Source organism: Triticum aestivum, chromosome 5A, assembly GCF_018294505.1.
Source record: "Triticum aestivum cultivar Chinese Spring chromosome 5A, IWGSC CS RefSeq v2.1, whole genome shotgun sequence".
Taxonomy (NCBI): domain Eukaryota; kingdom Viridiplantae; phylum Streptophyta; class Magnoliopsida; order Poales; family Poaceae; genus Triticum; species Triticum aestivum.
The window spans coordinates 43,137,194-43,208,488 of NC_057806.1; the positions used below are offsets into that span (position 1 = coordinate 43,137,194).

Sequence of the window (71,295 nt, forward strand, 5' to 3'; positions counted from 1 at the left end):
GATGTGTGCAGTCCAATGAGTGTTGAGGCACGCAGTGGATATCGTTATGTTCTTACTTCACAGATGATTTGAGTAGATGCTGAGTATATTTACTTGATGAAACACAAGTCTGAATTATTGAAAGGTTTAAGTAATATCAGAGTGAAGTTGAAGATCGTCGTGACAAGAGGATAAAATGTCTATGATATGATCATAGAGATGAATATCTGAGTTACGAGTTTGGCACACAATTAAGACATTGTGGAAATTGTTTCACAACTAATACTGCCTGGAACACCATAGTGTGATGGTGTGTCCGAACATCATAATTGCACCCTATTGGATATGGTGCATACCATGATGTCTCTTATAGAATTACCACTATCGTTTATGGGTTAGGCATTAGAGACAACCGCATTCACTTTAAATAGGGTACCACACAATTCCGTTGAGACGACACCGTATGAACTATGGTTTAGAAAAACCTAAACTGTCGTTTCTTAAAAGTTTGGGGCTGTGACGCTTATGTGAAAAAGTTTCAGGCTGATAAGCTCGATACCAAAGCGGATAAATGCATCTTCATAGAATACCCAAAACAGTTGGGTATACCTCCTATTTCAGATCCGGAAGCAAAAGTGATTGTTTCTAGAAACGGGTCCTTTCTCGAGGAAAAGTTTCTCTCGAAAGAATTGAGTGGGAGGATGATGGAGACTTGATGAGGTTATTGAACCGTCACTTCAACTAGTTTGTAGCAGGGCACAGGAAGTTGTTCATGTGGCACCTACACCAATTGAAGTGGAAGCTTATGATAGTGATCATGAAACTTCGGATCAAGTCACTACCAAACCTCATAGGTCGACAATGATGCGTACTACTTCAGAGAGGTACGTAATCCTGTCTTGGAAGTCATGTTGCTAGACAACAATGAACCTACGAGCTATGGAGAAGCGATGGTGGGCCCGGATTCTGACGAATGGCTCGAGGCCATAAAATCCGAGAGAGGATCCACGTATAAAACAAAGTATAGACTTTGAAAGAACTACTTGATGGTCGTAAGGCTGTTGGGTGCAGATGGATTTTAAAAGGTAGATGGACAATGATGGTAAGTGTCACCATTAAGAAAGCTCGACTTATCGTTATGATGTTTCCTGACAAGTTCAATGAGTTGACTACGATGAGACTTTCTCACTCGTAGCGATGCTAAAAGTCTGTTGGAATTATGTTAGCAGTTACTGCATTATTTATGAAATCTTACAGATAGGATGTCAAAACATTGTTTCCTCGACGATTTTCTTGAGGAAAGGTTGTATGTGATACAACCAGAAGGTTTTGTCGATCCTGAAAGATGCTAACAAGTATGCAAAGCTCCAGCAATCCTTCTAAGGACTGGAGTAAAGCATCTCGGAGTTGGAATGTACGCTTTGATGAGATGATCAAAGATTTTGGGTTTATACAAAGTTTATGAGAAACTTGTATTTCCAAAGAAGTGAGTGGGAGCACTATAGAATTTTTGATGAGTATATGTTGTTAACATATTGTTGATCAGAAATGATGTAGAATTTCTGGAAAGCATATAGGGTTATCTGAAAAGTGTTTTTCAATGGAAAACCTGGATTAAGCTACTTGAACATTGAGCATCAAGATCTATAAGGATAGATCAAAAAATGCTTAATAGTACTTTCAAATGAATACACACCGTGACAAGATTTTGAAGGAGTTCAAAATAGATCAGCAAAGAAGGAGTTCTTGGCTATGTTACAAGGTGTGAGTATTGAGTAAGACTCAAGACCTGACCACGACAGAAGAGAGAGAAAGGACGGAGGTCGCCCCCTATGCTTTAGACATAGGATGTACGGTATGCTATGTTGTGTACCGCACCTGAAGTGTGCCTTGCCATGAGTCAGTCAAGGGGTACAAGAGTGATCCATGAATGGATCACATGACAGTGGTCGAACTTATCCTTAGTAACTAGTGGACTAAGGAATTTTCTCGATTATGGAGGTGGTAAAAGAGTTCGTCATAAAGGGTTGCGTCGATGCAAACTTTGACACTAATCCGGATGACTCTGAGTAGTAAACCGGATTCCTATAGTAGAGCAGTTATTTGGAATAGCTCAAAGTAGCGCGTGGTAGCTGTATCTACAAGATGACATAGAGATTTGTAAAGCACACATGGATCTGAAAGGTTCATACCCATTGACTAATAAACCTCTCTCACAAGCGAGATATGAACAAACCCCATGGATGTTGGATTCATTAGAATCACATAGTGATGTGAACTAGATTATTGACTCTAGTGCAAGTGGGAGACTATTGGAAATATGCCCTAGAGGCAATAATAAAATGGTTATTATTGTATTTCCTTGTTCATGATAATTGTCTATTGTTCATGCTATAATTGTATTAACTGGAAACCGTAATACATGTGTGAATACATAGAACAAAACATGTCCCTAGTAAGCCTCTAGTTGACTAGCGCGTTGATCAATAGATGGTTATGGTTTCCTGACCATGGACATTGGATGTCATTGATAACGGGATCACATCATTAGGAGAATGATGTGATGGACAAGACCCAATCCTAAGCGTAGCACAAGATCGTGTAGTTCGTTTGCTAAAGCTTTTCTAATGTCAAGTATCATTTCCTTAGACCATGAGATTGTGCAACTCCCGGATACCGTAGGAATGCTTTGGGTGTACCAAACGTCACAACGTAACTGGGTGGCTATAAAGGTGCACTAAAGGTATCTCCGAAGGTGTCTATTGGGTTGGCACGAATTAAGACTGGGATTTGTCACTCCGTATGACGGAGAGGTATCTCTGTGCCCACTCGGTAATGCATCATCATAATGAGCTCAATGTGACTAATGAGTTAGCCACGGGATCATGCATTACGGAACGAGTAAAGAGACTTGCCAGTAACGAGATTGAACGAGGTATTGGGATACCGACGATCGAATCTCGGGCAAGTAACATACCAGTAGACAAAGGGAATTGTATAAGGGATTGATTGAATCCCCGACATCGTGGTTCATCCGATGAGATCATCGTGGAACATGTGGGAGCCAACATGGGTATCCAGATCCCGCTGTTGGTTATTGGCCGGAGAACGTCTCGGTCATGTCTACATGGTTCCCGAACCCGTAGGGTCTACACACTTAAGGTTCGGTGACGCTAGAGTTGTTATGGGAAATAGTATGTGGTTACCGAAGGTAGTTCGGAGTCCCGGATGAGATCCCGGATGTCACGAGGAGTTCTAGAATGGTCCGGCAGTGAAGATTGATATATTGGACGAAGGGTATTGGAGTCAGGAAGTGTTTTGGGGGTACCAGGCTATGGCCAGCATGACCGAAAGGTGTTTCGGGAGCCCCGGCAAGTGTTGGATGGCCTCATGGGCCAAAGGGGAAGGGGCAAACCAGCCCACTAAGGGGTGGTGCGCCCCCCACACCCTTTCCCATGTTACTTGTGAAGGTGGGGCGCCTCCACCTGGCTTGGGAGGCAAGCCTCCACCTGCTTGGCTTGGGGGGCAAGTCTCCCTAGGATTTTCCCTAGGGAGATCCAATCTTCTTGGCCGCTGCCCCCTAGGGGAAACCCTAGGGCGCCTCCCCCTCTCCCCTTGCCCCTATATATAGTGGAGGGGTGGGAGGGCAGCCACACCCCTTCCCTGGCGCATCCCTCCCTCCTCCTACACCTCTTCCTCCTCCATAGTGCTTGGCGAAGCCCTGCTGGAGAACCACGAGCTCCATCGCCACCATGTCGTTGTGCTGCTGGAGTTCTCCCTCAACTTCTCCTCTCCCCTTGCTGGATCAAGAAGGAGGAGACGTCCCTGGGCTGTACGTGTGTTGAACGCGGAGGCGCCGTCCTTTCGGCGCTAGATCAGATCTTCCATGATTTGAATCGCCGCGAGTACGACTCCATCAATCGCGTTCTTGTAACGCTTTCACTTAGCGATGTTCAAGGGTATGAAGATGCACTCCCTCTCTCTCGTTGCTAGCATCTCCTAGACTGATCTTGGTGACACGTAGGAAAATTTTGAATTATTGCTACGTTCCCCAACACGTATAGGCCAGTGGCCAGACTCAGATCAAATACCAAGGTCTCGTTAAGCATGTTAATTGATGTAATTGCAAACGCCGACCAGGGCCAGGCCCACCTCTCTCCTAGGTGGTCTCAACCTGCCCTGTCGGTTCGCCGCAAAGATCCACACAGAGGGCCATTGGGAAAGTATGTCCTTTCAGCCCCCAATATGTGAATCAACCGCAGGTACTCAACGAGCCGAACCGACTTTAGTCACCACATGTATCATACATTATGTATATAAGTATATACCTGTGATCAACTCCCGAGTGATCATGGCTTGGTAGTATAGCATGGCAGACGGACAAGAAAGTAGGGCCATTGATGGAATACTAGCATCCTATACTAAGCATTTAGGATTGCAGGTAAAGGTAACAACAATAGTAGCAAAGATAGGCTATGCATCAAAATAGGATTAACGGGAAGCAGTAACATGCTACACTACTCTAATGCAAGCAGTAGAGAGAAGGAATAGGCGATGTCGGGTTGATCAAGGGGAGGGCTTGCCTGGAAGCTTTGTTGCACAGGAAGAAGGGTCGTCGGTGACGTAGTCGTACTCAGTGGCATCAGCGCCGGTCTCGGGGTCTACCGGAGAAGAAGATGGGGGAAGAAACAGTAAATACAGAGCAAACAAAGCATCACAAAGCATAACATGGCAATACACGGTGCTAGGGGTGGCCTAACACAATACTAGGTGATACCAGCGAAGGGGGGAAACATCCGGGAAAGTATTCCCGGTGTTTCGCGTTTTCGGACAGATGAACCGGAGGTGAAATGTTGCACATTTGCTATGCTAGGGATGTGTAGCGGACAAATGGACTGCTTATTCGGATTCATCTCGTCGTTCTGAGCAACTTTCATGTACAAAGTATTTTCATCCAGGTTACAAATTATTTTATATTAATTTTTAAAGTTTTAACCATTTTCTGAAATTGCTATAATTAACTAATTTGAAAAATAATCAGAAACAGGCTGGGTGCACCCGGTGCAGTGCACCAGCAGCTGACATGTGGGGTCAAATGGCCAGTTGACCCAGTCAACAAGGACTGGTCAATAGAGTGAATAGTGTGTGGGGGTCCCAAATGTTAGTGTCCTAATAATTTCTATTTTTATTTAATTCAAAATAAGGTGGGACCCACATGTCATATACACCTAAACTAATTAAGCACTAAACCGAGCCGGCTCCAGTGGATGGGCACGTACGCACGCAAGCACCAGGGGGAGCTACAACGCCTGGCAAGCGTCTGGCGCCGGCGCCGATGAGGCGCAGCTAGTGCGCGACATGAGGCGAAAGCGGCGGCGCGGGGGGCTACGAGGAGCGGTGGCGCAGGGCAGCGGCGGCGCTAGGCAGAGCAGCGGCGAAAGTGGCACAACATGGGAGGCGCGGTCGTGTGCGGGGGGCGTCGCGGTGGAGGGGGGCATGGACGCATTTATAGGTCGATCGAGAACATGCTAGGGTTTACGATGGACGCGTTTATAGGTCGTGGGGGCGACAGGGAGGCCATCCATGCCCAAGGCGGCTCGGATGCGCACCACGCTCTCCTCTGCCTCTTGTAGCGTGAGGAGGGAGATGAGGGGAGGTGGGCTGGGCCACTGTAGGTTGGGTGGGCTGGGCCACTGTAGCACTAGGTTAGGTGCACCGTGTAGCCTTCTAACACATTCTTTTTTGTTCTCATATTTTCTTTACTGTTTTGTATTAACATTAGAAACTCATTGACTTTAGTTAAATATGGTATTTGGCACATAAATACTAGGCATTATTTTTATAATGCCCACAAAGTTTGGAGGCGACTGGAGTTAATTAAGTAATTATTTATATTGAAAAAGGCCATTTTTTACTGTTAGACCATTTGTTAATTTACTAGGAATTTATTTGTGAGTCAAATTAAGTTGGTTTCAACATGAAAATTATCGGGGGAATTTATTGAATCATCCGAACATTTTAGTTTCAATATTTGAAAACTTTTGTGGTTTGCCTTTAACTCAAATTTGAATTTGAATCGTTTTGAACTAACGTGAGATTAACAACAGTAACCGCGGTGACATGGCATCATTAAGAGGGAATTACTATAGCTTAAATATCAGGGCGTCAGACATAGGTCCCACGATGGGCGCCTACTGTCGTGGAATTGTCACAGCAGATGTCCTCGGTGTGAGGACTTAGTCGTGAGGCCAACACATCTATGTGGTAGCTTCAGAGGGGTTGAGTGGGACGAGAGACGCGAGGTTTTACCCAAGTTCAGCCCCTCACGGTGGAGGTAAAAGCCTACATCCTAGTTCATTGATATTGATGATGATGATCACGATTACAAGGGTGCTCTATCTCGAGAGCTATAGACTTGTCTGTCTAACCCTAACTTGTCCAACTCGTGAAAACTTGTCCCTCTTGGGGTGCCCTGTCCCTCCTTATATAAGTTGGAGGGGCGGGTTACATGTGGAGTCCTAGTAGGACTAGGACAACGCTATTACAAGTGGAATCCTAGTCTTCCTTCTTTGTAAGAGGATATTCCTTATGCCTTAAACCGGCCCACCAGAACATGAGTCGGCCTTCCATGAGCCGCCTTCTGGGCCACCGGGTCTTGTCGCTCCTCTGACCCGCCTGCCGGGTCACCATGAAGGAAATATGCCCTAGAGGCAATAATAAAGTTGTTATTTATATTTCCTTATATCATGATAAATGTTTATTTCATGCTAGAATTGTATTAACCGAAAACTTAGTGCATGTGTGAATACATAGACAAATTGGGTGTCACTAGTATGCCTCTACTTGACTAGCTCGTTAATCAAAGATGGTTAAATTTCCTAGCCATGGACAAAGAGTTGTCATTTGATTAACGTGATCACATCACTAGAGAATGATGTGATTGACTTGACCCATCTGTTAGCTTAGCACGATGATCGTTTAGTTTGTTGCTATTGCTTTATCCATAACTTATACATGTTGCTATGACTATGAGATCATGCAACTCCCGAATACCGGAGGAACACTTAGTGTGCCATCAAACGTCACAACGTAACTGGGTGACTATAAATATGCTCTACAGGTGTCTCCGATGGTGTTTGTTGAGTTGCATAGATCAAGATTAGGATTTGTCACTCTGAGTATCGGAGAGGTATCTCTGGGCCCTCTCGGTAATGCACATCACTATAAGCCTTGCAAGCAATGTGACTAATGAGTTAGTTACGGGATGATGCATTACAAAACGAGTAAAGAGACTTGCCGGTAACGAGATTGAACTAGGTATTGAGATACTGACGATCGAATCTCGGGCAAGTAACATACCGATGACAAAGGGAACAACGTATATCGTTATGCGGTTTGACCGATAAAGATCTTCATAGAATATGTGGGAGCCAATATGAGCATCCAGGTTCCGCTATTGGTTATTGACCGGAGACGTGTCTCGGTCATGTCTACATAGTTCTCGAACCCGTAGGGTCAGCACGCTTAACGTCCGGTGACAATCGGTATTATGAGTTTATGTGTTTTGATGTACCGAAGGTAGTTCGGAGTCCCGGATATGATCACGGACATGACGAGGAGTCTCGAAATGGTCGACACATAAATATTGATATATTGGACGGCTATATTCAGACACTGGAAGTGTTCCGGGTGATTTCAGAGAAAACCGGAGTGCCGGAGGATTACCGGACCCCCCACCCAGGGGGAACTAATGGGCCACATGGGCCTTAGTGGAGAGAGAGAAGGCCGGCCACGGCATGCCGCGCGCCCCCTCCCCCTCTAGTCCGAATTGGACTAGGGAAAGGGGGCGGCGCCCCCCTTTCCTTCTCCCTTCTCCTCCTTCCTTTCCCCCTCCTAGTAGGACTAGGAAAGGGGAGTCCTACTCCTACTAGGAGGAGGACTCCTCCTCTCCAGGCGCGCCACAAGGGCCGGCCGGCCTCCCCCTTGCTCCTTTATATACGGGGGCAGGGGGCACCCTTGGACACACAAGTTGATCATTGATCCCTTAGCCGTGTGCGGTGCCCCCTTCCACCATAATCCACCTCGGTCATATCGTCGTAGTGCTTAGGCGAAGCCCTGCGCTGGTAGCTTCATCATCACCGTCATCACGCTGTCGTGCTGACGAAGTTCTCCCTCGACACTCAGCTGGATTGAGAGTTCGTGGGACGTCACCAAGCCGAACTTGTGCAGATCGCGGAGGTGCCGTACTTTCGGTACTAGGATCGGTCGGATTGTGAAGATGTACGACTACATCAACCGTGTTGTCATAACGCTTCCGCTTACGGTCTACGAGGGTACGTGGACAAAACACTTCCCCTCTCATTGTTATGCATCACCATGATAGATCTTGCGTGTGCGTAGGATTTTTTTTTTGAAATTACTGCGTTCCCCAATAGTGGCATCCGAGCCAGGTCTATGCGTAGATGTTATATGAACGAGTAGAACACAAAGTAGTTGTGGGCATGGGTATATACATATTGCTTGCCGTCACTAGTTGATTCTTGATCCAACAGCATTGTTGGATGAAGTGGCCCATACCGACATTACGCGTACGCTTACGCGAGACTGGTTCTACCGATGTGCTTCGCACACAGGTTGCTAGTGGGTTTCAGTTTCTCCAACTTTAGTTGAATCGGATTCAATGAACATGGTTCTTTCTGAAGATCAAAAAGCAATCACTATACCGCGTTGTGGTTTCTGATGCATAGGTAAGAACGGTTCTTGCTAAGCCCGTAGCAGCCACGTAAAACTTGCAACAACAAAGTAGAGGACGTCTAACTTGTTTTTGCAGGGCATGTTGTGATGTGATATGGTCAAGACATGATGAGATATAAATTGTTGTATGAGATGATCATGTTTTGTTAAAGTTATCGGCAACTGGCAGAAGCCTTATGGTTGTCTCTTTATTGCATAAGATGCAAGCGTCATATAATTGCTTTACTTTATCGCTATGCGATAGCAATAGTTGCAAAAGCAATAGTTGGCTAGACGACCATGTGATGACACGTTGATAGAGATCAAGATGACGGAGATCATGGTGTCATGCTGGTGATGATGGAGATCATGACGGTACTTTGGAGATGGAGATCAAAGGCACAAGATGATGATGGCCATATCATGTCACATATTTTGATTGCATGTGATGTTTATCTTTTATGCATCCTAGTTTGCTTAGTACAACGGTAGATATGATCAACATAGTGATGTTCACCATTGAAAACTACTCCATCTCACGTGATGATCAGACATGGTTTAGTTGATATGGATCACGTGATCACTTAGATGATTAGAGGGATGTCTATATATGTGGGAGTTCTTAAGTAATATGATTAATTGAACTTAAATTTATCATGAACTTAGTCCTGATAGTATTTGCATATCTATGTTGTAGATCTATTGCTCGCGTATAGCTTCTCTGTTTTATTTATGATATGTTCCTAGAGAAAACTATGTTGAAAGATGATAGTAGCAATGATGCGGATTGGATCCGTGATCTGAGGATTATCCTCATTGTTGCACAGAAGAATTATGTCCTTGATGCACCTCTAGGTGCCATAACTGTTGCAGGAGCAAATGCAGATGTTATGAACGTTTGACAAAGCTTGGTATGATGACTACTTAATAGTTTAGTGCACCATGCTTTACGGCTTAGAACCGAGACTTCAAAAATGTTTTTCAACGCCACAGAGCATATAAGATGTTCTAAGAGTTGAAATTGGTATTTCATACTCATGCCCGTGTCGAGAGGTAGGAGACCTCTGATAGTACTTTGCCTACAAGATGGAGGAGAATAGCTCAACCAGTGAGCATGTGCTAAGATTGTCTAGGTACTACAATTGCTTGAATCAAATGGGAGTTAATCTTCCAGATAAGATGGTAATTGACAAAGTTCTCTAGTCACTATCACCAAGTTACTAGAACTCAGTAATGAACTATAATATGCAAGGTATAACAAAAGTAATTCCCAAGCTCTTCGCGATGCTGAAATCGGCGAAGGTAGAAATCAAGAAAAGCATCAAATGTTGATGGTTGACAAGACCACTAGTTTCAAGTAAAAGGGCAAGGGAAAGAAAGGGAACTGCAATAATAATGGAAAGCAAGTTGCCACTCCCATAAAGAAGCCCAAAGCTAGACCCAAGCCTGGAACTGAGTGCTTCTACTGCAAAGGAAATGGTCGCTGGAAGTGGAACTGGCCTAGATACTTGGCGGATAAGAAGGATGGCATATTGAACAAAGGTATATTGGATATACATGTTATTGATGTGTACTTTACTAGTGTTTATAGCAACCCCTCGGTATTTGATACTGGTTCAGTTGCTAAGAGTAGTAACTCGAAACGGGAGTTGCAAAATAAACAGAGACTAGTTAAGGGCGAGGTGATGATGTGTGTTGGAAGTGATTCCAAGGTTGATAAGATCACCATAACACACTCCCTTTACCTTCGAGATTAGTGTTGAACCTAAAATAAATGTTATTTGGTGTTTGCGTTGAGCATGAATATGATTAGATCATGTTTATTGCAATACGGTTATTCATTTAAGTCAAAGAATAATTGTTGTTCTATTTACATGAATAAAACCTTCTATGGTCATACACTCAATATAAATGGTTTATTAATTCTCGATCGTAGTGATACACATATTCATAATATTGAAGCCAAAAGATGCAAAGTTAATAATGATAGTGCAACTTATTTGTGGCACTGCCGTTTAGGTCATATTGGTGTAAAGCGCATGAAGAAACTCCATGCTGATGGGCTTTTGGAATCACTTGATTATGAATCACTTGATGCTTGCGAACCATGCCTCATGGGCAAGATGACTAAGACTCCATTCTCCAGAACAATGTAGCGAGCAACTGACTTATTGGAAATAATACATACTGATGTATGCGGTCCAATGAGTGTTGAGGCTCGTGGCGGGTATTGTTATTTTCTGACCTTCACAGATGATTTGAGCAGATATGGGTATATCTACTTGATGAAACATAAGTCTGAAACATTTGAAAAGTTCAAAGAATTCCAGAGTGAAGCGAAAAATCATCGTAACAAGAAAATAAAGTTTCTACGATCTGATCGTAGAGACGAATATTTGAGTTACGAGTTTGGTCTTCAACTAAAACAATGTGGAATAGTTTCACAAATTCATGCCACCTGGAACACCACAACATAATGGTGTGTCCGAACGTCATAACCGTACTTTATTGGATATAGTGCAATCTATGATGTCTCTTACCGATTTACCACTATTGTTTTGGGGTTATGCATTAGAGACAGCTACATTCACGTTAAATAGGGCACCATCTAATCCGTTGAGACGACACCATATGAACTATGGTTTGGCTAGAAACATAAGTTGTCGTTTCTTAAAGTTTGGGGTTGTGATGCTTATGTGAAAAAGTTTCAGCCTGATAAGCTCAAACCCAAATCGGAAAAGTGCGTCTTCATAGGATACCCAAAAGAAACAGTTGGGTACACCTTCTATCACAGATCCAAAAGGCAAGATCTTTGTTGCTAAGAGTGGATCATTTCTAGAGAATAAGTTTCTCTCGAAAGAAGTGAGTGAGAGGAATGTAGAACTTGATGAGGTAATTGTACCTTCTCCCGAATTGAAAAGTAGTTCATCACAAAAATCAGTTCTAGTGATTTCTACGCCAATTAGTGAGGAAGCTAATGATGATGATCATGAAACTTCATATCAAGTTACTACCGAACCTCGTAGGACAACCAGAGTATTGTCTGCACCAGAGTGGTACGGTAATCCTTTCTGCAAGTCATGTTACTAGACCATGACAAACCTACAAACTATGAGGAAGCGATGATGAGCCCAGATTCCGCGAAATGGCTTAAGGCCATGAAATCTAAGATGGGATCCATGCATAAAGAACAAAGTATGGACTTTGATTGACTTGTCGGTTGATCGGCGAGCCATTGAGAATAAATGGATCTTCAAGAGGAAGACGGACACTGATAGTAGTGTTACAATATACAAAGCTCGAATTGTCGCAAAAAGGTTTTTGACAAGTTCAAGGTGTTGACTACGATGAGATTTTCTCACTCGTAGCGATGCTTAAGTCCGTCTGAATCATGTTAGCAATTGCCACATTTTATGAAATCTGGCAAATGGATGTCAAAACTGCATTCCTTAATGGATTTCTTAAAGAAGAGTTGTATATGATACAACAAGAAAGTTTTGTCAATCCTAAAGGTGCTAACAAAGTGTGCAAGCTCCAGCGATCCATCTATGGACTGGTGCAAGCATCTCGGAGTTGGAATATACACTTTGATGAGTTGATCAAAGCATATAGTTTTATACAGACTTTTGGAGAAGCCTGTATTTACAAGAAAGTGAGTAGGAGCTCTGTAGCATTTCTGATATTATATGTGGATGACATATTGTAGATTGGAAATGATACTAAATTTCTGGATAGCATAAAAGGATACTTGAATAAGAATTTTCCAAAGAAAGACCTCGGTGAAGCTGCTTACACATTGATCATCAAGATCTATAGAGATAGATTAGGACACTTGATAAGATTTTTCAATGAGTACATACCTTGACAAGATTTTGAAGTAGTTCAAAATGGAACAGTCAAAGGAGTTCTTGCCTGTGTTGCAAGGTGTGAAGTTGAGTAAAGACTCAAAACCCAACCATAGCAGAAAATAAAAAGAGAATGAAAAGTCATTCCCTATGCCTCAGTGATATGTTCTATAAAGTATGATATGCTGTGTACCAGTCCTATTGTATACCTTAGCATGATTCTGGCAAGTACAATAGTGATCCAGGAGTAGATCACTAGACAATGGTCAAAATTATCCTTAGAGGACTAAGGAAATATTCCTCGATTATGGAGGTGATAAAAGAGTTCGTCGTAAAGAGTTACGTCGATGCAGATTTTTACATCAATCTAGAAGACTCTGAGTCTCGATCTGGATATATATTGAAAGTGGGAGCAATTAGCTAGAGTAGCTCCGTGCAGAGTATTGTAGACATATAAATTTGTGAAGTACATATGGATCTGAATGTTGTAGACTCGTAGACTAAACTTCTCTCACAAGCAAAACATGATCACTCTTTGGGTATTAATCACATAGCGATGTGAACTAGATTATTGACTCTAGTAAACCCTTTGGGTATTAGTCACATGAAGATCTCAACTAATCACATAAAGATGTGAACTATTGGTGTGAAATCACATGACGATGTGAACTAGATTATTGACTCTAGTGCAAGTGGGAGACTGAAGGAAATATGCTCTAGAGGCAATAATAAAGTTGCTATTTATATTTCCTTATATCATGATAAATGTTTATTATTCATGCTAGAATTGTATTAACTAGAAACTTAGTACATGTGTGAATACATAGACAAACTGAGTGTCACTCGTTTGCCTCTACTTGACTAGCTCGTTAATCAAAGATGGTTAAGTTTCTTAGCCATGGACAAAGAGTTGTCATTTGATTAACGGGATCACATCATTAGAGAATGATGTGATTGACTTGACCCATCCGTTAGCTTAGCACGATGATCGTTTAGTTTGTTGCTATTGCTTTATCCATAACTTATACATGTTCCTATGACCATGAGATCATGCAACTCCCGAATACCGGAGGAACACTTAGTGTGCTATAAAACGTTACAACATAACTGGGTGACTATAAAGATGCTCTACAGGTGTCTCCGATGGTGTTTGTTGAGTTGGCATAGATCGAGATTAGGATTTGTCACTCTGAGTATCGGAGAGGTATCTCTGGGCCCTCTCGGTAATGCACATCACTATAAGCCTTGAAAGCAATGTGACTAATAAGTTAGTTACGGGGTGATGCATTATAGAATGAGTAAAGAGACTTGCCGGTAACGAGATTGAACTAGGTATTGAGATACCGACGATCGGATCGCGGGCAAGTAACATACCGATGACAAAGGGAACAACGTATATCGTTATGCGGTTTGACCGATAAAGATCTTCGTAGAATATGTGGGAGCCAATATGAACATCCAGGTTCCACTATTGGTTATTGACCAGAGACGTGTCTCGATCATGTCTACATAGTTCTCAAACCCGTAGGGCCAGCACACTTAACGTTCGGTGACAATTGTTATTATGAGTTTATGTGTTTTGATGTACCGAAGGTAGTTCGGAGTCCCAGATATGATCACAGACACGACAATGAGTCTCGAAATGGCCGAGACATAAATATTGATATATTCGACGGCTATATTCGGACACCGGAAGTGTTCCGGATGATTTCGGAGAAAACCGGAGTGCCGGAGGGTTACCGGAACCCCCCTAGGGGAACTAATGGGCCACATGGGCCTTAGTGGAGAGAGAAGGCCGGCCACGGCAGGCCGCGCCCCCTCCCCATCTAGTCCAAATTTGGACTAGGGAAAGGGAGGGGGCGGCGCCCCTCTTTCCTTCTCCCCCTTCCTTTCCCCTCCTAGTAGGACTAGGAAAGGGGAGTCCTACTCCTACTAGGAGGAGGACTCCTCCTCTCCAGGTGCGCCACAAGGGCCGGCCGGCCTCCCCCTTGCTCCTTTATATACGGGGGCAGGGGGCACCCTAGGACACACAAGTTGATCATTGATCCCTTAGCCGTGTGCGGTGCCCCCTTCCACCGTAATCCACCTGGTTTATATCGTCGTAGTGCTTAGGCGAAGCCCTGCGCCATTAGCTTCATCATCACCGTCATCACGCCGTCGTGCTGACGAAGCTCTCCCTCGACACTTAGCTGGATCGAGAGTTCATGGGACGTCACCGAGACGAACGTGTGCAGATCGCGGAGGTGCCGTACTTTCGGTACTAGGATCGGTCGTACCGTGAAGATGTATGACTACATCAACCGCGTTGTCATAACGCTTCCGCTTATGGTCTACGAGGGTACGTGGACAACACTCTTCCCCTCTCGTTGCTATGCATCACCATGATAGATATTACGTGTGCGTAGGATTTTTTTTGAAATTACTGTGTTCCCCAACACACCAATGAACCGCCAACTCTGGGTGGGTTACTAGTTAGTCGCCAGGCCAGGGCAGGTCACCAATGAGTCGCCAAGTCCGGCCGGGTTACACCGCGTGGTATATCCCCGACTGCCCATGACTAACCTGAACCCAGAAACTAGTAACGAGCTGAAAGGGGGCCCGGTCGCTGGTAACTTAATACTAGTGGTCAACATCTTTCTCTACCCGCCACTGATAGTGTTGGCCCATGACTAACCTGGATCCAGAAAACCAGTAATGATCTGAAAGGTGGCTCCACCACTGGTAACTTAATACCAGTGTCCGACATTTTTTTCCACCCACCATTTCTATCTGGCCAAAATAGTAGTGTGGGGGTCCTTAGTCTGTCCGCTATCAATGTGGCCCCCCTATAAGCAGTTTTCAACTAATGTCTTCATTTTCGTTTTCTAAGCAAGTGTTCATTTCCTTCTCAACCTCTTTTGTTGGAGGTCTATTTGTGGTCTTTGGGGTTAGTTGGCCTTCTCCGTTCCATTTTGGCCTCCATAATATGTTCACCGCCCAATTGGGGGGGGGGGGGGTTCTCTCACCTTGGTCATGTGGGGCTCAACACTTTTGTTGGTGTCGGCAAAGTGTTCTTCCTTATGTAATGGAGGCCTTTTGGTTGAGGTGGTTTCTTCGCCCTTCTCCATTTTCACATCTTCATCTCCAACATGAGGCATACATGCTCAAGCCGACAATTGTTGTAGGTGGTGGTACCTCATGGGGGAGTGGTTGTCGTTGTTAACTCATTGTGCCAGTTGACACGCCCTCACACATGCCTCTTCCATGCGTGGTCATGTGACACATGTTATCGAGGGCGTTCATATCTTTTTTGCCCTGGACGGAGTGCCGGAGTCTTTTTTGTTTTAACATTAAATGCAGATACTTTTAAAGGCTTATCTGCTCAGCCCCACCCGTCAAAACACTTATCCATAAAAAATCTCCTCATGAAGAACGTGATATTTTTTTAATAAATATGTAGGGACAACTAAAAAAACTACTTCTGGCCAAAAAAACTAAAAAATATATACCTCGATGAAGAGACAAATAGTGGGAGGAGTACCACATGCAACATCACTCAACACGTATACACCCAACAAAACAAGCAAACAAAAAAACTCACCACTGCCGATCTAACTACTAGTGGTGGTCATGTTTTTGGTACCCACCACGAGTAGTGTTGGCCCACGGCTAACCTGAACCCAGAAAACCAGTAACGAGCTGAAAAGGGCCCCCGTCATTGGTAACTTGATACCGGTGGTCAACATCTTTTCCCACCCGTCACTGATAGTGTTGGCCCACAACTAACCTGGATCCAGAAAATGAGTAACGAACTTAAAGGTGGCCCCATCACTGGTAACTTGATACCGGTGGTCAACATCTTTTCCCACCCGTCACTGATAGTGTTGGCCCACAACTAACCTGGATCCATAAAATGAGTAACGAACTTAAAGGTGGCCCCATCACTGGTAACTTAGTATCGGTGGCCGACATTTTTTTCCACCCGCCACTAATATCTGGCCAAAATAGTAGTGTTGGGGTCCTTTGTTTTTCCGCTATCATTATGACCCCACCTATAAGCAGTTTCCTAGTAATGTCTTCATTTTTGTTTTCTAAGAAAGTGTTCATTTCCCTTCTCAACCTCTTTTGTTGGAGGTCCATTTGTGGTCTTTGGGGGCTAGTTGGCCTTCTCCGTTCCATTTTGACCTCCATAATATGTTCACCAACCAATTGAGGGGCTTTCTCATCCCGGTCATGTGAGGCTCGACACTTTTTTTGGTGTCAGCAAAGTGTTCTTCCTGATTTAATGACGGCTTTTTGGTTGAGGTGGTTTCTTCGCCCTTCTTCATTTTCACAACGTCACACATCTCCATCTCCAACATGAGGCACACATGCTAATCACATCATTAGCCCATATAAGATTTTTCTAGGGAAATTAGCCCATATAAGTACTAATATAATAACTATCCTAGACCAAAGCCCAATAGCCCATGTCATTGTCATGTGGTTGTGGCCTTTTATTGTTGAGCACTGCTATATGCACGACACTATGTGCACGATTTACAAATGACAACCAAATCAGTCCATTGGTGCATGTGAACAGATGGCAGCACAACCACAGATGGGCGGTCGTGCACTGGTTGTTTGCCCCACATGCGATCGATTCTTTGATCATGTCCTCGCACTAGGGTCTAGGGCGTTGTTTGCAGCTGCCGTCCAGCCGCTGGCTGCCCGGCTCCCTCTGCCGCTCCCACTCAAGTAAGGCGCTCACCACGCCGCCGCCCCTACCCTATCGGCTGCGTTGATCTTTCGTCTTTGTCCACTGTTTGTCCAGTGTCTAAGAACTAAGGCAGGATGAGGAGGCTTCATTAGATCAGAGTTTTACCGGGAGAAACAAAGATCAGATAGAGGAAGGTACTAGCTCGTACTTGTAACTATCAGTTATTATGAATTAAAATCCTACTATCCTAGTATGGTGCGTTAGTGTCGACTATAAAATAGTGAATTAATCTATTAATCACGGTGATTGCATTAGGATATTGGATCTGCACAATTTAGCAACTGAACAAACGATCAAGAAAATTGGCTCTGTCGTACATCCTTGCTACTTAACGCTCTTCCTGTAAATCTTGGCGATCAATTCCGGATTAGATCAGAGGCGACGTCGGCGCCATCGTGAGCTCGTTAATTCTCCGGCCAACTAGCCAAGGTTAGCACAACTAACAACTGCTTGCTCATCTCGATCAGTTCCCACCTTATACCTATCAAATTTGTACATCAAATTTCAATTCTTTTAATTATGTGACTTGTAATGTCATTTTTAAGATTTATATTTATCAAGAGAAAAGGGTCGCCAAACACCAGAAATATTATTTCAGCTTAATTGTCGAGGGCATGTTTTCAAAGTAAAATGAGAGACGACTTGCTCGAGCATTGCATGAAAACTTGCTTCGAAAGAAATTCAGAACTGAGTTCTCTTCTAATGAAATTGTTAATATACTTTATGTTATTGAAATTTACCGAGATTATATAACTAATTCAAATGTAGCTACCACATGTCTATACTCTATAGCAATGAAGCGGTGTTTTTTTTTTCCAACTTTGCTTCGTCCCCCTATGTCTAAATCCTGGCTCCACCCCTGCTCACGGGGGAGTGGTTCTCGTTGTTAACTCATAGTGTCAGGTGACATGCCCTCACACATGCCTCTTCCGTGCGTGGTCATGTGACACATGTTATCAAGGGCATCCATATCTTTTTGTTGCCCTGGATGGAGTGCCGGGTCTTATTTATTGTTTTAACATTAAATGCAAATACTTTTAAAGGCTTATCTGCCCAGCCCCACCCGTCAAAACACTTATCCATAAAAATCTCCCTCATGAAGAACATGGGATTTTTTAATAAACAAGTACGAGGCCTGAAATTCCTCCAAACCAAAAAAGACCTCAACATGTATACACTCAACAAAACAAAACAAAAAACTCACAAATGCGTCTAACTACTTCGGACGCACTGCAATCAGTGAAGGAGGTTACACACAAATCCCACCTTAACACTCCAGGGCGTATGGTGCCATTATTAAGACCCAAAAGGAAGTGTGATTGTGCATGCCAGGAAGGAAGAAAGGAACATGCAGCTATTAATTGGTAGCTAGTACTATGAGCGAGCAGATGGCTCCACTTAATTAGTGCTCAACACATGAATGCACTCTGTACTTCCTTAACAAGGAATTCTCCCACTGCTATTAGTTTGTGCAAGAAGTGCTCTTAATACAAATAGTAAATCAGTCAATTAATCAACCAGACCTACTACACATAAAAAAACCAATCGTTCAGTCACAAATTATCCATGCCCTCTCACCGTAAGGCTGGTTATAGTGGGGAGTAACTTAGACTAGTGGCATGCATATGACACTAGTCTAAGTTACTACCTTTATAATGCAAAGTAACATACTGATACTAGTATCATAGATGACTTCATTTATTAACTCGTAGACTCATCTTGTTTTGAAAAGCGTTATGTTACATTAACATATTATGTTATTATCTCTCATTAATTACTTGCCACATAAGCAGAATTTTCTCGAAGTGCGCTATGTTACTAGCTAAGTTACTCCCACTATGACTAGCCTAATAAACTTGTACTCCATTTGTAAACTAATACCGTATAAGATCTTTTAGGCTAGTCATAGTGGGAGTAACTTAGGTGGTAACATAGCGCACCTCGAGAATTTTTTGCTTATGTGGTAAGTAGTTAATGAGAAGTAGTAACATAATATGTTACTGTAACATAGCGCTTTTCAAGACAACATGAGTCTACAAGCTATTAAATGAAGCCACATATGACACTAGTACTATGTTACTTTGCACTATGAAGGTATTAACTTAGACTAGTGTCATGCATATGACACTAGTTTAAGTTACTCCCCACTATGACCAGCCTTAGATCTAGTAGCATCATTAATTATACTCAACCATAAAAATGAACTAGATCCCTTATAATAATTGCCTTTATGAATTGCCATAAAACCATTAATTAGTACTCCTACTACATCCACAGTCATCATCTTCTCAAATCAAATATGAAACCACTCACTTCCCTCTCTAAAAGCTGAGCAGAGCGGAGCTACCCTCTCTCTCTCTAACCACCCACTCTGGTCAGTCATCACCCCCACCACAACCCCATGCCCTCCACCATTTCCATCGACAGTTACTGCTCTCTCTCCTCCCAACCCTAATCCCTCTCTCTAGACAGAGCGAGCGAGCGAGCGTGTGCCTTTTGAAAGATCCCTTCTTTTCCCTTTCAGCTCCTCCTCGCCCCAATCCTTCTTTTGTCACGAGATGTGGCTCGCCCCAAACTAGCACCACCACCACCACCACCAGTAGAGCAAGAGACGGAGCGCGGCGAAAGCTCGGGCAAAGCGGCAGCGTCGGCAGATTCCCGGGGCGTCGCCGCTATTTTACCACCCCGGCCGATTCACCGACGGAAGATCCAACCCCCACCCCACCCCAGCCCAGCTGTCGGCGGCCCCCTAACCCCCGGGGCGCCTTTATCCACCGGGGATTTCTCGTCGTTTCTCGGGCCAGAGGCGGCGCCGCTCTGGACTTCTTCCGCCGCGGTGGCCTCATATAGCTCCGGGCCTCGATCCGCTGGTTTTCGGCGGGGCCGGGGGAGGCGGTTCCGGATGACTTCTTGAGCCGGGTTGCGGCGTCCGCCCCTCTTCGTCGAGCTTGTTCGATTGGTTTGGGGGAAAGTTGGTTCTTGCGGCGCCCGGCGAGCGGTTCCGGCGTGGCTCGGTTCCAATCGGGGGAAATGGCGGCCCTGCGGCCCCGGAGTTGACCAATCTGGTCTGGCCGAGCGCTCGCGGCTGCCATGGCGGATTTGGGGCTCTGGAACCAGGGGTGGACGTGGGTCCTCTCCCAGAAGCACGTCGTCGCCTGGGCGCACGCCGCGGCGGGCTGCGGCAGGGACCGCCTCGCCTTCCTCGTCGACCGCCACTGGCCGGCCGTGTCCCGGGCCTGCGCCAGCTCCTCGCGCCTCCTGCTCGAGGCGCTGAGGCAGTGGCGGGGCTGCACGGCGCGGGGCCTCCTCGCGCTCGCCAGCCTCGGCCCCGCCGCCGTCTTCGTCATCCTCTGGAGCTGCTTCGTGTGCATGACCTCCTCGGCCTGCGCCCTCTACGCCCTCCTCGGCCTGGTTCGTGCTGCAAATCATAATCATCCTCACCTGCTGCTTTGGCAAAGCAGCCCGGATGTTTACTGGATAAGGATTTGTCATGCGCTGCTTTCGCTATCTGATTGTGGATTGCATGTTAGGCTGCATCTTTACTAAAGTAGCATAGTTGAAGTAGTAATTGCTGGTAAAGTAGAACGCCATTAAACTATCACATGATTGATTGGCTTGATGTATTACTGCCTAGTGTAATCTGATGTCATGCTTTAGTGCTCGTTTATGCCATTTCTAGATTCTATCTGTCCACTGTTAGAGACGTTTGGAAGTTTGGTCTACTTCCCCTGGGGGATATCTGACCTTTTCAGCTAGATTGCACCACTGAATCAGTAATCGGCAGTGAAATAATGGAGAAAAAATAGGGTCATCTCTCCTGTTGTTTTCTCCCTGCCACTTTTCTTATTGCAATGCAGACAATGTCTCTTGTTCCATCATCATCTAATATACATACTTACTTAATTAGTACGACCTCTGTAAGGTAGTAACTTCTGCTTTCAAGTAAGGATACAAGTTTCCCATGTAAGAAGGATATATCAGAAGAGGTTATGTTATCTGATTGTTTGATGGTGCACTGTTTCAGGGAGCTGTTGCGGCAGTCATTCACTACATGGGCTATACGCCTGGCCTTCTTATTGTAGGACTGTTTGGAATAATGATTATGTGGATGTATGGCTACTTTTGGATTACCGGCATGCTTCTGGTTGCTGGAGGTTGTTCATCTGAATTGCTTCTGATGTTGCCTCATTCGGCCTATTTATTTGATCATCCTCATCTAATGGAGGCTCCTCTGTGGTCATGCAGGTTGTATGTGTTCTTTGAAACATGCACGATTTGTCATACCTGTCTTGGCTATGTATGCTGTTTATTGTGTGGCTGTTCGTGTCGGGTGGCTTGGAGTTTTCTTCACGCTGAATCTCTCTTTTCTGACAAATGATCTTCTGAACAAGCTGCTGCAAGGATATGAGGGAAGCACGGAAGAGAGACCATTTGAAGAAATGAAGGATTCTGATCCAGCCACGGATGCCTTCTTTCGTGGCTGTGAATATCCCCCTGCTCCTGAAAGTGAACCAGAGACCGTGTCGTCTGCAAAGCCCTTTTGCGCAGCACCTACCCAAGACGTGTTACATGTACAGAAGGAGCCATCTCCTAGTAAAATAGTGAAATCAAATTCTACTTCGTTGGACGAGATGAAGAGGATAATGGATGGTTTGACCTATTATGATGTTTTGGGCATCCCTCGGAGCAAAAGCATCAATCTGATCGAATTGAAAAAGGAATACAGAAAACTGGTAATAGACAACAGCACTTTAAGCTGAACGATCATCCATGTTTCTGTTACTTATTTTCCTGGTGCATTTTGTCTGTCTAGGCAGTTCTTGTCCATCCTGATAAAAACATGGGGAATCCATTGGCGTGCGAGTCATTCAAGAAGCTTCAGTCAGCTTTTGAGGCACGTACTTGGGAGTATATGCCAACTTTGGGCTTTCTTTCGTAGAGTTTTCTCAAATCTGACAGTGTATCATTTCTTGATCACAACTGTGTTATTTGACTCTTGATAAAGGTAACCGGTCTAGTCGTACCTCCATGCAGGTACTCTCAGATTTAACGAAGAAAAATGGCTATGATGAACAGCTGAGGAAAGAAGAATCACGGCAAATGACTCAGAGATCACGTGTTGTCTCTCAACCGGTGGGTTCTTGTCCTTGTAAATAACTAAATATGGAATGTAGATGTCTTTGATTTGCACATGATCTTGTTAAGTTTGGGAGCACACAATGCGATCTCTAGTATTCTGCACATTCCCCTTTGTAATGTACCTTCTGATATTATTATCCTTTGGAGCTCATTCGTATTGAAAAATCCCTCAGATACCACGTGCTACCCCTCAACAGATACTCTTATTCTGTTAGTATGGAATTTAGTCAGTTATCTTCTATTGTTTTGTCACTACGGAATTCAGTTAGTTATCTTCTGTATGTAACCTGGTCAATTTCTTAAACAAGGTGATTTATGCGCGACCCTCCTGTTTTGGACAATCTTGTTTGATACTGTTTTCTTTGTATAACTCATTTATAATTGAAAAATGAAGTCAATTGATAAATATCTTTTTTGCAGAGTGGGGTAGAGTTTCTCTCTGAGGAGTCCAGGCGTATACAGTGCACAAAATGTGGTAATTTTCATTTATGGATATGTACCAAGAGAAGCAAAGCAAAAGCAAGATGGTGCCAGGTTAGGAGCCCAGCATGTACTTTTAGGGCATTTGTTAACTGAGAGCATCGCTCCAGCTAATTTGCATGAATTGTGTGCTTGCAGGATTGTTCCCAATACCATGTTGCCAAGGACGGAGATGGGTGGGTGGAAAATAGATATTCTGCATCCTTGAAGGTACAGTTCTGTGTCTAAATAACATGTAAACTTCATTATATTTTTATTTTACCTCAGCGTTAGTTTAGATGGAAGCACCTATTGCAGTCATCTTGGGTTTATGGAATGAACTACTGGGAACCAGTGGTTTAAACAAAGGGAGAATGAGATTTATATAGAAGAAGACATAATCTTCTGAATCCTGGCACTCTGCACAGTGCACACCTATTTGGTAGAAAACTCAACGAGGTGTTTTTCATGAGTGAAAACCTCAGTCCCTTCGTACTCGCTTATACTGCTTAAACTGGGCTAGTCTATACTGCCTGAGGCCGATGTTGGGTTTGAGCAGATTTGTTCATTTGAGCTGTAAGAACCCCAGAATGTTTTGCTTCTGATCGTAGATCATCTAAGGATATCTATGTTGCTAAAGTGGATGCTCAAAGTACCTTGAATTTCTAGCTTATCTCAATCCTGGTATTCTAAAGTGAATTGCTTAAGCAAATTCTGCTGAATACAAGACATCACCGAGGAATCACTAACTTAAAGCATGCATGTGTATTTTGCCACTGCAGAAAGTAATGTCCAATATAACTTAAATTCTGTTCTTTCTTGATTGTTCACTCCAGATAGAAATACCAAGAGCTTTTGTCTGTGCGGAGAGTAAAATATTTGATGTATCTGAGTGGGCTACTTGCCAGGTGAGTCTGTCTCCATCTATCTTGTCATGTTTGATTTGATTATACATTTCAGTTATTTACATGCATATTTACTTGCCATAATAAATGTCTCAAGTGATATGCTTTAACTTTTAGTCGCTTCCTTGTTGACGTCGGCAATGATCCATGTTTGATTCACTGAAAAAGACATCAGATAGACTGGATTAGAAGGATCTGTTATCTTGAAAATTCGAATTCATTTCTTGTTTCAAATATTCCCTTGTTGCATACCATATCTCAACAGATTGGTGTAATTTTTCTACCGAGTGTACAGCCCCATGATAATTGTGTTTGTCCAAAAGAAAACTTATTGGAGGGTTTGTATGCATTCCTTGCTTTATGTGGTTAGGCTCTGCTGTTTTATTTGTTTATAGTGTATTCATGAGTATACTGGCTGAATTTAGTCTTTGTAGTTTAGCATAGTCCAGATTGCTCTACTTTGTAAATAGGTTCAGTTGGTTGTTCGATCTTGTAAGGTGGATAGAATACCAACTTCCTTTTAGAGTAGGGACCATGTTAAGCTCTCTAGAAAGTAGGACCCAGAACATGTATTGCAGGTAATATGATGGCCACATCAACTGCTGACATGCCATTTTCTGATAGTAAGGAAAGGATGTTGCGGTGTTATATCTGAAAAATGGGCAACACTTCTTTAACCCATTCTGTTTTTGTTAATAATCCAGGGAATGGAGTGCAAACCAAACACTCATGGTCCAACTTTTATGGTGAACATGGTTGGTGCGGATAGGATGCCTCAGCGATCTCACAGTTCTCGGTATCCCTTTAGCCTGGACGCCGAGATGATCCCTGAAGACGAATTTGAGCTGTGGCTTCAGCAGGCATTGGCGACGGGCGTCTTCTCTGACAGCCCGAAACGAAGGAAAAGCTGGAGCCCCTTCAAACTGCCTCAGAAAGGGATCAGAAGTTGGCGGCGATCGTCATGAGGGTGTGACGTTAAATAGCATGGCTACATGGGGCCTCAGATGGTAGCAACATTGGGAAAAAGGCAATAATACAAGGGTTTGTATTTGTAAATAGACTGACCAAAAAAATTTGCCTGGACGAGCAACTAATTTTGTCCGAAAAGAGAAACGACAAGTAAAAGGAACTCTTAAATGAAAAGACAGTGAACCTGACTGAGTGACTGTTGAAATTAGTTTTCTCTGCCATGGGTTCCCACGAGTTGTTTCAGAGAAAGACCAGGCATGGAGTCGAAACACGAGTAGCTCTTCGGTGTGCGAACTCCATCAGTGCAAGGATCGATGACGAAAAGAATGGTGACCTGGATTACAGGAGCAAATTCTGCGGGTGTTGCGCTGCTCTTTCTGAAACATCACCGAAGGGAAGATGCTCTGTTCATGGAAGCAGCAAGTTTTGTGAAGCTCATTCTGGAGAAGAGAAGGGGGAAAAGGAAGAAACCTGAAAAGAGATGGCAGAAACTGGCTGCTGTGTAACCATGGGAAACCCTGCATGAGAAATGCAACTCACTCACTGCTCTGTAACATTATACCCTGATAATACTAACATCCTGTGGAAAAACTACCATAATCCAGGTTTGTCCTGTGACACGCCATGTGCCGCGCTCTGTAACATTTCGAGGGGGTAATAGTGATCTTGTCCTGGATTGTCTCCTAATTAGTACTATTTATGTTGCTGGTTAATCTGTTTTCCTGTGTGTACTGATTTGCTGCAAGTGAGTGGCGGCTGATATAGACAGATCACACGTGCACTCTATTTTTAGGCTGGCTATGGTTATTTGTCTGTCTAGAGGTTATTTTTAGGCTGGATCAGGCTATGGTTTTCAGTTTTGGCATGTTTCCTCTGTCTGAAAATCTTTCACATTTCTGGGGGGTGGATCCTCCCTCCTCTTCTGGAATAGCACTGTTATACCATCTTGAGCCCACGCCAAGGGAAGAATGTGTCATCTATGAATGTATGTGGTAGTTGCTAAATCAGTAGGAACAAAAATGCATTACAGCTACAAGCGATGTCCACTGTTTTGTCCCACGGTCCGAAATAGCGATGCCCCGTTTGGAACACATGAATTTTGTGGCAAAAAGAAAAAAAAAACTCATTTTCTGATGAAATCGAGAAATGAAAAACACGTTGGATAGAGGACAATGTCTACAAGGAGGGGAGATGAAAGTGACTTCAATTTTATTTTTTCAATCATGTTTCATGGGCACTATTGTCTTTCTTTACGAAAGGAATTTGGTGGTAGCTGTGGGTGGTACTCTGGGTTTCTTTTAGTGGGATTGGATGCTGGGTCTAAATCTAAATTATTATTAAAAGGGTAGTAACAAATGGGCGGCTGATGGTACAGCATATACTAAGTCAACATAACATGCGGATAAACTCGTGCTGTGTCAGAGGATTACAATTACTCGATGTGACTAAATCCCTTTTTGTCAGTTAATGAATGCAAAGTACGGCCACTTCACCAATGGGATCAAGGTGGAGATCATGCAAGGGATTAGCAATATACTCTATGAGTAGGTACAAATACGTACTGAAATGAAAAGATCAAACAGAGAACGGATGATCACATCACTTTCTTTTTTAGAAAAGGTGGATGACCTCGGCCTCTGCATCTGGAAGATGCATACGACCACTTTATTGATTATTTTCATTGATCTTACAAAGTATTACAACAATATGCCTGAATCCGTCATCTTGGTAACATATGTCACTACTCCTATCCATATGATGAAGGGATGCTAGCTGGTCCAAATACCCAGACCACTCACCTAAACCTACCATCAAAAGCCGAAAGCCCCAGCCGAGCCACATACCGGATCTGGGGCACAAACCGGTCTGAAGCACTCACATGTGTCGTCGCCGCCATCTTCCACAGGTCCGTCTTCAGAGCAGATATTGAGGCTTCTACCTTGTTAGGCCACTCTGCAATAGACGCCACCATGACGCCAGACAGCCACCTCCTCCTGCGCGAGTCCATCTACACGCATCGGGCGTCAAGTCTCCGCTGCGCCACGCCGCCGAGATCCGCCGTCTTCGATGCGGAGGAGGAAACACCGCTCCACCTCTGAGCGCATCGCCGGCCACCTGCCGCGATGTCGTGCAAGTCCAGCTCTGGGAAAGCACGCAGGGAATCACGATCTTCAAGACGACGCCCTCAGGAGGGGAAGCGATGTCATGCCATCGTCTGGTCCTGCATCGCAGGTCCTGGACTTTCACCCGAAGAAAGTGACCCGAGAGCGGAGGAGGTCGGAGAACTCCACAACGGCCCCCAGGAGGAGAGCGACATCCGCAGACACCGCGCCGTCGACTTTCGCCCGGACGAGGATGGGGGAACCCCAGCGCCGCCAGCATGCGAACCCACTGGCCCAAGCACCTCATGCGCGGCGGCGGCGCCATCACCACGCACGACCACCAACCTCACCGCCGACCGAAGCCAACGGGCCAGATCGGCCGAGCCCGCCATGGCCAGATCTGAAACCTCAGGACGCCGTCGCATCGAGGCAGCCACGAGCAGCCGGCAGCCCATCACCTGCGAGAGGTCGAGGATGCCGCGCCGAGCAGCCGCCACGTCGGCCGGAGACGCCGAGGACGAGACTCCCACAACCACGGGCTCACGCCGGCGACCTAGGCCGCCGAGTGAGCGGAGATCCCCGCCGCCACCGTCCTCCGACGCGGGCTTCGCCCGGTGGACTCATCCAGCGGCGGCGGGAGGGGGGGCGTTCCTAGGGTTCCCCCGAGCCGCCCTAGGGATGATCACATCACTGCCAGTTAAATGGTACTCCCTCCCTCTGTTTATAAATATAAGAAGTTTTGAGTATTTTAATATGAATTACATACAGACTGAAATAAGTAACGAACTCTCTAAAGCATCTATATACATCCGATTCAAAAAAAGTTAGGACATCTTATATTTATGAACAAAGAGAGTAGCAAATTAACACAACACTCTTCACATTCATTCGATTGTTGTGTTCATAGAGTTTCTTTGATTCGGAGCATTCCCAAAACAGTAGGACTAGAAAAAGAAAACACAGAAATAATATATGGTTGCATGTGCGCAACTGAGGATTACGGAAACATGAAAATTTTGAGGCGCCTGGTGGTTGATTCGAAGGAAACACGTGGATCCTAAGATTATAGCCAAATCAGAGTTAAAACACATTAAAAAGGTAATATATTATTATTAGTCATTATATTTTGCGGGGAAGATTATATTATTATTTCTATTCAACTTATATCATTCGACTTTTTGTGTGTGCATAGGTGCAAAAATGAGGATTGAGTGCATTGTAATTTTTTCTCAGACTCAAACCAATGGGGAAAAAATCCTCCTTTTCCATAGGCTGTTCCTTTGAAGTTCAAATTTTGATTTGCATCATACTTCCTCCGTCCCAAAATTCTTGTTTTAGATTTGTCTAAATACAGATGTATCAAGTCACATTTTAGTATTAGATACATCTGTATCTAGACGAATCTAAGACAAGAATTTTGAGACGGAGGGAGTATAAACCAATAGTGTCACCATAGAAAAAAAATCATATATTTTCCCTCCACCTTCCTATGAATCAAAGAGGCCCTTAGGCCCTTATTAGAAACCGGAGAGCCAGGGACGGGCATGGTCCTAAGAGATTCAAAGGGGAAGGTCACTTTCTCTGCATTTCTTTATCTTTTCCATTGCAAAGATGCGCTTGAAACTGAAATTACTGCGATAGTCAAAGGCCTGTCATTGAGCATTCATCGGTCGAATCTTTCACTAATGATCCAAGCCAATAGTTTTGTTGCTACTGCTGTTCGGATGACTCGTTGGCTCGCACCGCCTATGAATGCCTAATGACAGAGATTAAGAAGCTTCTAGAGACGTGTGGGTTTGTTCCGTTAAGATTGGTCGTTCTGGATGTAGCATCGCTTGTTGGTTGCATCGAGTTCCAGACAGCGTCATTGAGCTTGTGTTAACACTATTTCAGGGGGAAGAAAACCCACCATTATCCCGCAAGAAAGTATATATATTCTGCTGGTTAGGTAGAAGGCAAAATATATCCGTTTGCGACTTGATTATATGTATATATGAAAAAAGGCAACAGGGTCACCGGACTATGTAAAAGTTCACAGCTTGACCTAACATAATCATCACCCAATCCACCACCGGTGTGAAAGAAAGACCAAGTTATTCCATAGACCAAATGAATGAATAAACAAAAGATAAACCACAAAGAGCAGAGGCATCACCAATGCTTTCCAAATGAAAAAAAAAAGTTATGAAGAGATGCACGGTTAGCTGGTTTCTTCGACAATTTATTATTGTAGAGGAGATGCTCGTGATGCATTTCTTAATACCAGTAATAGTACTAGTATTTAGTAGGGCTAGTGGATGACCAGAAGAGACAAGCATGAACGTTGGCATCGGGCTTAGCACAGCTGATCAAGGCAAAAGCTAGCGCTAAAGTGACCGAGCCAACTCCACTACAAGTACAAACCAACCAATCAATCAACACAAGACGAGGCATCACCTTAAACAAAACAAAGCAGCTGTTGAGCTCTGCTGCATCAATTCGAAGTAAAGACGCGAAAGCAAAGTTTCGTGCCCGGTGTTCGAACTGTTTCCATGATAACGTCTCCATCTTTTCTTCACAAGTTCAGAAGAAACCAATGAAATCTTTTGAAATAAAGCGAAAAAAGGAATAACAAATGGAGCGTCAGCCCAGAACATCTATGAGGGAGCCACCACCCGCCTACACCACAAAGCGAGCTCCACTACACATTTTGGGAGTCGTACATCGATGCCACCTATGAGGCCGAGTGACTTTCACCACTCGGCCGCGGGCAAGGCTTTGTCCTCCGACTCCGACCAAACGTCAATGAATCTGAAACTCCGTCGTAGTTGCAATGTCGACATTGCCTATCTATCTATCTATCTATCTATCTATCTATCTATCTATTTAGTAGTGTATCAAAATGTCGCCTCTCACCATTTCCCGTAATGTAAATATTTGTCCCCTATATGAACTAGCTAGTTTCAAATGTTTGCTTGATCCGTACAAAGTTTGGATAGAAATACATGCCAAGTAGAAGTACACATCTTTTAGTTGATGCAAAGAAAAAGAAAAGAGGAAAGGAAAAAAGAACTAAACATGTTTGGTGGTTGCGATATGGTGACTCTGAGTTTGCACATAGTCTTTGTAGCCTCCAAAAAATTATGGAGGACACACCAAATTGATTTCGGAGTTGCTCTTAGAAAAATGACATAAAGAAACGTGCACAATGGGAAAATTATATGGGACATGCAGTTCTAATAATTACTCCTCCAGCTAGACCCCATCCAAAAGCCACAATATGTCTTTTGGAATCTCAAAGCTCGATTGAGCATAAAACTAAGGCAAACCGCTAAAGTGACCGAGCCAACTCCACTAGTGCAAATAAACAATCAATCAACATAAAAATGTAGGAGACATATATTCATCTTAAACAAACAAAATTAGGGTGCAACTATGACTTTTTGAACTTGATGGAGGTGGAGGGGTTAGAGGTATTAGTTCTGGTGGGCCATGATCGGGGGTAAAGATGGATCATGTGCTAGGAAAGCTTGGGACACATCTAGGCCTCTTCTTTCAGTCTGCGCCCGCCTTCACGCCTGGTTGTTATGACCATTGCTGACTTCATGCCTGCTTCCTCCTCGGGATTAGCCTATCTTACAATCATCACATTGATTTTAGTTATTTTCCATACCAAACTAGTGAGCTATTGTTTGGCTAGCTCTATTGTTATAGCTTCCGGTCTGTTGTGTCCGTGGAGCCTATCGCTAGACATTATTTGTACGGTTGTTTGCCAAGTGTCGTCTATGGGCTCCTCTACTTGATCTTATTGTAGATGGGGTAAATGCACATATCTAATATTCTTTGTGTTTTATTTCATAGTAATCTATTTGAGCTAATGGTATTGTTTCTTTATAGCACATAGGAGCGGTTCTTCACTACAACCATCATGCCAGATGGCCTTTAAAGGTTCATCAACAATAGTGAGTCATGCAAGCCACAGCATTGTGCTAGTTATGTGACCGTGATCGCTATTTGCATTCTTAAGTTTTTTTTCATTTTCACTATCATGGGTGGTTTTCATGAAACACTAGTTAAGCTAGGCTAGAGTGGTCGAGCACCCACCACCCTAAGTTAGAGGAAGGGGGCTAGTGCATACCCCTCATGACACCACACTATATTGCAATAACTCCTAATATCTGAGTACATATACCACACATCATTTAGATAATTATCCGAGTACATAAATAAGAAATGCCGAGATTTACTTGTTATATCACCTATTTGTTCAAGGTTGATCCACCTATTTGTTTTGGTTAACATGTTTTTTTAAAATTGGTTAGTAACTTAGTATTACAAATTAAAATGAACCACGTGGTCAGACACCTTATGTAGGTGGAGGGGCTAGAGGGTGTTGCTTCTGGTGGGCCATCTGCCAAGGGTCAGGATGAACGACATGCCAGGAAAGCTCGAGATGCTTCTGGGCCTCTTCTTCTGGTTTGTGCAGTCCATATGAACTACCATCACACTCTTTGTTATTGTGAGCACCGGCCTCATGCATGTTCCCTCCTTTGGGTTAGCATTATTATGTTCTTATTTTCTAATCATCATGTTGCTTTAGTTCTTTTTCCTTATCAAATTAATGAGTTATTCGTTTTACCAGCTTTGTTATTAGAACTTCTAGTTTATTGCGTCAGTGGAGTCTGTTACTGGCCATTTTGGATTTGTACATGTTTGCCACGCGCCATCTGATACGTCTCCAACGTATCTATAATTTTTGATTATTCCATGCTATTATATTATCAACCTTGGATGTTTTATATGCCTTTATATGCTATTTTATATGATTTTTGGGACTAACCTATTAACCTAGAGCCCAGTGCCAGTTTCTGTTTTTTCCTTGTTTTAGAGTATCGCAGAAAAGGAAAATCAAACGGAGTCCAATTGACCTAAAACTTCACGAAACTTATTTTTGAAAGGAAAGCAACCCGGGAGACTTGGAGTCCACGTAAGGGAAGCAACAAGGAAGCCACGAGGCAGAGGGGGCGCGCCCACCCCCCTGGGCGCGCCCTCCACCCTCGTGGCTCCCCTGACGTACTTCTTCCGCCTATATATCTTCATATACCCTAAAACGGTCGGGGAGCACAATAGATCGGGAGTTCCGCCGCCAGAAGCCTCCGTAGCCACCGAAAGCTAATCTAGACCCGTTCTGGCACCCTGCCGGAGGGGGAATCCCTCTCCGGTGGCCATCTTCATCATCCTGGTGCTCTCCATGACGAGGAGGGAGTAGTTCTCCCTCGGGGCTGAGGGTATGTACCAGTAGCTATGTGTTTGATCTCTCTCTCTCTCTCTCTCTCTCTCTCTCTCTCTCTCTCGTGTTTTTGAGTTGGTACGATCTTGATGTATCGCGAGCTTTGCTATTATAGTTGGATCTTATGATGTTTCTCCCTCTCTACTCTCTTGTAATGGATTGAGTTTTCCCTTTGAAGTTATTTTATCGGATTGAGTCTTTAAAGATTTGAGAACACTTGATGTATGTCTTGCCGTGCGTATTTGTGGTGACAATGGGATATCACGTGATTCACTTGATGTATGTTTTGGTGATCAACTTGCGGATTCCGCCCATGAACCTATGCATAGGGGTTGGCACATGTTTTCGTCGTGATTCTCTGGTAGAAACTTTGGGGCACTCTTTGAGGTTCTATGTGTTGGTTGAATAGATGAATCTAAGATTGTGTGATGCATATCGTATAATCATACCCACGGATACTTGAGGTGACATTGGAGTATCTAGGTGACATTAGGGTTTTGGTTGATTTGTGTCTTAAGGTGTTATTCTAGTACGAACTCTAGGGTTGTTTGTGACACTTATAGGAATAGCCCAACGGATTGATTGGAAAGAATAACTTTGAGGTGGTTTCGTACCCTACCATAATCTCTTCGTTCGTTCTCCGCTATTAGTGACTTTGGAGTGACTCTTTGTTTCATGTTGAGGGATAGTTATGTGATCCAATTATGGTATTATTGTTGAGAGGACTTGCACTAGTGAAAGTATGTCAGGACCCCGACTCGATGTCACATCGATCTAGCCTGTAGCACCTCATATCACTTTGCGGCCTCACGCACGGTATCCCCACGGGTGTCGCCTTACCTTTGCCCTGGACCGTTTGCGCCTTTTGGCTCACGTATATGATAGTGTCGCTAGCATCCATATGATAAGGAGCCCGGGCTGACATGACTAGTCGTAAACCCAAAGTGGCACAGACTTACAGGGACAGGCATCCATGACCCAGCATCGAACGTGTCGGTCATCAGCGAGTGAATCCAGGCTGTAGCACTGGGCTAGCAGGACTCCGGTGAACCGGGCTGTAGCGGGCTAACAGGACTCCGGTATTCATCGCGTGACATTTCCCCGAAGGGACAGACACAGGAACGAAGAAGGACACATGCCGGCCAGCCTAAGTGTTCTGGAGCAGTAGCAAGCTACCATGGCTCAGTGGAAACACTAGGAGACATTTCCCGGTAAGAGAGGCTACTAAAGATAAACAACTAGATGGTCAGATCCCACACAAACCAAGCATTTCAATAACATACACACAATATGCTCGATATGTGCAAATACAACATGGCATCACAACATGACTCTACAACTCAAGTATTTTAATCAATAGGCTCCGAGGAGCGAGATATTACAAACATGGGTCTCACGACCCAACAATCAGAGCATACAAGTCAAAGCACTAGTGGAAGCTATCATGTCTGGGTACAGACATCTATAAATGAAAAAGGCTGAGAAGCCTGACTATCGATCAGATCCTGCCGAGGGCACAAGATCGTAGCTGAGGTATCAAGCTAAACGTCGAAGTCCAAGCGGAACTACTAATGAGACTGAAGTCTCTCTGCAAAACATAAAATAGGCAAACGTGAGTACAAATGTACCCAGCAAGACTTACATCAGAGCTATCTACATATGCATCATTATCAACAAAGGGGATGGTGGGGTTTAACTGCAGCAAGCCAGCTTTGACTCGGTGGCTATCCTAAACTACGACTGCAAGCGACTCTCTTGAGGTGGCGCACACGAGTCCACATATTCACCATATCAATACACCACTATGGATCCGCTCCCGTCTCCCTACGAGAACGCCATCCATAGCACTCACGCTTATCTTGCGCATTTTAAAGTATCCACTTTTACTTGTCTATGAACTGATATAAGCAACCCAGAAGTCCTTTTCCGTGGACACGGCTATTCGAATAGATGACGTTAACCCTGCAGGGGTGTACTTCTTCATACATGTTTCCACCACTTAGCGTCTGCACACGACATGTGCTCGGCAGACTTCAAGCGAAAGCCGACGTGGGTGTAGACCACGACCTACCTAAACACTCAAGTCTCTAGTCCAGGTTTATCGCCTATTCGGGTTCCATCCATGAGGAGATCCGGCCGGAGTTTCGCTCACAGCCCCAAACGATGTGAACAGGGTTCCCGAGATACCAAACGGGCATCCGGTACACCGTGCCACGTACCTACCGCATCACAGCCCACCCCTACGGTCAGCGCTGTCCACGGCCTCCAGTAAGCTACAAACACCAGAAACTACTTGCAACTCCTGGACAGAGGACAAGGGTGAATAAGAAGTCGAGCGGGGTCATATTTCAGGGCCCAATGTATGGTAGTAGCTGAATCATGGATCACAAACACAGAACTCAGTTCCTGAGGACGGCTGCAATGAGACAACCCACCATGTACTCCTACATGGCCTCTCACCGCTACCTTTACCAAAACGTGTTCACACACTTAGCTCACACACAGTAGGACATGTTTGCACGCCTCTGATTCATCCCCGATGAATCAGACCTGACTCAACTCTAAGCAGTAGCAGGCATGACAAACAAACATGAATGAGTAGGCACAACAGGGCTCAAACAACTTCTACTCATGCTAGTGGGTTTCATCTATTTACTGTGGCAATGACAGGTCATGCAAAGGATAAAGGGGTTCAGCTACCGCAGCAAGTAACAAATATGTCGTTGTTGTCCTAATGCAGTAAAAGAGAGCAGGAGCGAGAGAGTGGGATTTTATCGGAATGAACAAGGGGGTTTTGCTTGCCTGGCACTTCTGAAGATAACATTGAGTCTTCATCAGTGTCAACGATCACATCATCGATACACGTCTATCGAGAGGGGACAATTACCGGCAAATACAGAAAAACACGATCAGTGCAATGCACAATATGATGCATGATCATGACATGGCAAAATGAATGTGTTTTGAGCTAATGCAACTAGCAATAGATTAAATGAAGTTGGTTTGAATACAAGATTCAAATTCAAACTCCATATGTGATTATTTAAATGCCCTTTACTTCATTTGCCCTAAACAGTAGTGATAAGTTGTTCTAACATGCATGAAAATGGTACATATGGATTCCTTGAATTTTTCTGATAATTTTTCATATATGATTTATTTAATTTGGAGTTACGGTTAATTTTCTATGATTTATTGAAGTTTTAGTTATTTTCTGGAATTTCCTATATAAAAATAAATCCAGAAAAGAATTTACTGCGTCAGCACTACGTCAGCATGACGTAAGCGAGTCAACGGGCAGCCCAGGTCAAACTGACCAGTGGGTCCTCCGTGTCAGTGACTAACCTAACTAACTGGGTTAGTTAGCGTTTTAATTTAAACTAACCTAGATTAATTAGGCGGGCTGGTCCCGCATGTCAGTGACACAGGGGGAGGTCAAACCCCGGTCAAATGGCCCAAACAGGCCGGCGGCTCAACACCGGCGGCAACAGGCACAGCGGAGGGCTTCGGGAACGCTCCTCCGGCGACCATTCGGGCGGCGGAGAGGCTCTACGGGTAGCTGGGAGGGCGCCACGTCTTCTTGTGGAGTCGGTTGGGGTCGGGGCGGCCGGAATCGGCGCCGGCGTCGACCTAGGTGGCCGCCGGAGTTCGGCCAAGGTCGAACGCGGCGCTGCGGTGCACTAGAGGGGAAACGGAGGGCTCTGGGGGCTCCTGGGAGGGCGGCGAACTCGGTAACGTGCTCGGGCGCTAGCTGGGGTGACCCTGGCCACGGCAGCGCCATGACCGGCGGCGAGGAGCAATCGGCTCCGGTGAGAAGGCGGCTGGAGTGCGGGAACGAGCGCGGGGAGAATGGGAAATGGAAGAGGAGCTCACAGCGAGGTCGATGAGCAGCTCGGTGGTCTCGGGGAGGCGGCGGAGGTGGCGAATTGACCGCGGCGAACTTCGGTGGCCGGCGACGGAAACGGCGATGGTGGCGGCGTTGCAGCACGTCCGGGAGGTCCGTAGCTCAACGAGGAGGTGGAGGGGGTTGTGGCGGAGCTCGGAAGCGGGTCGGGGAGGCGAGGGGAGGCCAGTGGCTACGGTGATGCCCGTCGGCGGCGGCGGTGGTTCTCGGGTGAGAGGGAGAGAGAGCAGGGGGAGAAGAGGAGGGCGAGGGAGACTGAGAGCGGTGCGGGGCAGCTGCGTGGCTTCGTCCGGGGCATCGAGGGAGTCCGGGGGAAGCAGGAGGTGGCCAGCAGGGGGGGAGGTGGCGCGCGCGCGTGCCGGCGAGCGTCGGGCACACGCCCTCGTCCTTCTGTCCGAGGAGGAAGACGACAGGGAAGGCGCGGGTGGGCTGGGCCGGCCAGGGGGGGGGGGGAAGCTGGGCCGGCTGGTGGGCTGCACGGGTGAGGCCAGGTAGTCTCTGTTCTTTTTCTTTTATTTCTATTTTAGTTACTGTTTTCTATTTTCTGTAATTGTGTTTGGATTTATTAAAAATGCCAGAGCATTTCCAAAAATCATGCAACTGACTGTGGCCACTGTTTGGAATATTTCCAACAGTAAATATTTCAGTTTGTGATTATTTGAGCATTTAAAATATTATTAGCAATTAAATGCCCAATTGCAAACACTATATAATTTAATTCAAAAATCCAGGAATAGCCTATAAATATGTTCATCATTTTTTTGGAAGAGGTTTTCACCTTTAACAGAAATTATGAACATTTCCAAAGGGCATTCTGGGTTATTGAAAATATTTTTATTGAACCTAGTTAAATTTCATTTGGTGCTAGGGTTTCAACAATCCCCATTTCAAATTTAAATGAAATTTAAACATGATGCAACACTCTAATGCATGCACTAGGCATTGTCAGAACTAGGGATGTGACAAAGTATGAACCCTAGGCCTTGTTTCAACACATTGCAATACCGTTTACGCTCACTTTTATCATTAGTTACCTTGCTATTTTTATAATTTCAGATTAAAAAACCTTTATATACCATCCATATTGCACTGTATCACCATCTCTTCGCCGAACTAGTGCACCTATACAATTTACCATTGTATTGGGTGTGTTGGGGACACAAGAGACTCTTTCTTATTGGTTGCAGGGTTGCTTGAGAGAGACCATCTTCATCCTACGCCTCCTACGTATTGATAAACGTTAGGTCATCCACTTGAGGGAAATTTTCTACTGTCCTACAAACCTCTGCACTTGGAGGCCCAACAACATCTACAAGAAGAAGGTTGTGTAGTAGACATCATCATCTACGACATCCTCTACTCGATCAATTTTGTTATTGTTGGAGATGGGGTAAGTGCACATATATAATGTTCTCTATTTTTTGTTTCGCAATAATCTATTTGAGCTACTGTGTTATTTCTTTAAAAATCATAGGAGCAACTCTTTTCACTGCAACCGCCATCATGGTAGACGGCCTTTCTAGGTTCATCAACAATAGTGAGCCATGAGAAACATGCCATTGTGCTAGTTATGTGATTTTGACATTATTTGCATCCTTAAATTATTTCACACCTGTATCATCTTTCTTCCTAAACCATGGTTCGTGGGCTTCCTGATCTAGTGTCAATCAGAAAAGATTTACCTTCTCCTGTAAATATTTCTCTGTTGAAATCCTAGTTATGTGCATGGTTGAATTTCATGAAATCCTAGTTATGTGCATGGTTGAATTTCATGAAATGCTAGATAAGTTAAGGCTAGAGAAGCCTAGCACCCACCACCTTAAGTTAGAGGCAGGGGCTAGTGCCCCCCCCCCCCTGATATCACATTGTATTTTAATAAATTTTTATATCTAAATACATATGCCACATACTATTTAGATAATTATCCGAGCACATAAATCAGAAATATCGGCATTTACTTGTTATATCATATATTTTCCAAGGTTGACCCGTCATCTCTATTAAGATAATTATCCGAGCACATAAATCAGAAATATCGGCATTTACTTGTTATATCATATATTTTCCAAGGTTGACCCGTCATCTCTCTCTTTACATGGTTTAGTGAAATTGTGGGTCTCTTTCAGAAGTGAAAATAGTTCAGTCGATCGAAAACACTATTGGGGTGTTGCTTCTGATAGGCCATAGGGCGGGGGTCAGGATGGATGACGTAATGGCCGAGGGTCAGGATGCATGATGTGCCAATCAAACTTGGAACACATCTAGTGAAGGAAATATGCCCTAGAGGCAATAATAAAGTTGTTATTTATATTTCTTTATATCATAATAAATATTTATTATTCATGCTATAATTGTATTAACCGAAAACTTAGTACATGTGTGAATACATAGACAAACTGAGTGTCACTAGTATGCCTCTACTTGACTAGCTCGTTAATCAAAGATGGTTAAGTTTCCTAGCCATGGACAAAGAGTTGTCATTTGATTAACGGGGTCACGTCATTAGAGAATGATGTGATTGACTTGACCCATCCGTTAGCTTAGCACGATGATCGTTTGGTTTGTTGCTACTACTTTCTTCATAACTTATACATGTCCCTTTAACTATGAGATTATGCAACTCCCGAATACCAGAGGAACACTTAGTGTGCTACCAAATGTCACAACGTAACTGGGTGATTATAAAGGTGCTCTATAGGTGTCTCCGATGGTGTTTGTTGAGTTGTCATAGATCGAGATTAGGATTTGTCACTCTGATTGTCGGAGAGGTATCTTTGGGCCCTCTCGGTAATGCTCATCAATATAAGCCTTGCAAGCAATGTGACTAATGAGTTAGTTGCGGGATTATGCATTACGGAACGAGTAAGGAGACTTGCCGGTAACGAGATTGAACTAGGTATTGAGATACCAATGATCGAATCTCGGGCAAGTAACATACCGATGACAAAGGGAACAACGTATATCGTTATGCGGTTTGACCGATAAAGATCTTCGTAGAATATGTGGGAGCCAATATGAACATCCAGGTTCCGCTATTGGTTATTGACCGGAGACGTGTCTCGGTCATGTCGACATAGTTCTCGAACCCGTAGGGTTCGCACGCTTAACATTCGGTGACGATCAGTATTATGATTTTCTATGTTTTGATGAACCGAAGGTTGTTCGGAGTGCTGGATATGATCACGGTCATGACGAGGAGTCTCGAAATGGTCGAGACATAAAGATCGATATATTGGAAGCCTATGTTTGGACATCGGAAAGGTTCCAAGTGAGTTCGAGCATACACCGGAGTACCGGGGGGTTACCGGAACCCCCCAGGGAGTATATGGGCCCTAATGGGCTTTAGTGGGGAGAGAGAGAGGCAGCTAGGGTAGGCCGCGCGCCCCCTCCCCCTTTAGTCTGAATTGGACTAGGAAGGGGGGCGGCGCCCCCTTTCCTTCCTCCCTCTCTTCCTCTTCCTTCTCTCCTAGTCCAACTAGGGAAGGGGGGAATCCTACTCCCGGAGGGAATAGGACACCTCCAGGGCGCGCCATAGAGGGTCGGCCCTCCCCCTCCTCCACTCATTTATATATGGAGGAGGGGGCACCCCATAGACACACAAGTTGATCATTGATCCCTTAGCCGTGTGCGGTGCCCCCTTGCTACCTCTTGAGCACTGCGTTGGATTTCCTCGAAGAGGAAAGGATGATGCAGCAAAGTAGCGTAAGTATTTCCCTTAGTTTTTGAGAACCAAGGTATCAATCCAGTAGGAGGTTGCGCGCACGTCCCTAGTACCTACACAAAACAAATAACTCCTCGCAACCAACGCGATAAGGGGTTGTCAATCCCTTCACGGTCACTTACGAGAGTGAGATCTGATAGATATGATAAGATAATTTTTTTGGTACTTTTGTGATAAAGATGCAAAGTAAAATAAAGGCAAAGTAAAAAAGCAAAGGAAATAACTAAGTATTGGAAGATTAATATGATGAAGATAGACCCGGGGGCCATAGGTTTCACTAGTGGCTTCTCTCAAGAGCATAAGTATTCTACGGTGGGTGAACGAATTACTGTTGAGCAATTGACAGAATTCAGCATAGTTATGAGAATATCTAGGTATGATCATGCATATAGGCATCACGTCCAAGACAAGTAGACCAACTCCTGCCTGCATCTACTACTATTACTCCACTCATCGACCGCTATCCAGCATGCATCTAGAGTATTAAGTTCATGAAAATAGAGTAACGCCTTAAGCAAGATGACATGATGTAGAGGGATAAATTCATGCAATATGATAAAAACCCCATCTTGTTATCCTTGATGGCAACAATAAAATACGTGCCTTGCTGCCCCTACTGTCACTGGGAAAGGACACCGCAAGATTGAACCCAAAACTAAGCACTTCTCCCATTGCAAGAAAGATCAATCTAGTAGGCTAAACCAAACTGATAATTCGAAGAGACTTGGAAAGATAACCAATCATACATAAAATAATTCAGAGAAGATTCAAATATTGTTCATAGATAATCTTGATCATAAACCCACAATTCATCGATCTCAACAAACGCACCGCAAAAAGAAGATTACATCGAATAGATCTCCACAAGAGAGGGGGGAGAACATTGTATTGAGATCCAAAAAGAGAGAAGAAGCCATCTAGCTAATAACTATGGACCCGAAGGTCTGAGGTAAACTACTCACACTTCATCGGAGAGGCTATGGTGTTGATGTAGAAGCCCTCCGTGATGGATGCCCCCTCCGGCGGAGCTCCGGAACAGGGCCCAAGACGGGATCTCGTGGATACAGGAAGTTACGGCGGTGGAATTAGTGTTTTGGCTCCGTATCTGATCGTTTGGGGGTACGTAGGTATATATAGGAGGAAGGAGTACGTCGGTGGAGCAAAAGGGGGCCCACGAGGGTGGAGGGCGCGCCCCCTACCTCGTGGCCTCCTCCTTTGTTTCTTGACGTGGGGTCCAAGTCTCCTGGATCATGTTCGGTGAGAAAATCACATTCCTGAAGGTTTCATTCCGTTTGGACTCCGTTTGATATTCCTTTTCTTCGAAACCCTAAAATAGGCACAAAAAACAGCAATTCTGGGCTGGGCCTCTGGTTAATAGGTTAGTCCCAAAAATAATATAAAAATGGATAATAAAGCCCAATAATGTCCAAAACAATAGATAATATAGCATGGAGCAATCAAAAATTATAGATACGTTGGAGACGTATCAAGCATCCCCAAGCTTAATTCATGCTCGTCCTCGAATAGGTAAATGATAAAAACAGAATTTTTGATGTGGAATGCTACTTGGCATAATTTCAATGTAATTCTTCTTAATTGTGGTATGAATATTCAGATCCGAAAGATTCAAGATAAAAGTTCATATTGACATAAAAATAATAATACTTCAAGCATACTAACAAAGCAGTCATGTCTTCTCAAAATAACATGGCTAAAGAAAGTTATCCCTACAAAATCATATAGTCTGGCTATGCTCTATCTTCACCACACAAAGTATTTAAATTATGCACAACCCCGATGACAAGCCAAGCAATTGTTTCATACTTTTGACATTCTCAAAACTTTTTGAATCTTCATGCAATACATGAGCGTGAGCCATGGATATAGCACTATAGGTGGAATAGAATGGTGGTTGTGGAGAAGACAAAAAGGGAGAAGATAGTCTCACATCAACTAGGCGTATCAACGGGCTATGGAGATGCCCATCAATAGATATCAATGTGAGTGAGTAGGGATTGCCATGCAACAGATGCACTAGAGCTATAAGTATATGAAAGCTCAAAGAAGAAACTAAGTGGGTGTGCATCCAACTTGCTTGCTCATGAAGACCTAGGGCATTTTAAGGAAGCCCATCATTGGAATATACAAGTCAAGTTCTATAATGAAAAATTCCCACTAGTATACGAAAGTAACGAAATGAGAGACTCTCTATCATGAATATCATGGTGCTACTTTGAAGCACAAGTGTGGTAAAAGGATAGTAGCATTGCCCCTTCTCTCTTTTTCTCTCATTTTTTATTTGGGTCTTTTCTCTTTTTTTATGGCCTCTTTTCTTTTTTTATTTTTCGTCCGGAGTCTCATCCCGACTTGTGGGGGAATCATAGTCTCCATCATCCTTTCCTCACTGGGACAATGCTCTAATAATGATGATCATCACACTTTTATTTTCTTACAACTCAACAATTACAACTCGATACTTAAAACAAAATATGACTATATGAATGCCTCCGACGGTGTACCGGGATATGCAATGACTCATGAGTGACATGTATGAAAGAATTATGAATGGTGGCTTTGCCACAAATACGATGTCAACTACATGATCATGATAAGCAATATGACAATGATGGAGTGTGTCATAATAAACGGAACGATGGAAACTTGCATGACAATATATCTCGGAATGGCTATGGAAATGCCATAATAGGTAGGTATGGTGGCTGTTTTGAGGAAAGTATATGGTGGGTGCGTGATACCGGCGAAAGGTGCGCGATATTAGAGAGGCTAGCAATGGTGGAAGGAAGAAAAGTGCGTATAATCCATGGACTCAACATTAGTCATAAAGAACTCATATACTTATTGCAAAAATTACAAGTTATCAAAGCAAAGTATTACGCGCATGCTCCTAGGGGGTAGATTGGTAGGAAAATACCATCGCTCGTCCCCGACCGCCACTCATAAGGAAGACAATCAATAAATAAATCATGCTCCGACTTCATCACATAACGGTTCATCATACGTGCATGCTACGGGAATCACAAACTTTAACACAAGTATTTCTCAAATTCACAACTACTCAACTAGCACAACTTTAATATCACCATCTTCATATCTCAAAACAATTATCAAGCATCAAACTTCTCATGGTATTCAACACACTCAATAGAGAATTTTATTATTAATCTTGTATACCTAGCATATAAGGATTTTTAAGTGAATTACCATGCTATTTAAGACTCTCAAAATAATCTAAGTGAAACATGAGAGATCAATAGTTTCTATAAAACAAATCCACCACTGTGCTCTAAAAGATATAAGTGAAGTACTAGAGCAAAACTATATAACTCAAAAGATATAAGCGAAGCACATAGAGTATTCTAACAAATTCCAAATCATGTATGGATCTCTCAAACAGTGTGTACAGCAAGGATGATTGTGGTAAACTAACAAATAAAGACTCAAATCATACAAGACGCTCCAAGCAAAACACATATCATGTGGTGAATAAAAATATAGCTCCAAGTAAAGTTACCGATAGAAGTAGACGAAAGAGGGGATGCCTTCCGGGGCATCCCCAAGCTTTGGATTTTAGGTGTCTTTAGATTATCTTGGGGGTGCCATGGGCATCCCCAATCTTAGGCTCTTGCAACTCCTTATTCCATAATCCATCAAATCTTTACCCAAAACTTGAAAACTTCACAAAACAAAACTCAAAGTAGTAAATCTCGTGAGCTCCGTTAGCGAAAGAAAACAAAAGACCACTTCAAGATACTGTAATGAACTCATTATTTATTTATATTGGTGTTAAACCTACTGTATTCCAACTTCTCTATGGTTTATAAACTATTTTACTAGCCATAGATTCATCAAAATAAGCAATCATCACACGAAAAACAGAATCTGTCAAAAACAGAACAGTATGTAGTAATCTGTATCTAGCGCAAGATCTGGAATCCCAAAATTTCTAAAATAAATTGCTGGACGTGAGGAATTTATCTATTAATCATCTGCAAAAATAATTAACTAAATATCACTTTCCAAATAAAAATGGCAGCAGTTCTCGTGAGCGCTAAAGTCTCTGTTTTTTACAGCAAGATATCAAGACTTTCCCCAAGTCTTCCCAACGGTTCTACTTGGCACAAACACTAATTAAACACAAAAAACACAACCAAAACAGAGGCTATGTAAATTATTTATTACTAAACAGGAGAAAAAATCAAGGAATAAAAATAAAATTGGGTTGCCTCCCAACAAGCGCTATCGTCTAACGCCCCTAGCTAGGCATAAAAAGCAAGGATAGATCTAGGTATTGCCATCTTTGGTAGGTAATCCATAAGTGGCTCTCATAATAGATTTATAAAGTAATTTAATTTTATTTCTAGGAAAGTGTTCCATGCCTTTCCTTAACGGAAATTGGAATCTAATATTTCCTTCCTTCATATCAATAATTGCACCAATCGTTCTAAGGAAAGGTCTACCAAGAATAATAGGACATGAAGGCTTGCAATCTATGTCAAGAACGATAAAATCTATGGGCACATAATTCCTATTTGCAACAATAAGAACATCATTAATTCTTCCCATAGGTTTTTTAATAGTGGAATCCGCAAGGTGCAAGTTTAAAGAGCAATCATCGAAATCACGAAAACCTAACAAATCACACAAAGTCTTTGGAATCGTGGAAACACTAGCACCCAAATCACATAAAGCATAGAACTCATGATCTTTAATATTAATTTTAATAGTTGATTCCCACTCATCATAAAGTTTTCTAGGGATAGAAACTTTCAACTCAAGTTTTTCTTCATAAGATTGCATCAAGGCATCAACGATATGTTTAGTAAACGCTTTATTTTGACTATAAGCATGAGGAGAATTTAGCACGGATTGCAACAAGGAAATACAATCAATCAAAGAGCAATTTTCATAATTAAATTCCTTGAAATCCAAAATAGTGGGTTTAGCGACATCTAGGGTTTTAATTTCTTCAATCCCACTTTCATCAAATTTAGCATCAAGATCTAAAGACTCCGAATTTTTGGAACGCCTTCTAGGTAAAGGTGGATCATATCCAGTCCCATCATTATCAAGATTCATATTGCAAAACAAAGATTTAATAGGGGATACATAAATAACTTTTAGATCTTCATCTTTATTTTCATAGGAACTAGAAGAACACGCTCTTATAAAGGCATCTTTCTTAGCACGCATCCTAGCAGTTCTTTCTTTGCACTCATCAATGGAAATTCTCATGGCTTTCAGAGACTCATTGATATCATGCTTAGGTGGAATAGATCTAAGTTTCAAAGAATCGACATCAAGAGAAATTCTATCAACGTTCCTAGCCAAATCATCAATCTTAAGCAAATTTTCTTCAATCAAAGCATTGAAATTCTTTTGCGAAGTAATAAATTCTTTAATATTAGATTCAAAATAAGAGGGCATCTTATTATAATTTCCATAAGAATTGTTGTAGGAATTACCATAATTATTAGAGGGATTACTAGGATAAGGCCTAGGATTAAAATTTCCTCTATACGCGTTGTTACCAAAATTGTTCCTACCAACAAAATTCACATCCATATATTCATTATTATTCTCAATCAAAGTAGACAAGGGCATATCATTAGGATCAGAAGAAACACTCTTACTAGCAAATAATTTCATAAGTTCATCCATCTTTCCACTCAAAACATTAATTTCTTCTATCACATGCACCTTTTTATTAGTAGATCTTTCAGTATGCCATTGAGAATAATTAACCATAATATTATCTAGGAGTTTAGTAGCTTCTCGTAAAGTGATTTTCATAAAAGTGCCTCCCACGGCCGAATCTAAAAGATTTCTAGAAGCAAAATTCAATTCGGCATAAAAATTTTGTATAATCATCCACAAATTCAAACCATGAGTAGGGCAATTACGTATCATTAATTTCATCCTCTCCCAAGCTTGTGCAACATGTTCATGATCAAGTTGCTTAAAATTCATAATATCGTTTCTAAGGGAGATGATCTTAGCGGGAGGAAAATACTTAGAGATAAAAGCATCTTTGCACTTGTTCCAAGAATCAATACTATTTTTAGGCAAAGAAGAAAACCAAGCTTTAGCACGATTTCTAAGCGAAAAAGGAAATAGCTTCAATTTAACAATATCATTATCCACATCTTTCTTCTTTTGCATATCACACAAATCAACGAAGTTATTTAGATGGGTAGCGGCATCTTCACTAGGAAGGCCGGAAAACAGATCTTTCATGAAAAGATTCAGCAAAGCGGCATTAATTTCACAAGATTCAGCATCGGTAAGAGGAGCAATCGGGGTGCTAATAAAGTCATTGTTGTTGGTATTGGTAAAGTCACACAATTTAGTGTTATCTTGAGCCATCATGACAAGCAAGTAATCCAACACACAAGCAAACAAAAAGCAAGCGGGAAAAAAGATGCAAATAGAGAAAGAGAGGGAGGATAGAGAGAGAGGGTGAATAAAACGGCAAGGGTGAAGTGGGGGAGAGGAAAACGAGAGGCAAATGGCAAATAATGTAATGCGGGAGATAAGGGTTGTGATGGGTACTTGGTATGTAGACTTTTGCGTAGACGCCAGAAATGGCTCGTTGTTGGAAGTCAAATCTTGACTTACGCGAACCTCACCGGCAACGGCGCCAGAAATTCTTCTTGCTACCTCTTGAGCATTGCGTTGGATTTCCCCGAAGAGGAAAGGATGATGCAGCAAAGTAGCGTAAGTAGTTCAGTTTTTGAAAACCAAGGTATCAATCCAGTAGGAGGTTGTGCGCGCGTCCCTAGTACCTGCACAAAACAAATAACTCCTCGCAACCAACGCGATAAGGGGTTGTCAATCCCTTCACGGTCACTTACGAGAGTGAGATCTGATAGATATGATAAGATAATATTTTTGGTATTTTTGTGATAAAGATGTAAAGTAAAATAAAGGCAAAGTAAAAAAGCAAAGGAAATAACTAAGTATTGGAAGATTAATATGATGAAGATAGACCCGGGGGCCATAGGTTTCACTAGTGGCTTCTCTCAAGAGCATAAGTATTCTACGGTGGGTGAACGAATTACTGTTGAGCAATTGACAGAATTGAGCATAGTTATGAGAATATCTAGGTATGATCATGTATATAGGCATCACGTCCAAGACAAGTAGACCGACTCCTGCCTGCATCTACTACTATTACTCCACTCATCGACCGCTATCCAACATGCATATAGAGTATTAAGTTCATGAAAACAGTGTAACGCCTTAAGCAAGATGACATGATGTAGAGGGATAAATTCATGCAATATGATAAAAAAAACCATCTTGTTATCCTCGATGGCAACAATACAATACGTGTCTTGCTGCCCCTACTATCACTGGGAAAGGACACCACAAGATTGAACCCAAAGCTAAGCACTTCTCCCATTGCAAGAAAGATCAATCTAGTAGGCCAAACCAAACTGATAATTCGAAGAGACTTGCAAAGATAACCAACCATAGATAAAAGAATTCAGAGAAGATTCAAATATTGTTCATACATAATCTTGATCATAAATCCACAATTCATCGGTCTCAACAAACACACCACAAAAAGAAGATTACATCGAATAGATCTCCACAAGAGAGGGGGAGAACATTGTATTGAGATCCAAAAAGAGAGAAGCCATCTAGCTAATAACTATGGACCCGAAGGTCTGAGGTAAACTACTCACACTTCATCGGAGAGGCTATGGTGTTGATGTAGAAGCCCTCCGTGATGGATGCCCCCTCCGGCGGAGCTCCGGAACAGGCCCCAAGATGGGATCTCATGGATACAGGAAGTTACGGTGGTGGAATTAGGGTTTTGGCTCCGTATCTGATCGTTTGGGGGTACGTAGGTATATAGGAGGAAGGAGTACGTCGGTGGAGCAATAGGGGGCCCACGAGGGTGGAGGGCGCGCCTGGGGGGGTAGGCGCGCCCCCTACCTCGTGTCCTCCTCCTTTGTTTCTTGACGTGGGGTCCAAGTCTCCTGGATCATGTTCGGTGAGAAAATCACGTTCCCGAAGGTTTCATTCCGTTTGGACTCAATTTGATATTCCCTTTCTTCGAAACCCTAAAATAGGCAAAAAAGCAGCAATTCTGGGCTAGACCTCCGGTTAATAGGTTAGTCCCAAAAATAATATAAAAGTGGATAATAAAGCCCAATAATGTCCAAAACAGTAGATAATATAGCATGGAGCAATCAAAAATTATAGATACGTTGGAGACGTATCACCCCTCCACCATAATCCACCTCGGTCATATCGTCGTAGTGCTTAGGCGAAGCCCTGCGCCGGTAGCTTCATCATCACCGTCATCACGCCGTCGTGCTGACGAAGCTCTCTTGACACTCAGCTGGATCAAGAGTTCGTGGGACATCACCGAGCCGAACGTGTGCAGATCGCGGAGGTGCCGTACTTTTGGTACTTGGATCGGTGGATTGTAAAGACGTACGACTACATCAACCGTGTTGTCATAACGCTTCCGCTTACGGTCTACGAGGGTACATGGACAACACTCTTCCCCTCTCGTTGCTATGCATCACCATGATAGATCTTGCGTGTGCGTAGGATTTTTTTTGAAATTACTGTGTTCCCCAACATCTAGGCCTCATCTTCATGTCTGTGCCACGACCACACTCATCTTTATGGCCAACATTGACTTCATGCCTATTCTCTTCTCTGTGTTAGCATTTTTTCATCTCATTTCTAGCCATAATAATTGATTTTAGTTATTCTCCCATATCAAACAAATGAGTTATAGCCACTATAATTGATTGGTTATGCATAAATACAAAATATGTAGCTAACCAGCTTCGATTGCTCGTCGTCCCATCTGTTTGCAAATGAAGGCGAAGATAGAGATGCAAGTTCACATGGGGAAAACCGCTTCAGCCAAAGAGACATGGCGGCTTCTAGATTGGGATAACTTGGTTAGGAATTATACTTGGTCTCATAGGATTTTCTCCACTTCACATGTGCATAAAGCCATAAACATAGGAACTCCAACGACCTCAGCAAATGACTCATCATGTGAAATTGTCATTCCAATGGCAAGAGCAAATAACTCAGCAAAAACTGTCTTTGAATTCCCTCTCCTACATTAGGCTTATCTCTCGGCCTAGGAATAGACCGTCCATCAGGTCAAAACCCCTCTCACCGCATTCCTTCCGCGCCTGCCAGGAGGGTTCCTATACCAAGCCCATTGTTGCACTGCGCCGATTCCTCTCATCGCGGCGTTGTCAAGCAAGGTTTGTCATGGACCTCTACTTTCTTCCTTTGTGCCACTGGCATCCCATTGCATATGATGTTGTCCCCTCACCATTCTGTAAGAGGAGGTGGGGCGGTGGCGAGCCATGGCGTGAGAGGAAGGATGTCGTGGAAGCTGTGAGGAAGAGGGCATGCGATGCAATAGAGTGGGGAGAAGAGGTTGTGAGAGGGGAAGGCGCGAGGGAGATAGAGGTCGTGTGAGAAGAGGGCATGCGATCGAAAATATCTATCTCTTAGGTCTCAGCCATGCCAAAGGAGGTTGTCGTGCGTTGATAGTAGGGCAACAGAAAGGTGTGGGAGGCCATGAGCAGCGCCCATTTGAGACAAACTGCCAGCCACACAGCTCTTCCCCATGCAGAACGGGGTGCGTCTCATCCTGACGAAAGCATCCACGCCAATCCCTCTAGTCTACATATCAAGGGCAAGTGAGGTGTCGTGAAAGGCAATGCAGCAGGCGACCCGTGACTGGAAATATTAAATACACATGACAAATCAAACACAAATTATGTTTTTGCCCGGATGGCAATTTCTTTCCGCAAGCATGTCAAATACCGGCAAAAAAAACGACAAAGATTTATCATGCTTGCTAAAAAAATTATCATCCTCGCAGCAATAATTGGCCATACTATAGTTCGGACGTTTGATTTGTATAGAAATCTAGAAAAAAAAACCCAGCACGTGCTGATGCTGCCAGTCTACTGGCGTAGTAGGAGCAGCAGAGTGTAAAATAGTGGTAGTCTACATCGAAGGGTACGTGAGGTGTCGCGAATCTCAAGGCAACAGACGGAGCGGGCGACCCGTGAGTGAGAGACAGCGACCGCCAACGGCGCGCGCATCCACCCCCTCCGACAAACAACCCCGCGCTGTCACGGAAACTCCGCCTTCGCTGTCAACGTCGCCGCTCGCCCCCTTCCCCGCTCCCCCTGACCGGCTGACCCGGCCTGAGCGCGCGTGTGGCCACTGGACCGGACCAGCGGCGCGGAGCCAGCAACCACCGCCGCATCCTCCCTCCCCGTCCCGGACGCTCCTCCAGCAGTTTCCTTCCTGCTGATTTTTTCTTCTTCCTCTCGTTCTTTCCAACTGGCAAGCAACCGCCCCTCCCCCCACCAACGAGCGAGCGAGCGAGACGGGGCAGCCAGAGCGAAAGCAGCCGCCTTTGCTGCAAAAGTGCGCCGCGCACTGCTGCATCCCTCCCCCTCTCCCTCTCTCTCATAGCGCCTTCCTCTGGTTCCGCCGCACTCTTTTTCGTTTCGGTTTCCCGCCCCTGAAGCCCCGGCGAAATTTGAGACGCGGGCCAAGGCGCGGGGCGGCACCGCTTCCCGTCCTCGGCGGCGCGGAGGCGGACGGCTGCGTCTGGCTCCGCGGACATGGCGCCGGCGCCGGCGGCTGAACAACCCGTGAGTTCTTCGCCCCTTCCTTCTTCTTTTGTTTATTCCTTCAAAAAAATTCTCCCCCTTCCGAGGAACAGCAGCAGCCGCCGCCATTCTTCGCCGGTCAACCACTGCCTTCAGTTTACTCCACTTCTTGTATGATGATTTCTTGATTAATTAACGAGCACATAGCCCGGGGCTTAATTAACTGCTCGATAGGCTCCGCAGATAATCTTGTCGCAATCTTGTACCAGTAGCGTGTTAGGTGTAGCTTAAACCACAAAAAATGGAAGATACTAGTAATAACCAAGTACAGAAAACCAAGCAATGAGCAGTCTGACTTCAAACCCTGTCATCCTAACAGTTTGGCTCCAAATATTCCTCATCCTAACACAGCCGCCTCTGCTTCTCAACTGCATGTAGACTATGGAAGGCTCATGGGCTGCATTTTGCTTTGCTTGGCAGGCAGCTGCCGCTACCACTATATCTGTGATTTGTTTGCCTTGCTTGGCAGGCAGTTGCCACTAGCCCACAAACACTCTGTCGTTGGTTTCTTTATTAATTCGAATAAAAACACTAATATTTGATTATTATCTTCACTGTTTGCGATAATGGTCCGACCTGTCGTAGACTAACAAATTCCATTGTTTTGTCATCTTTCTGCAGTTGGAGCATGAGCTGCAACAAGAGCTCTCCGGCATCATGATCCATGGCTACATTACCGGTCTGCGCCGAGAGTTCGAGACGAAGCTATGTGAGAATCACAACCGTATCAGCACACTGAGCAAGAGCTGCAAGGAAAACCTTTCCGAGGTCGCCGCTCTACGAGATGAACTGACCGGCATCCTGACCGATGTGACAGCTTCAGAGTCCAGCCTGCTCCCTCCCCACAGCAGTCTCGAGAAAGCAGAGGAGACGAACTCCCTGAAGATGAAAGATGACAATGACATTCCGGACTTTTCGCTCCTGAAGCACCTGCGCGGCGAAGAGATCACGACGTTTTTGAAGTCTGAATGGCTCAAGCTGCGAAGGGAGCACGAGTATGAACTGCAACAGACGACTGAAGAGCTGTTCAGGCTGAAAAGGCATTTTGCAAAGGATGGCGCTGTGTTGCCTTTTAGGAAAGAGAGAGAGCTTGAGCTCATCAAATCAAAGCTGCTTCAGACTATCTCCAAAATGGATGGCATTATCTCGAGCAAAGAGGGCTCTGGCTCTCATTACAATGAGGATGATGAGCTATGCAGATTGAAGGACAGAATTGGTTCTCTGCTCGACGAAAATGAACGTCTCCGAGGTTTGCTGTCTGACAAAAGAAAGGAGGCTAAGCAGCTCTCTGCACAAGTAGTCGATGCACAGAGCGATGTCCCGCGCCACTCGCTCTCCGAGTCAAAACTCAGCAATCAGCTTGAAGACCTGAAGATTGAGAGCCACTTGAAAGAGCTATTGGAACTGTCTATATTAAGAGAAGTTTTTGGCAGTTATGAAAATCAGATTGATGATCACAACCAGGAGGAGTGCTTCCTCAGAGAGTTGCTTATGGAGAAAGAAGAGCGGTTACTTACCATGTCTGGGGATAAACGTAAGCTCAAGTATGAAAATGACCAGCTTGTATCTATTGTAGGATCAAAACTGGTTCAGCATCATGAGGAATTCGACTTGGTTAATGATGAGCTTACGATGTTCAGGGAGAAAGTGTGCGAGCAAGAGCTGCTGATCTTGGAGTTCAAAGGCGAGGCCAGCTCGATGAAGAGCTGTCTGGATGAGGCCATCCAGCAAATCCATGTGTGCAAGCAAGAGATAGTTGGGCTGACTGAAAGCTTAGCTTCCATGTCTGTTGCTTTGGAGGAATCAAAAGAGCAAAATGCCTTGCTCGACGCGACTATCTGGGAAATGAAGAGAACAGCAGCGCCACACACCGACGGTCATATAGGAGATGATGCAGGCTCCCTAGAGCAATTCACCCTTGTTAGTATGCAGAAATTGTCTAAAGCATACAGTGATTTCGAAAGCAGATTAACGCAAAGTATGAAGCAAAATGATATAAGGTGCGCAAATTTGTTAACACTCATTCCCCAATGTTTTGCTGTTGCTGTTTATTTAATTAAAATCGCACCTTCTCAGCAAGCTCACTTCACCAGAGTATGCAAACATATTCTAAACATATGCACGTTACCGTTCCAAAAAAAAACAAAAAAACATATGCATGTTACTGAAGACTAGCATCTTAGTCACACTCTGTCTATTTCATATTTCCTAATGCACTGGCCATTTTTTATAATTTTGTGCAGGTTGACTAGAATAATTCGCCAGTTCAACCCACTGGTGCAGCAAGTTGCTGTACTAAAGAAGAAGGAATTCTGGTATAAACAAATACTCGAGATTAAATGCTCGAATCTTGAAAAAGCAGAAGCTGAGGTTAGCCTTCTTTGCGTCGCTTCATTTTGCTTTTGGATTGGTTTGAGTTCTAAAGTGACGTGTTCAACAAAATTCCAAGTAATTTTCAAAGTTGGGACTTAAGTAAAGGAAGAATGGTATCTCAAGATTACATTTCTCTTAGAGAAACACATGATGCTTGTTTTGCAGTCCACCCAAATAAAAACGTGGTTCTGGAATCTAGACAAGATGGAGTGAATTTTTAAATCTAAATGGGACTTCTCCATTTGTTAACTATCCATTTTCTGTAGGTGGTGATATGATTCATAATTGTTTTTCTAATGTGATTCAGGTTGATGTACTTGGCGATGAAGTTGAGACCCTCTTAAGTGTTCTTGGTAAAATCTATATAGCACTTGACCATTACTCTCCTGTCCTGAAGCACTACCCTGGGGTAAGAGCATTACTGCATAAATATCCATGGAACTAGTCCTGCACTTTTTGTTTATAATATGTACATGTAGGTTTTGGGGTGAAGGTTCTACAATTCACAATCGTTTTCCACAATTACCGCAGGTGACCGAGATTCTGAATGTAGCTCATAAGGTGTTGAAAGGAGAAAGTATTGAGCAATACAACACTTTGTTAAAACATTAACATCACAGATGTTGACTTGCAGAGATCCTGAGAATAGCTTCGGGCAAGTTTTCGCAGAGTGACTTAGAGGAGGAAAACGAAGATATTAACTTATAGATATAGTTGCAGTCAAAGTAGTAGACAGCATTATTCGATTGCTAGTGTGACCAGGGTTATTATCTCTTTTCTTAGGTTTCATTTGTATCATATCAGTGTGCAGTTTGTAGTTGTCGATACAAATCCATAGGGTTTACTGGTATTCATTATAGCTTTTAGTTTGGGTTGTGGGTGCACTATTTCTCTGTTTTCTGAGAAAATTGGGTGATTGATTCTCTGCTTGCAGCAAGGCAGCTTGATATAGTCCTAGTAGCTTATATTGTCAGTGACTACTATGTATAAGTCAGTCCTAGTTTGTATTGTATTGGCTACATTTATGTATCTGTAAGTTGTAACTAGTGCAGATTTTTCCCAGGGCTACCAGTGCAGTTTTCTGCAGTCAATTTTTCTAATTGAAAAGAGTATGAATTGTATTAGTGCCAACCTATTAATGGAAGCATTTGGCCAAATTTGTCTCACCATCTCAAAGGAGAGGATGCGTAAACTCATGATGGATTCTTGGCATGAATATAAATCCACTGCAAATAAACTTATAAATAATCCAACCAACAACAAAATAGAATAAAAATATTAATGTAATTTGACAGACTTGTATTGGTACTATCGGTGCATCAAAAAAAAAAACCTCTGACCTCATGAGGCCAAGACCCCATATTCGCTTTGAAAGTGAAAAGGGTGAGGTGCCTACAAAGTACACACAAGACTTGCACCGATTATTGGTCAGAGAGGTCTTTATTTTATCGCGACAAGAGCACGAAACTTAATCACCAACACGCAAAATGTTAGCTAGGATTAGTCTATAGACGATTGCACACCACATGGTTTAAATTATTTTCTGGATTTGTGAGGCGACATCAGGATCCAGGTCACCATGGTTCGCGGGTCAACTCTTTCGTTCTCGGACGCCATCACCGGGTAAAATCCTGTGAATCAGGACAATTAATTAGGCTATAAGTACCCAAATTACTACTAGTGTCTTGAGTTTGTCCTGAGGAAGATGACTGACCTTGCGGCGCCGATGAATATGAAGAGGAAGGATGTTGAGGTGGTGGCCAGCCATGGCTTCTCCATCTTCCTTGATCCTAAGAGGATCAAACTAGAGCTGCTGCCTCCATATGGCATGGTAAGTAGTATCCTCCTCATAGCATACAACTTTGTTTCATGAGTTCTAGTTAGATTGGTAGTAAAGAACATATTAAGACTTGGGCGCCATAGTTCGTTTATGATGCCAAGTTAGGAACTGGCAGTAATTGACCTGGATAGTTAGCAGGTAATTAGCAGTGGTGGTACCATATCAGATCTAAGATGATCCTAAGAACTTCTTGGCCTTATTGGATCAGTACACCCAATGGTTGATTAAGTCAACCACATGACAAACATACCAAGATTAACTCGATTCGTTTCGTGATATAAGCTTGCGTTTAACTCGGTCCACTTCATGTGATAAGCTTGCATTAACTCATCTCAATTTGTTAGGATGGCGTGATTCTCGACATGATGGAAGATGAGGAACCACCGGCACATGCTCTAACTAGTGCACCAACCATTGTCCATGACAAGGTGAACATTGTATCTGGGGGCAAATCTTCAGAGCGACCACTCAAGAACAGTGAAGAACAGGACGCTGCTGCAGCGACGCCGATGGACGTCGAGGCAGAAGCCCAGCAACACCAGCCATGCCGGAATGCTCCTTTCTTTTCGGGTTAGTGACAATCATCTCAATTGTTAACATTGTTCATGGGAAAACAAAAAAGACGGCATCATCTTGTTGTTTATGTACGAAATAGCCTGGAATATATTGAATTCTAGTAGCATGTGAGATGAAAGATATTTTTTAGCGAATTAAATTATGAATGTCCTACGCTTGCAGGTTTCTTCTGACTTCCGAGTGGCACTTCACTGAATATTGTGGTGTAAGCATGTGACCAGCATATAGATTGATCATGTCCATTTCATGCAGTGTAATGCTAATCTTTAGTACCACCTGGACTAGTAAATATTGTTAATGTATATCTTTTGAACTATTTAATGTTACGTATTAATTTATGGGTCCCTATAGTTGTTCATCTAAGATGATATCGTTAATATTTTGTTCATGTTCTCCCTCCTCCCGTCATTTGTTTTGTGGCTGTCTTTTCGGCGCTTCAGGCGCTGGTTACAGTGCAAACTGTAAAGCGTTGCCTGAATGAATGTTCGCTACACTAACCACCCCACCCACATCACGTGAGGCGTTTAGTTACACCTTTTCTCTTCTTACTTCTTTCCTTTTTTGTTTTTCTTTATTTTTGATTTTTCCTTTTCTTGTTCCTTTCTTCTTTTTGTGGAACGGTTTTGTCCATTTTTCTTATTCTTTTTTCTTTTTATATTTTATATTTTTTATCTTGCTAAATACACGAATTTTTCAAATTCGTGTTTTTAAAAAAATCAATGGTCTTTTTTTCAAATTTGTGAACTTTCTTTTCAAAATCAACGAACTTTTTTCTCAAAATTGCTGATTTTTTTTTCAAAATTGATGAACTCTTTTAAAAAAATGACGAATTTTTTTCAAAATCTTGGAACTTTTTTAAAGTTGATGAATTTTTCCCAAAATCATTAAACTTTCTTAAAATTTGATGAATTTTTGTTTACAAATCCATGATATTTTTAGTAATTCATTTTTTTATTTGTGTGTTTTTTTTCAATTTCGTGAACTTTGTTAAACCCACGAACATTTTTTAATAAAAACATAAACTTTTTTATTTCACGAACATATTCAAAATCGTCAAAAAGGCGGAGCCTGTCTTTTTCCTAAACCAGCAGCACAACAGAGCCAAAAAAAATGCCAGCCAGGCGAGTTGATAGAGCGAACAATTTTTGTTTTTTGAGCGAGCGAGCGAGGGAGCGATTTTTAATGGACCGCGGCCCGCTGCTGTTCGCGTGAGCGTAGAAACAGCTCAAAGTTTCTCAAAAAAAAAAACAGCTCAAAGAAGGTCGCCCTTTCGGTGCCGCTTCTCCAACGGGCGCCAAAATAGGAGCTCCCTGCTTTCTCTGCTTCTGTCCATATGTTTTGTGTTCCGATCTGGGCTTTTCTTTTGTCTTTGCTTGTACTTTTGTTTGTCCCTTGGCAATTTGGGCTAGGCTGACACAAAGAAACACAAGAAAAATACATAGAGGCAAAAATCTCAAAAAGTGCAAGCAGAGGCCGAGCTCCATAGAGCTCGTTGTTTTTTTCAGAGAAAATAATTTTTCAACACCTCCAAAAAACCAGAAAAAAATACATGTAGGGATATCGTTGTAGTATACGTGTATAACATTTCATGAACATATCTATTCATACGTGTTGTACACAAATAGACAGATTAAAATAGGCCTTTTCTTGTTGTGTTTGGGCTAGATATTTGTCTTGTGTAGTATGCAAATAATCAAATTAATTGATGAAATTTTATACATACTTGAAGAATATGCAGATGTATTTGTAGAATAGGTGTGTGTGTGTGTGTGTATTCGTACACCCAGGAGTACATACTCCCCTCCCTTAGCGAAGCCTTTGAGTTGGATATACCCAATAGCTAACAGGCTAACCCACAGAAAAAATGAAACATGTAACAATTTTCCTTTGAGTGTGGCGCCTAGGTGCTTGATCCTAAAATCAAGGGATTTTTCATGGCCATGGTATCGTTCCCATAACCTTCATGGTAAGTATTACACACACGTGAGGTATATGCTAACTTTGTGAGCTTTCATGTATAATTTTTGTAGTTTATATATACTACTTTTATACGATAGTATATACCTTATTTTTGTGATGGTGAAATTTTGCAATGGAGTATACACCGTTTTTTATAAAGTCGCTACCTTTTTCAATGTAGTATATACCAACAACAAAATATTAAAGTAATTTGACAGATTTATGTTGATACTATTGGTGCATCAAGAAAAGAAACCTCTGGCCCCATGAGGCCATGACCCCATATTCGCTTTGAAAGTCAAAAGGGTAAGGTGTACAGGAAATGCACATGAGACTTGTACTACTACCGATTATCAGCAGAGATCGAGGTCTTTATTTTATCGCGACAAGATTAAGAAACTTAATCATCAACATGCAATACGTTAGCTGGGATTAGTCAATAGATGATTACCCAAGTAGTGTCTTGAGTTCGTCGTCCTGGGGAATATGGCTGACCTTGCGGCGCCGATGAATATGAAGAGGAAGGATGTTGAGGTGGTGGCCAGCCATGGATTCTCCATCTTCCTGGATCCTAAGAGGATCAAACTAGAGTTGCTGCCTCCATATGGTATGGTAAGTAGTATCCTCCGCATAGCATACAATTTTGTTTCATGAGTTCTAGTTAGATTGGTAGTAAAGAACATATTAAGACTGACGCCATAGTTCGTTTATGATGCCAAGTTAGGAACTGACAGTAATTGACCTGGATAGTTAGCAGTGGTAGTACCATATCAGATATAAGATGATCCTAAGAACTTCTTGGACTTATTGGATCGAGTTAATTGCAAGGAGATACCACACTTGCGCACGTTGTGACGAGTCAGTACCGTTGCTCGTGGATGTCGCAGTTCAATACCACTATTCGGCCTAACCGTTACAAAATGGGCTGACAGACGTATAAGTGTGTATTGACCATGTATCTGACAGACCAGGCCCACCCGTCAGGCGACACGGTGGCAAATCGATGTGTGCCCGATGCGCTGACTAGGACGAGGCTGGTGCGGTCGAACCGAGCCGGATCCCACCCCGACGAACCAGACGAACCCTATCCTTTTTCTCCCCTCTCCATCTCCTCTCTCAGGCGATGGCTGCGGCGACCCCCGGCGGCGGCGGTGTCGTGGGCGGCTACGGCGACCTTCCCGGCCTTGGAAGCGATGACCACGTGAGGCTGGACTGCTCCAGGTCGTCCAACTCCACCGACGACGAGGAAGAGGAGATTAAGAAACTTAATCATCAACATGCAAAACTTAATCATCAACATGCAAAACGTTAGCTGGGATTAGTCAATAGATGATTGCACACCACGTGGTTTAAACTATTTCTGGATTTGTGAAGCCACATCAGGATCCAAGTCATCTTGCTTCGCCGGTCAACTCTTCGTTCGCATACACCATTAAGGGATCCAAGCAATCTTGGTTCACGGGTCAACTCTTCGTCCCGGACGCCATTACTGGGTAAAATCCTGTTGATTAGGATACTTCATTCGGCTATAAGTAGTTAAGTACCCAAGTAGTGTCTTGAGTTCGTCGTCCTGAGGAAGATGACTGACCTTGCGGCGCCGATGAATATGAATATGAAGAGGAAGGATGTTGAGGTGGTGGCCGGCCATGGCTTCTCCATCTTCCTTGATCCTAATAGGATCAAACTACAGCTGCTGCCTCCATATGGCATGGTAAGTATAATGTCCTCCGCAGAGGCAGCATACAATTGTGTTTCATGAGTTCTAGCTAGATTGGTAGCAAAGAACATATTAAGACTTCGGCGCCATAGTTCGTTTATGATGCCAAGTTAGGAACTGCCAGTAATTTAAGAACTTCTTGGACTTATTAGATTAGTACTACCCAACGGTTGATTAAGTCATCCACAGGATCACAGTGAAAGCATCCGGCGATCCACGTGCCAAACATAGTACCAGGATTAACTCGATTCGTTTCATGATATAAGCTTGTGTTAACTCGGTCCACTTCATATGATAAGCTTGCATTAACTCGACTCAATTCATTAGGATGGCATGATTCTCGACATGATGGAAGATGACGATCCACCGGCACGTGCTCTAACTCCTACTGCTAGTGCACCAACCATTGTCCATGACAAGGTGAACATTGTATCTGGGGGCAAATCTTCAGAGCCATCACTCAAGTTCAGTGAAGAACAGGATACTGCTGCAGCGACACCGATGGACGTCGAGGCAGAAGCCCAGCAACACCAGCCATGCCGGAATGCTCCTTTCTTTTCGGGTTAGTGACAATCATCTCAATTGTTAACATGGAAAACAGAAAGGACGGTAGTATGCTGTCTGGTGATGTTTATCCACAAAATAGGCTGGAATATATTGAATTATAATAGCTTGTGAGATGAAAGATCTTTTTTTAGCCATTTGAATTCTGAATATCCTACTGCTTGCAGGTTTCTTCTGATTTCCCGAGTGGCACTCTACTGAATTACTAAACAGTATAACAGGGCGAGCTGGGAGCCTTCACAAAGCTTTGGCGTTGCTAGCCGTACGATCGCCTGCCTGGATATCTCTTGGGCTGTTGCTCCACGGAACTATCTACTTCACCTGTGGTTGATTGGGCCTGGATTGTTTCTTGGGCCGGTGGACTAGCTTAAGCAGACAAAGTGTATATGAAACACAAACGTAAGTAGCTGTTTCCTAAATTTTGCTAAAAAAAGTTGTTTCTCAAATAAAAAATTACGTAGCTGCGTGTGAGCGGGGCATTATCTTCTGCCTTTGATAGTAATGTTGAGGCTCACAATCTTGTGAAAGTCGTGTCTTCTTTGTGGGCGGGCCATCTTGTCTGGCTAACATCTCCACCATCTATTATCTGTACTAGCCAAAGGGCCCGTGCGTTGCAACGGGAGAAAGAATATCGCACGCTCTTAATTTACAAAAAAAAGTAGTCTATAATCTGAGTATTTGTAGCTATGGTCCAAACAAAGATGGTCTTTCCCTACAAAAGCGCAACTTCAAGATTCCATATGCATTCTATTTAAACATGGCTTGCATGTAAATTTAATATATACAAAGAAAACTGGCAAGTGATCTTCAATTTTGTCTCCAATCCTGATTTTACTGAGATGTCCATCCACAATTCGGATCAGTACCAATATGAAAGAAAAACTGATAATGCATTGTTGATTAAGATTGCATCCTAGATAGTATTTTTTAATAGTTAATAGGTAAAATAACATCATATTTCGATTCTATATATTTTTCTAATTAAATTCCATATATAATATGTTAACTTTGGAGTTATGGTTTAGAAGATATGAGTATTTTTAAAAACATTTGATATGTATTATGAGTTTAATGTCAGAAACATCAGGTTTTTTTCTCTCCATAAAATAGCATGACGGACTAAGAATACCTATTTCTTTTATTAGTAGGTATAGATTCCCCAAAACATTTTGCAATAGACGGTGGTTTTAAAAAAAATTGTTGCTCGTATTGGCGTCGCAGCGTCACACAACCTTGACGCCCCACTGCCTAACTCCCTCACGTGCGCGTGGCAACAATGAGAAGGTCTACCAATATGGGAACCAAGCATCGCTAATTCTTTTTCTAGGGAAAATGACACTATTTTTTAAACAACGATAAAAAATTTGCCTCATCGATTAATTAAGCAGAAAAGATTGCCCCGTTAATTTATCTTACCAATTATGCTATTGACTATCATGTATGTTCTCTAAACCTATGTTACTTATTCATGTTTTTGTTTCCAAGATATCTTTCATAGACACTATTCATTTAAAAGGTAGAGCAATCACTTGACTAATTCTATTTCCCGAGACAATCGGAATATTACATTTTTTACCATTGTCCAATATACCGGTTAGTTCATGTAAGTTTAATTTCTATATTTTATATTTAAAAAAATTACATGATAATTCATCATTCTATCATAAAATTGACGGGCGCAGCAACGCGCGCCATCATGGTCTAGTATAATGGTGTAAGCGTGTGGCCAGCATATAGATTGAACATGTCCGTTTCATGCAGTATATTGCTAATTAATCTTTAGTACCACCTGGACTAGTAAATGTTGTTAATCTACCTTTTTAACTCTTAATTGTTATTAATCTATGGGTCCCTCTAGGGCTCATCTAGATGAGCACTTAGTGTTCATCTGAGATGACATCATTAATGTTTTGTCATGTTCCCCCTCCAACTGTCCTTTGTTTTGCAGAGAATTCCTTATTTGACCCTTTTTTAAAATTTGCTTCCCTTTTTGGCCCAACGTGGAATCTCCAACGCGCAACACTTTCATACATTCATATTCACGCTACTTCTCTTCCCTTTCTTGGTGACATATACTAGTATCAAGGGTAAAATTGTCTTTATACGTCATAATTAACACCGTTGGATGGAAAAATGGATGAAAGTGTCACATAGGGAACAAAATGGAGTTTAAGTGTTGAAAAGGGAAGAAAGAAGTTTTTTGGGCCAAAAAAAAAACCAAAATTTAAGAAAGGGCCAAATAAGGAATTCTCTCTTTGTTTTGTGGCTGCTTTTTCTGCTTCTGCCGATATGTTGGGTGTTCCAATTGTGTTGTGCCTTTTTTTGTCTTTACTTTTCCTAGGGGATTTTTTTTGTCTTTGCTTGTACTGTTGTTTGTTCCTTGCCATTCTGGGCTGGGCTGACACAAAGAAACGCAAGAAAAATACATAGAGGCAAAAATCTCGAAAAGTGCAAGCAGAGGCTGAGCTCCATAGAGCTCTTTATTAGTTTTCAGAGAAGAAATTAAGAAAAAAGTAGCGAAATACATCAGAAAAAAGTAAGGAATTTTAAAAAGGTGAAAGAAAAATTAGAAATAAAGAGAGAAGAAACTGTGGTTACTATTGAAGAATGTAATGCTGATATTTTTTTCCAACAAAAAGTAGCAAAGAATATACATTTTCAGCGCACATGTGAAATATTTTCCAATACACTTTGAACTTTTTTCAATACAAGTTTTGAAAGATCACTTTTTTGAATACAAGGTAACATTTTCCAAATACATGTTGTATATTTTTTAATGGCAATTTTTTTAAACTACAGAACTATTTTTTATATTGTATAAACATTTCTTAAATTTCCACAGATATTTGTTGTGAACACATGAATAATTCTTTATAATGCCACCTACATTATTTTAATTGAAAGAAACATTTTTTGAACATAGTACAGATGCAGATGCTCATACACTCACTACTATGAACGCACGCACACATATCCTACCCTTATGAGCAACTCAAAGAGACTGAGCCGGCGTATCATATTGAGATTGACGAAGTCTGTACAGATGACTTTGTGGTCGATGGGAACGTCTCCTCCCACCGAACGCATATCGCCGGAAGGCCTGTAATAAATCCAGCAAACTGCGAGCACTAATGTCAACTCTAGGACTTGAACCATCGTGAGCTGGGATACCACCGTCCTCCTAACAATTCAACCATAAATTTGTTTGCATTGAACTTACAAAAACGTTTATTTTTACATTCAACATTGGTGGGCTGGGGATAACATTTTTTTTTGAACCTACGATAAGTTTTTTTACATCGTATAAACATATTTTAAGACATTATGAACATTTTTTGAATCATTGGAATTTTTATTTAAATACTCATAAATATTTTAATGGTACAATTTTTTTAAAAAAATATGCATTTTTTACATCATATACACCATTTTCTAGAAATGCCACAAACACATTTTTGAAACTTGTCAACGTTTCATGAAATGTAACGTACATCCTTTTGAATGTACAAAACTTTTTTTTTCAATTACGTGATCAATTTTAGAAAAATTTATAAATATTGTTAATATACCTGATTTTTAAATGTCACAAAAAAATTATATGTCATGTACATTTTTTACACATGTGACATTTTCTAAATGTCATAAACATTTTTCTATACAGATCTTAACATTTTTTAATTGCATGATTATTTTCTAAAATTTATGCAAAGTAATTTATTGTAATATATATATTTAGAAAATATAAATACAATTTATAAAAGAATTTTTTTTAATAAAAAATGAAAGCAGAAACAAAAACGAACGTGACATTAAATTGCGCACGGTTACTGGGCCGGCCCTATAAGGGCTCACTGCAGGTGAGCCCTGGTAGGACTCGCAGCGGACGGCACATAGCTGCATCCTCTCCAGATGGCTGATTAGTTCGAAATGACTATTTAAGTTGTACCCCTTGCAAAGGTTACTCCACCTTCTCATGTGCTGACAATTGGTGCACTGTGCCACTTGTTACAACTTGAATTTTTTTTTTATGGATTCATTTGTTCAAAATGTTTTATATCTTGAGTTGTGCATCCAAATCTCGAACCATTTTTACTGTTGGATTTCTCATGTCGAGATTTCGAAACTAGATGTTGTGTTAATAGGTTTTGACGAACTTGTTTTCACGAAAATTGAAAACTGAAAGAAAAAGAACCGGAGCTAGAAACACGTTTTTATCTTTCCCCTTTTTCCCTTTCCGAGAAGCACATTGTACTTCTCGCGAAAGCAAATCCGTGCCTCTGTGCTTCTCTTGGAATACAAAAAATCACATTTTTTTTCTTTCCGAGAAGCACAGTTGTGTTTTTCATGAAAGCAAATATATGCCTCAACGAGAAGCAAATCTATGGTTTTGATGGAAGCAAAAAAAAAATCACGTTTTTCCCTTTTCGAGAAGCACAACCTCCACGAAAAGTAAATATGTGCTTCTCGTGGAAGCAAAAAAATGTGTTCTTTTCTGTGCCTCCATGGAAGTAATCTATGTTTCTCATGAAAGCATTAAATAATATTATTTTCTAATTTTATTTCTCCGAAACCTAGGAAAACCTGGGAAAACTAAACCCCGCAAAAAGGGGGAAAACCAATCTAAAACCCAAAACCACGTACAGAAAAATAAAAAATAAAATCCTAAGGGAACACCTATCACTTGACACTTGGTGGAGGCTTGATGCACCACTTGACACACTCTCGGCCTAAAAATGACGCTTGCTGGGCTCTGAAGGGGTATCCCTTGACTAGTTGCTCTCTGATTAACTAGAGATGATACCCCGCACGTTGCAGCGGAAATTGGATGTAGTTATTTCTATGCGATTTGGTTGTTTGAAACTTTATTATTTGGATTAGTAATATAAAAATTAAAACAAAATACATATAATTGTAAAACGTATTATTTTATTTATTAAAAGTAACATACCTGGTGCAAGTTATGGTGGGCCTTTTCTATGCATGATGGTATGGTAGTTGGCATAGTTGCATGTTGTAAGAATTAATTTAGTGGGACATGCACGATGACATAAATGATTTGTCATAGTCACATGTCAAAATAATTGACTTACCGCTGATCAACTATATTTAGTTTTTTTCGAGCAAAAATGCTAGGTTTTATTGATCAACCCTAATGTTTACAGGTACAGCAATAGGATCATGAGGAAATCCTAGCCAAATATGTCTCCCTTGTGGAAGAGAGACACCAAACCTAGCAAGTCTATGAGCTTCCACATTGGAAATTCTAGATTCAAAATAGAAATTACATGCTCAAAAAATCTAAAGCTTTCTACAACCTCTTTGATGATTCCTCCATCCTCTCCTCCGACTCCTTGATGGATATGGTTGACAACTTGCTGACAATATGAAGCTATTTGAATATTCTACACTCCCAAATCTTGAGCAAGAGCCAGCGCCTCCCTACATGCAAGAGCTTCTAACACTGCCGGATTGAGAAGACCTTGTACTGCCAACAAAGATGATACAAGATATGCTCCTTCCTGACTCCGGCAGACTGCAGCCGCTGCCCTCGTATTGTGATGGACTGACATCCCAACATTTACATTAATCTTGACGTGACCATCCTTTAGCGCAATCCATTTTCCCCTTGGCTAGCCTGACAGACTCGTTCTTACTTGTGGTACCGAAGAATGGCTTAGTTGATCGAGCTCGGAGATAAATCTCTTGACAAACGAATATGTTTCATATGGGCTCTGGCTAATGGACTCATGAATCAACTATATTTAGTACTCCCTCAGTCCGGAAATACTTAGGCCTTCTTTGGTTTAGAGGAATCTTGTAGGAATTTCATAGGATATGATTTCTATAGGAAAAATTCCTTTAGAGCCTTTTGGATCCTATTCCTATGGAAGGATTCTTCCTATCCTCCACAATTCATAGGAAAATTAACATTAGCCTAGACTCAATGGAAAAAATCCTATGATGTGAATCAAAGGGCATCTCCTTTCCTATTCCTACTCATAGGATGTGAGATACATGTCATCTTATTTTCTATGACTTTCCTATTCCTACGATTTTTCTACCGTATGAACCAAAGGAGGCCTTATCGGAGTTATAGGATTCCTAATATTTTTTTTAGGGCTTATAGGATTCCTAATAGAAAAGACCCATTCTGTCCATCTACAGTGGGCCATTCCAACTTCGAAAGCCCAAATCAACAAACCAACACAGCCGCAACCTGATCGCGTTATCCATCCCGCGGCACTGACATTCCTCGCCCCGAGCGACAGGAATGGCCGGCGCAACCATGGCCACCGCCACCGTCACGGCCGCGTCGCCGCTCCGCGGCAGGGTCACCGGGCGCCCACGCCGCGTCCGCACGCGTTGCGCGGCCGCGAGCGGCGCGACCGAGACTCCGGCGGCGCCCGGCGTGCGGCTGTCCGCGGAATGCGTCATCGTGGGCGCCGGCATCAGCGGCCTCTGCACCGCGCAGGCGCTGGCCACCCGATACGGCGTCAGCGACCTGCTCGTCACAGAGGCCCGCGACCGCCCGGGCGGCAACATCACCACCGTCGAGCGCCCCGACGAGGGGTACCTGTGGGAGGAGGGGCCCAACAGCTTCCAGCCCTCCGACCCGGTCCTCACCATGGCCGTACGCTTCTTGCTCGCTTCTCCGACTGTGATTGTTCGAGACATTCGCGTACAGAATGATGTAAGCGCTGGATTGGTTATCGCGCAGGTGGACAGCGGGCTCAAGGATGACTTGGTGTTCGGGGACCCCAACGCGCCCCGGTTCGTGCTGTGGGAGGGGAAGCTGAGGCCGGTGCCGTCCAAGCCAGGCGACCTTCCGTTCTTCAGCCTCATGAGCATCCCCGGGAAGCTCAGGGCCGGCCTTGGCGCCCTCGGCATTCGCCCACCTCCTCCAGTGTGTGCTGCATTCTTGATTCTTTTCTGAATTTGTTGCTTTGCCGTCAGCATTGATGGGCCTGAGCGTCTCCGGCGAAGGTTTCAGGGGCGCGAGGAGTCGGTGGAGGAGTTTGTGCGCCGCAACCTCGGCGCCGAGGTCTTTGAGCGCCTCATTGAACCTTTCTGCTCAGGTCTTCCCTTATTATAATGCGCAATGCCTGTTTGTTACATATAGTCTTCTTGTTGCGTGCAACGACTGTGATAGCTAGGAATGTAACATTTCGATATTAACATTAAGGTGTATATGCTGGTGATCCTTCGAAGCTCAGTATGAAGGCTGCATTTGGGAAGGTCTGGAGGTTGGAGGAGATTGGAGGTAGTATTATTGGTGGAACCATCAAGGCAATTCAGGATAAAGGGAAGAACCCCAAACCGCCAAGGGATCCGTAAGTGAAGACCAAACTTTTTTTTATTTGGTCAGTTAACTGTTCCGTTGTACTAACCTGTTTTCACCACTTTTAGCCGGCTTCCGGCACCAAAGGGACAGACGGTGGCATCTTTCAGGAAGGGTCTAGCCATGCTCCCGAATGCTATCGCATCTAGGTTTGTTATCGTTACTTTGTGCAATTATGAATTTCTGTCATTATCAATACAAGTTGTTTGGTGTTTCGGTGTGGGCCTTGTGCCGTTGTACGTAGACATGATCATGAACCAGCAATGATGTAATCCTAGGTGTCACTTAACCATGTTCTGTTCTGTATTTCCTTCTTTTCCAGGTTGGGTAGTAAAGTCAAGCTGTCATGGAAGCTTACGAGCATTACAAAGGCGGACAACCAAGGATATGTATTAGGTTATGAAACACCAGAAGGACTTGTTTCAGTGCAGGCTAAAAGTGTTATCATGACCATCCCGTCATATGTTGCTAGTGATATCTTGCGCCCACTTTCAGTAAGTGCTTCTATAATTAAAATTCATGTTTTTAAAATACATTGGGCCATTGTGCCCACTTTCTGTAAGTGATCCTCCCTGTTTGTTTGCTAGGAAACATGGAATGTTGCACTAGTACATTTCCACTAAATAGACTTGCCAAAAAATATGACTGCATCTTAACAGCCATTTCCTTTAATCTTGGTGTAACGCGTTATTGCGATTTTTTGCAGGAAGTTGTGATTTTTCAGATTATAATTATATCAGGATTGCATTGATCAAACTGTTTGCTGATTCACAAGTCGTACTATATCTTCAACAACCAAACTCTACGTTTTCAAAGAACTAAATTTACAATAATTATATGTTCTGAAAGTTGTATCTGGTTTGGACAAAATGAGACAAGACATAAGTATGCGTTATACTACATATTAAAAGAAGATTTTTAGTAGAAAACAAATTTCGACAGAGAAATGGAAAATATAAAGCCCATAGGACCTAAGTTCCTCAGCATTTTAGAAGCCTCAGCATTAAGCACAAATAAGATGCCTTAATGTTTTATTTCTCCTTTCACTTTGCTATCTTAATTGAACCTGACAAGCCACGCCATGCTGTTCTTAATGCATATCTTACAAGGTGCACTAGATTACTTTACGTGATATTTGCTATTTTCCCTACACACTAGATAGCCTGCCCTATCATGTATGTTTTTATGACCATCTTTTCTACGTGGCATGGAACATGCTTATTTCTTCCTGGACAGAACAATTCCAAGCAGTAACTTTATTTCACATTGCTTAGGTTTTCTAAAGTAGTCTAACCATACTTCCTCCTGTCATCCTATGTTCATTGAACCCCTCCTGCAGATTGATGCAGCAGATGCACTCTCAAAATTCTATTATCCGCCAGTTGCTGCTGTAACTGTTTCATATCCAAAAGAAGCTATTAGAAAAGAATGCTTAATTGATGGGGAGCTCCAGGGTTTCGGCCAGTTGCATCCACGTAGCCAAGGAGTCGAGACTTTAGGTATCTCGATCGGGAATAGATTCTTAGCTTCAAACAACTACAAACATTACTCTTGCTTCTTTGTTTGCATTTATCTTGTCAGTGATTACTAATTAGTTGTGTCTTGTATCTAGGGACAATATATAGCTCTTCTCTCTTTCCTAATCGTGCTCCTGCTGGAAGAGTGTTACTTCTGAACTATATCGGGGGTTCTACAAATACAGGGATCGTCTCCAAGGTTCTCTCGACCTGCCTGATCCTCCTGTCATTCTCTTATTACAATGATATATTCTTACAGTATTCAGTTTGTGTTGATCACCTATTCCTTCCTTTGGAATTAATGTAAACAATTTGACTGCATATTTCACCACCAGCTGCAATTATGAAATTATGGTAGATGTGAACCACTTGTTAGGTGCTACATTCAGTTGTGATGGTATTTTTAGATTGCTTGTTACTGATTGTATTTCTGTTGATCCTATTCTATTTGCAGACCGAGAGTGACTTAGTAGAAGCCGTTGACCGTGATCTCAGAAAAATGTTGATAAACCCTAGAGCAGCAGACCCTTTAGCATTAGGGGTTCGAGTGTGGCCACAAGCAATACCACAGTTTTTGATCGGGCACCTTGATCGCCTTGCTGCTGCAAAATCTGCACTGGGCCGAGGCGGCTACGACGGGCTGTTCCTAGGAGGAAACTACGTAGCAGGAGTTGCCTTGGGCCGATGCATCGAGGGTGCGTACGAGAGTGCCTCACAAGTATCTGACTTCTTGACCAAGTATGCCTACAAGTGATGGAAGTAGTGCATCTCTTCATTTTGTTGCATATATGAGGTGAGGCTAGGATCGGTAAAACATCATGAGATTCTGTAGTGTTTCTTTAATTGAAAAACAAATTTTAGTAATGCAATATGTGCTCTTTCCTGTAGTTCGAGCATGTACATCGGTATGGGATAAAGTAGAATAAGTTATTCTGCAAAAGCAGTGATTTTTTGTGAAGATTTTCTTGTATGCTAAGTAGTACTCCCTCTTATATTTCTTTACGGAGGGAGTAGATCGCTTCAGTGTGCTGAACAACAATTTCCGCGGGATTTTACATAGCGCCATCGATTTCTTTGATTAAACTTCGACAATAAATTTCACCAACAAGATATAATTTATAAAATTATATTGATATTTTACTACGAAATGAATGGGATTTTTTTTTTGACACGTAATCCCTGTTTTGTTGATCAAATTCATGGTCAAAGCTGATCCTTAAAATACGTGTGCCATGTACATATGGACAACGGGAGCATATAAAAAAAATATCCTCAGTGAATTTCTTAACACTATTTTGATGGAACCATATAACAGAGAGAGCATTTGATATGTTTGGGATCCTCTGCTATAACATCAAACCATATATGACCAAGATTATACAACTGCACTATTACTGTCTCATTATGATGAAATCAGGGATTCAAAAATTTATTGTTTGTCAAGTTAGTCATGGTGCTCGTGCAAGTTCCGCCCCATCGAGGTCTGCATCCATGCCCTTCAAGGTCGTCACCTCGTCATTGTGACCAAGAGAGTTTGAAGATTTTTGATAGTGGCCCGAAGAATTTGACAACTGTTGAATGGACATACCAGATCGACCGATACCTCTTCACGGTATGAAGATCATGTGGCCCAAGTTCAAGTGGTAGATGGCCATCACTTTTCGCGCGCAACATTGTCAATTTTCTACTCCCGCTATAAACTACTGCAAAATCGTCTTATATTAGTGCACAGAGGTAATATCTCTGAAGCTGTCGTTCCATTTCCGTTTTACTATGTCGCCTACGCTGAGTTATAAAGCCAGGAATGTAACTAGTGAGATCCATCAAACACTTCACCTTGATACAAGAAACCTAGCGTCGCTAGTTGGTTAGGCGTCTCTCACCACTTTCTCTGAATTTCTCACCTCGATCATGCTCCAAATTTAGCAAATGATTGAGGATTTCTAGTATAGGTTGTGACAAAAGTGATATTAGAGCAGTGAAACTGGTCTTAGTTCTTCATCCTTGTGGTAGATCTGGCGAGGGTTTGAGGACCTCTTCCCTTGCAAAATTTCGCAACCGGTCCGCACAAGTTCAGAACTAGGGCGGTACTATGGAGACATTGGGTGCTTGGTTTTGGAGAACTGGCTGGAAGAAAACCCTGGTCATCTAGTGAAATCCTAGATCTCCAACTTCCTTAATTAGTTGGGCAATTGGGAAAACCACAAATCAAACTAGAAGCGATGGTGACAGTGCCATTATCTATATCACCAAGGAGGAACTTCAGGCCATGGGAGCTGGACTTCAGAAGAAGTTGGATGATTTTGCCAGAATGGCGCGTTTCTCGACATGATGGAAAATGATGAACCACTTGTACATGCTCTAACTGCTACTGCTACTGCTACTGCCAGTGCGCCAACATTTTCCATCACAAGGTGAACACTGTATCTCGGGGAAAATCTTCAGAGCCACCACTCAAGTTCAGCAAAGAACAGGATACTGCCACAACGGCGCAGATGGAGATGGACGTCGAGACGGAAGCCCAACAGCATTATTTTCAGGTTAGTGACAATCCTCTCAGTTGTTAACATTGTTCATGGGAAAACAAAGAAGACGGTAGCCTGCTGCCTGCTGCAGTTCATCTGCAAAACAGCCTGGATTATATTGAACTCTAATATCATGCGAGATGAAAGAGATCTTCATTTGACCAAGTAAATTCTGAATATCCTACCGATTGCAGGTTTCTTCTGACTTCCGAGACCAAAATAGCCTGGATTATGCTGTAAGCGTGTGGCCAGCATGGATTGAACAGTGTAATGTTAATCTTTAGCACTACATAGACCAGTAAATATTGTCATTCTTTTAATTGTCTGAACTCTTAAGTGTTGTTAATCTGAATATGCTGATGTAAAGTGTGTTGCCGCGCCTGTCAATCTTTAGGAAAGAACAAATAGAAACATATGGCTTT

The 71,295-nt window shown here is 42.9% G+C and overlaps 5 protein-coding genes across 5 annotated transcripts; all 5 read left to right on the plus strand.

Annotated features, from left to right (window-relative positions):
* The first annotated feature begins 19,650 nt into the window (after positions 1-19,650).
* Positions 19,651-25,498, plus strand: LOC123102200 (uncharacterized). The gene is made up of 9 exons (XM_044523505.1): positions 19,651-20,706; positions 21,320-21,449; positions 21,541-22,028; positions 22,109-22,189; positions 22,330-22,428; positions 22,855-22,968; positions 23,053-23,124; positions 23,730-23,801; positions 24,503-25,498. Exons 1-9 carry the CDS (start codon positions 20,386-20,388, stop codon positions 24,761-24,763), a joined length of 1,638 nt encoding a protein of 545 aa, XP_044379440.1. The 5' UTR covers positions 19,651-20,385; the 3' UTR covers positions 24,764-25,498.
* A 24,436-nt stretch (positions 25,499-49,934) lies between these two features.
* LOC123102201 (WPP domain-associated protein) lies at positions 49,935-53,904 on the plus strand. The gene is made up of 5 exons (XM_044523506.1): positions 49,935-50,445; positions 51,085-52,463; positions 52,707-52,833; positions 53,144-53,245; positions 53,368-53,904. The coding sequence occupies exons 1-5, from the start codon at positions 50,416-50,418 to the stop codon at positions 53,446-53,448; spliced, it is 1,719 nt and encodes a 572-aa protein (XP_044379441.1). The 5' UTR covers positions 49,935-50,415; the 3' UTR covers positions 53,449-53,904.
* A 625-nt stretch (positions 53,905-54,529) lies between these two features.
* On the plus strand, positions 54,530-55,649 carry LOC123106513 (uncharacterized). Its single transcript, XM_044528661.1, has 3 exons — positions 54,530-54,667; positions 55,021-55,246; positions 55,415-55,649. The coding sequence occupies exons 1-3, from the start codon at positions 54,542-54,544 to the stop codon at positions 55,423-55,425; spliced, it is 363 nt and encodes a 120-aa protein (XP_044384596.1). The 5' UTR covers positions 54,530-54,541; the 3' UTR covers positions 55,426-55,649.
* A 3,141-nt stretch (positions 55,650-58,790) lies between these two features.
* On the plus strand, positions 58,791-59,657 carry LOC123106514 (uncharacterized). The gene is made up of 2 exons (XM_044528662.1): positions 58,791-58,922; positions 59,256-59,657. Exons 1-2 carry the CDS (start codon positions 58,791-58,793, stop codon positions 59,493-59,495), a joined length of 372 nt encoding a protein of 123 aa, XP_044384597.1. The 3' UTR covers positions 59,496-59,657.
* Positions 59,658-65,696: 6,039 nt separating this feature from the next.
* On the plus strand, positions 65,697-69,306 carry LOC123102202 (protoporphyrinogen oxidase, chloroplastic). Its single transcript, XM_044523507.1, has 9 exons — positions 65,697-66,123; positions 66,211-66,396; positions 66,484-66,568; positions 66,676-66,823; positions 66,900-66,980; positions 67,154-67,325; positions 68,171-68,330; positions 68,444-68,547; positions 68,803-69,306. Exons 1-9 carry the CDS (start codon positions 65,764-65,766, stop codon positions 69,100-69,102), a joined length of 1,596 nt encoding a protein of 531 aa, XP_044379442.1. The 5' UTR covers positions 65,697-65,763; the 3' UTR covers positions 69,103-69,306.
* Positions 69,307-71,295: the final 1,989 nt, after the last annotated feature.

What these genes read in the sequence shown, in the direction of transcription:
- LOC123106513 (XM_044528661.1), top strand. Translation starts at nt 54,542, where the DNA reads ATGACTGACCTTGCGGCGCCGATGAATATGAAGAGGAAGGATGTTGAG. An exon ending in TGCTGCCTCCATATGGCATG is followed by an intron (nt 54,668 to 55,020) that starts GTAAGTAGTATC and finishes TCAATTTGTTAG; the next exon opens with GATGGCGTGATTCTCGACAT.
- LOC123106514 (XM_044528662.1), top strand. Translation starts at nt 58,791, where the DNA reads ATGACTGACCTTGCGGCGCCGATGAATATGAATATGAAGAGGAAGGAT. An exon ending in TGCTGCCTCCATATGGCATG is followed by an intron (nt 58,923 to 59,255) that starts GTAAGTATAATG and finishes TCAATTCATTAG; the next exon opens with GATGGCATGATTCTCGACAT.
- LOC123102201 (XM_044523506.1), top strand. Translation starts at nt 50,416, where the DNA reads ATGGCGCCGGCGCCGGCGGCTGAACAACCC. An exon ending in ATGAAGCAAAATGATATAAG is followed by an intron (nt 52,464 to 52,706) that starts GTGCGCAAATTT and finishes AATTTTGTGCAG; the next exon opens with GTTGACTAGAATAATTCGCC. An exon ending in TTGAAAAAGCAGAAGCTGAG is followed by an intron (nt 52,834 to 53,143) that starts GTTAGCCTTCTT and finishes AATGTGATTCAG; the next exon opens with GTTGATGTACTTGGCGATGA.
- LOC123102200 (XM_044523505.1), top strand. Translation starts at nt 20,386, where the DNA reads ATGGCGGATTTGGGGCTCTGGAACCAGGGGTGGACGTGGGTCCTCTCC. An exon ending in AAAAGGAATACAGAAAACTG is followed by an intron (nt 22,029 to 22,108) that starts GTAATAGACAAC and finishes TTGTCTGTCTAG; the next exon opens with GCAGTTCTTGTCCATCCTGA. An exon ending in CTGAGTGGGCTACTTGCCAG is followed by an intron (nt 23,802 to 24,502) that starts GTGAGTCTGTCT and finishes TTAATAATCCAG; the next exon opens with GGAATGGAGTGCAAACCAAA.
- LOC123102202 (XM_044523507.1), top strand. Translation starts at nt 65,764, where the DNA reads ATGGCCGGCGCAACCATGGCCACCGCCACCGTCACGGCCGCGTCGCCG. An exon ending in ACCCGGTCCTCACCATGGCC is followed by an intron (nt 66,124 to 66,210) that starts GTACGCTTCTTG and finishes GTTATCGCGCAG; the next exon opens with GTGGACAGCGGGCTCAAGGA. An exon ending in CCCAAACCGCCAAGGGATCC is followed by an intron (nt 66,824 to 66,899) that starts GTAAGTGAAGAC and finishes CACCACTTTTAG; the next exon opens with CCGGCTTCCGGCACCAAAGG.